The sequence below is a fragment of the Pseudophryne corroboree genome, chromosome 3 (assembly GCF_028390025.1).
Source record: "Pseudophryne corroboree isolate aPseCor3 chromosome 3, aPseCor3.hap2, whole genome shotgun sequence".
Classification (NCBI taxonomy): domain Eukaryota; kingdom Metazoa; phylum Chordata; class Amphibia; order Anura; family Myobatrachidae; genus Pseudophryne; species Pseudophryne corroboree.
Window position 1 is genome coordinate 715,058,548 of NC_086446.1, and position 72,089 is coordinate 715,130,636.

Sequence of the window (72,089 nt, forward strand, 5' to 3'; positions counted from 1 at the left end):
TATTTGGGTATTTTTTTCCCAGTAGAACTACAGGTACCAGCGGGCCCGTTTTTCTCCCGCATGCTGGTACTTGTGGTTTCTCCAAGTACCAGCTTGCGGGGGAGGCTTGCTCGGACTTGTAGTACTACTGGAAAAAACAATATTCTTTCAATTTTCTCAAGGCTATCAGCCCCCCATCCGCAGCCCTTGGATGGGGGGGACAGCCTCGGGCTTCACCCCTGGCCCTTGGGTGGCTGGGGGGGGGACCCCTTGATTGAAGGGGTCCCCACTCCCCCAGGGTACCCCGGCCAGGGGTGACTAGTTGGGTATTTAATGCCACGGCCGCAGGGCGCTGTATAAAAGTAACCCCCGGCTGTGGCATTATCTGTCCAGCTAGTGGAACCCGATGCTGGTGTAAAAAATACGGGGGACCGCTACTCTTTTTGTCCCCCGTATTTTTTGCACCAGCACCAGGCGCAGAGCCCGGTGCTGGTTTTAAAAATACGGGGGATCCCTTGTCAGTTTTTCCCCCGGATTTTTAGAACCAGGACCGGCTCGAAGAGCCCGAGGCTGGTTATGCTTAGGAGGGGGGAACCCACGCAATTTTTTTTCTGATTTTTAACATTCCATTTAAAAAATAATAAAAAAATAATATTTTTAAAAATATATAAATAATACTTGTGCCTCCAAAATAGACAAACCAAGTACCTAATCCCTTCTAATATAAATAGATATGCTATTACCAATAAAAAAAACACACAAAAAAACATGTTTTTAAATTTTTTTATTAGATTCCGCCAGCAAAGTTTGGCGGATTGAAAATGACGAATTTACTGTCTAAAAGCACTGTTGGCGAATTTACAAACTTCAATTGAATATACTTTTGTCGAATTGCCGCATTTGTACCATTGCAGAAATGTCGAATTTGACAAATGTCGAATTTCAAAAAGTCGAATTTTGAAAGTCAGTTTTTTTGACGAAAAGTACTGAATTGCATTGTCGAATTATTTATTTTTGGGCGAAAATGTCCCGTTTTTCAACATTTTCGGGAATTTGACCGCAATTGCATATACCCCTTAATGTCAATATATTAAATGCTATAGCCTCGGATACTTTTTTCAGCTAGAAAACTGTCCAATCCGTTTTTAAATGCATTCACAGAGTCCGCCATTATTACTTTTTCCAGCAGGGAATTCCAAATTCTTATTGCCCTTACATTGAAGAACCCTTTCCTACGTTTTGTATGGAATTTTCTCTCCACTAGCCCCAGTGAGTGCCCACATGTCCTATACAGAGTTCTTTTAATAAACAAATCCCCTGCTAACTCATTGTATTGATCCTTTACATATTTGAAGATATTAGTAAAGTCTCCTCTTAGTCTCCTTTTTTCATGGGAATACATATTTAACCTAGTAAGCGTTTCCTCATATTCCAGTGTCTCTAATACTTTAATCAGTTTAGTAGCTCGCCTTTGCACTCTTTTAGAGCTCCCCGATATCTTTTTTTATAATGTGGTGCCCAAAACTAAACACAATATTCCAGGTGCGGACGTATCAATGATTTATGCAGAGGCAGGATTACATCCAAGTCCTTTGTCTCAATACCCTGTTTTATGCACGCAAGCACTTTACTTGCCTTCTTTGCTGCATTTTGACATTGTGTACTGTTATTAAGCCTATTATCTATGAACACCCCTAAATCTTTTTCCACTACTGTTACCCCTATAATTTCCCCATTAAGTGTCTAGGATGCAAGTTTGTTTTTAATCCCAAAGTGCATAACTTTGCATTTTTCAATATTGAACCTCATTCCCCATTTAGACGCCCAGGTTTCAAGTTTAAGTAAGTCATTCTGTAGAGACTCCATATCGATTTCTGAATTAATTACCTTACACAGTTTAGTATCATCTGCAAAGATTGACCCTGTGCTTCCCAGGCCTATTCCTAGATCATTAATAAATATATTGAACAGTAGCGGGCCAAGTACGGATCATTGTGGTATTGCTCTGACTACTGGTGCCCAGCTGGAGAACATCCCATTGACCACTACTCATTGTACCCTGTTATCCAGCCAATTACCTATCCATGTACAAATAGTATTTCCTAGGCCAAGGGGGGGGTCATTCCGAGTTGATCGCTCACTAGCTAGTTTTAGCAGCTGTGCAAACGCTATGCCGCCACCCACTGGGGAGTGTATTTTAGCTTAGCAGAAGTACGAACGCTTGTGCAGGCGAGCTCTGCAAAAAAAGTTTGTGCAGTTTCAGAGTAGCTCTGAACCTACTCAGCGCTTGCGATCACTTCAGCCTATTTCTGTCCGGATTTGACGTCATACACCCGCCCAGCGAATGCCCAGCCACGCCTGCGTTTTTTCACACACGCCTGCATTTTTGCAACCATGCCCTGAAAATGTTCAGTTAACACCCAGAAATGCCCCCTTCCTGTCAATCTTCTTGTGGCCGTCAGTGCGAAGGAAAACTTCGCTACAACCTGTGCACAACCACAACGGGCTTTGTACCCGTACGACGTGCATGCGCATTGCGGCCCATACGCAGAAATTCAGTTTTTTCACCTGATCGCTGCGCTGTGAAAATCGCCAGCGAGCGATCAACTCGGAATGACCCCCAAGATCCCTCAATTTGATGAACAGTCTCAGGGACAAATGCAGGATTCAGCGAGAGGGGTTTCCGTGGGTGGGTGTGTATGCATATATCCATTGCACTGGGTGCACTCAGTCGCAGATGGAGCCACAATTAGCGTGGCTTCATCTGTGTATGTATATATATATATATATATATATTTACATACACACACACATACACATACATATATAGCACACATTCATATATACAGTACATACACAAACAAACACACATGATAGATAGATAGATAGATAGATAGATAGATAGATAGATAGGTAGATAGATAGATAGATAGATAGATAGATACCATACATACACAAGCACACACACAAACACATACATACAGTACAAACATACAAATACAGTCACATATGAACATAGACTTCACACTTACATATACAGCGCTATATGTAATCCACCAGGCGCTGAGAGCAGTGTGAGAGGACGGAGGGAGCTGCTGTGGCTGAGCATGCGCAGCCAACAGCTCCCCTGGGCCCAGGGACATTCTGTAAGCAGAGAGCTCCATAGCTCTCTGCTGCTGCAGCTCCGCCGAGGCGATCGCGAACGCGGTCGCAGTATTTGTTGAGACGGAAACACAGCTGTCTCCATCTCAAAATAGAAAAGTCAACTCTTCAGGGGGGTTTCCAGGTAGTCGGAAACCCCCCCTGTGTGCGCCACTAAGTCTCCTGTGCGGCACTGTATCAAAGGCTTTTGCAAAATCTAAAAAGACCACATCCACTGCTTTGCCCTGGTCAAAATTATCGCTCATTTCCTCGTAGAAGCTAATGAAGTTAGTTTGACATGATCTGTCCCACACAAACCCATGCTGACTTTTGCTAATAAACTTAGTATTCTGCAAATAATCCTCTATGCTATCCCTCAATGGCCCTTATTCCGACCCGATCGCACGCTGCACTTCCTCGCAGCGGTGTGATCAGGTCTGGAATGCGCATGCACGGCGTGCGCATTGCACACGCACGTCATTGCCTGGCAACAGCCGTCGCCGGGCAACGACGCTGACACCGAAGAAAGTGGTCGCAGCGGCAACCACAAGAAGACTGACTGCAGGAAGGCGTGCCGGGGCGTCAACTGACCGTTGGAGGCCGTTTTCTGGGAGCGGTAAGAAAAACGCAGGCGTGTCCAGGCGAACGGAGGGCGGATGTCTGCTGTCAAAGCCGAGCCCATCATCGCTGGATCCGTCGTACAGGGTAAGAATGTCCAGGGCTGGTCTTGATTTGTGAGAAATGTTTTTAGCATAGCAGGGCTGCACAAGCGATCGCAGCCCTGCTATGCTATAATATACTCCCCCATAGGCGGAGATTAGTTGATCGCACTAGCAGCAAAAAGTTGCTTAGTGCGATCAACTCGGAATGAGGGCCTATGGGGGTCATTCTGAGTTGATCGTAGCTGTGCTAAATTTAGCACAGCTACGATCTTCTTCCCTGACATGTGGGGGGACGCCCAGCACAGGGCTAGCCCGCCCCGCATGTCAGTCCCGCCCCCCCTCGCAGAAGTGCAAAGGCATCGCACAGCGGCGATGCCTTTGCACTTCAAGAGTAGCTCCCGGCCAGCGCAGCTTTAGCGTGCTGGCCGGGAGCTACTCATCGCTCCCTGGCCCACAGCGGCTGCGTGTGACGTCACGCAGCCGCTGCGGCCCGCCCCCCGTTAGGTCCGGCCACGCCTGCGTTGACCGGACCAAACCCACGTAACGGCGGCCAAACACCGCCGTTCCGCCCCCTCCCGCCCCCTCCCTGCAGAACATAGGAACAAGATGCTGACAGGGAGCGCTGCCCTCCACATAACTCCAGCTATATCTCTGCGGTACCAGGGTGTTATAGATAGGGGGGGGAGTGGGATAATAATACTAACTATCCTATTAAGGTTAGTTAGTCAGCACCAGGCTTTTATTATAATAACTGCCTACAGGGGCGCTGTGTGGCTGGCTCATTATACTCTGTGTCTCTCTGGAGGTACTCTGGGGGAAACTGTGTCTGACATTTTCCTGTGTGTGTGTAAGTGTGTATATCCCACATTACCATGTCTAAGGACTTTGTGTCCTGTGCTGCCGAGTGTTTGTCTTCTCCTGAGGAGTCTATTCCATGTACTCAGCACTGCAATATACTTTCTCAGCCTTCTGAATCAGAACCCCCATGGGTGGATTCTTTAAGGGGAATGATATCCCAAATTTCTACTAGGATGTCACATACTGAAAGGGAGACATAGTTTTTGAGAAAATCTGTGGAAAAACCCACCTGCATACCCGCAAAAACGTACGCTTGCCCAGATAATGCAAGCTGACACTGATACCGACTCTGATACAGGGGGCGGTGATGGGGATATGCAGGGGGGGATGCTTCCCTCGCTAAGGGGTACAATTAATGATTGAAACAATTAGGGATGTTTTTCATATTTCTGAGAAGGTGCAGTACCTGAACAAGAAGAAGAATCTTATTTTACAGTAAATAAGAAATCCTCCCTTACCTTCCCTACTTCTAAGGAGTTAAACTCCTTGTTTGAAAAATCCTGGGAAAACCCAGAGAAAAAATTCCAGATCCCTAAGAGAATTCTCATTGTTTTTCCTTTGCCTGAAGAGGACAGAAAAAAGTGGGACAACCCACCTATAGTAGACTCTGTATCTAGGTTGTCTAAAAAGGTGGTTTTACCCATTCACGGTTCAACCGCCTTGAAGGAGTCGGCTGACCGCAAGATTGAGACTATGCTAAAATCGCTATACACTGCTACAAGCATGGCTTTAAGGCCCAGTATTGTGTGTACGTGGATTTCTAAAGCTATAGTAAAGTGGTCAGGCACATTACTAGAGGAATTAGTTACTATGGATAGGAGTGACATTGACTTGTTTTTACATCACATACAGAATTCTGCAGGTTTCATGGTGGAGGCCATGAAGGACATTGGCCTGCTAAATGCACGGGCTACTTCCATGGCAGTCTCGGCACGTAGAGGTCTCTGGCTACGCCAATGGACTGTGGATGCGGAATCCAAGAAAAGTGTGAAGAACCTACCCTTCACAGGTCAGACCCTGTTTGGGGAAGCGCTGGATGCGTGGATCTCCACGACAACTGCTGGTAAGTCGACTTTTCTTTCCTCCACAGCTGCACCGGCTCGGAAATCTTATCCTACGCCTCCACTGCAGTCCTTTTGGACCGCAAAATTTAAAAAATCCAAACCCCCCCCCCCCCCACCTTCTTTAGAGGAGGTCGGGGAAAGTCCAGAAAACCTACACCAACAGGTTCCCAGGAACAGAAGCCAGGCTCTGCTTCAACCATATCTTCAGCATGACAGTGGACATCCCAGCCTGGAGATTGGCCAGATGGGAGCGAGACTGAAAGATTTCAGTCTTGTCTGGACGTCATCGTGCCTAGACCCCTGGGTGACAGATATTGTTGCCCAGGGGTACAGACTGGAGTATTAGGAACTCCCACCTCACAGATTCTTCAAATCAGACTTACCAGTTTCGCTGACAGAAAGTGCTATCCTACATGAAGCCATTCAAAAGTTGGTATGAACAAATGTCATTGTTCCAGTTCCACCTCACCAAAAGAACAAGGGTTATTACTCAAACCTGTTTATGGTACCAAAACCGGACGGTTCGGTGAGACCTATATTGAACCTGAAATAATTGAACCCCTACTTAAGGGTGTTAGAATTCAAGATGGAGTCTCTGAGAGCGATGATCTCAGGTCTGGAAGAGGGGGAAATCCTGGTATCCCTGGATATCAAAGATGCGTACCTTCACATTCCGATCTGGCCACTTCACCAGGCCTATCTGCGGTTTGCACTACAGGACTGTCACCATCAGTTCCAGACATTACCATTTGGCCTCTCCACAGCACCGAGGGTGTTCACCAGGGTCATGGCGGAGATGATGCTCCTTCTTCGCAAACAGGGAGTGAACATAATTTCATATCTGGACGATCTGCTGATAAAAGCATCTTCCAGGGAGAGACTGTTGCACAGTATTGCTCTCTCAACTCAACTACTTTGGGATCACGGGTGGATCCTGAACCTTCCAAAGTCACATTTGGAACCGACAAGGAGACTGCCCTTCCTGGGGATGATTCTCAACACGGAAGTACAGAGGGTGTTTCTGCCGGTGGAGAAAGCATTGGTGATCCAATCAATGGTCCGGGAAGTCCTGAGGCCAGCCTGGGTATCGTTTCATCAGTGCATTCGCCTTCTGGGAAAGATGGTAGCCTCTTAAGAGGCTCTACAGTATGGAAGATTCCATGCACGGTTCTTCCAGCTGGATCTCCTGGACAAGTGGTTGGGATCACATCTCCGCATGCACCAGCAGATACGTCTGTCGCCAAAAGCCAGAATTTCACTCCTCTGGTGGCTCCAAACTTCTCACCTACTCAAGCGATGCAGGTTCAGGATTCAGAATTGGATTCTTCTAACCACGGATGCAAGTCTCAGAGGTTGGGGAGCAGTCACCCGGGGGGAAAACTTCCAAGGAAGGTGGTCAAGTCAGGAGTCTCTTCTTCCAATAAATGTTCTGGAACTGAGGGCCATATACAACGGCCTTCCACAAGCGGCACATCTTCTGAAAGATCAGGCCATTCAAGTTCAGTTGGACAACGTCATAGGAGTGTCCTACATAAACAGGCAAGGCGGAACGAAGAGCAGAGCTGCAATGTCAGAGGTAACAAGAATCCTCCTCTGGGCAGAAAGACACGCGGTGGCATTGTCAGCGATCTTCATTCTGGGAGTGGACAACTGGGAAGCGGACTTCCTCAACAGACACAATCTCCGTCCAGGAGAATGGGGCCTCCACCCGGAGGTGTTCGCAGAGGAGCGTACCTCAGATAGACATGATGGCCTCTCTCCTCAACAAGAAGCTTCGGAGGTACTGTTCCAGGTCACGGAACCCGCAAGCAGTGGCGGTGGACGCCCTGGTAACTCCGTGGGTGTTCCAGTCCGTGTATGTGTTCCCTCCTCTTTCACTCATCCCAAGGATTCTAAAACTAATAAAAAGAACGAGAGTTCAGGCGATCCTCATTGCTCCGGACTGGCCAAGATGGGCTTGGTACGCGGATCTTCTGGATTTACTGATGGAGGATCCGAGGCCTCTTCCTCATCGTGAGGACCTTCTACTACAGGGGCCATTCGCCTATCAAGACTTTCCGCACCTATGTTTGACGGCATGGAGGTTGAATGCCAGATCTTAGCTCGGAAGGGCATTCCAAACAAGGTCATTCCTACTCTGATCCATGCTAGGATGGGAGTAATGTCTTAGCATTACCATCGGATTTGGAAGAAGTATGTGTCTTGGTGTGAATCCAAGAAGTTTCCAATGGTGGAGTCTCAATTGGGACGTTGTCTCCTCTTTCTTCAAGCAGGTGTGGATGTGGGCCTACGCTTGGGCTCCATAAAGGTCCAGATTTCGGCCCTGTCCATTTTCTTCCAGAAACAATAGGCTGCTCTCCCTGAGGTTCAGATGTTCTTGAAAGGATTTTGCACATCCAGCCCGCCTTTGTGCCTCCTATGGCACCTTGGGATCTTAATGTGGTGCTGCAGTTCCTGCAGTCGGATTGGTTCGAACCTTTACAGGAGGTAGATCTAAAGTTTCTTACTTGGAAGGCGGTCACACTGTTGGCATTGGCATCTGCAAGACGTGTGTCGGAATGGGGGTCATTGTCGCACAAGAGCCCCTACTTGATTTTCCATGAGGATAGAGCTGAGCTCAGAACGCGTCAGCAGTTTTTTCCAAAGGTTGTATCGGCTTTCCATATCAACCAACCTATTGTGGTGCCAGTGGCTACTGGCACCTCTATTACCTCAAAGTCCTTGGGTGTTGTGCGGGCTTTGAAGATACAGTATATGTGAAGCGAACAGCTCATCACAGGAAGTCGGATGCACTATTTGTCCTTTATGATCCCAACAAGATTGAGTGTCCTGCTTCTAAGCAGACAATTTCTCGCTGGATCAGGCTTACTATCCAGCATGTTTATTCTACGACTGGTTTGCCGATTCCAAAATCGGTTCAGGCCCACTCTACCCGTAAAGTGGGTTCTTCCTAGGTGGCTGCCCAGGGTGTCTTGGCTCTTCAGCTTTGCCGAGCAGCTACTTGGTCAGGGTCGAACACGTTTGCTAAGTTCTAAAAGTTCGATACTTTGGCCTCTGATGACCTAAAGTTTGGTCAATCTGTTCTGCAGGAACCTCAGCACTCTCCCTCCCGTACTGGGAGCTTTGGTACATCCCCATGGTACTAAATTGGACCCCAGCATCCTCTAGGACGTAAGAGAAAATAGGATTTTAATTACCTACCGGTAAATCCTTTTCTCGTAGTCCGTAGAGGATGCTGGGCGCCTGCCCAGTGTTTCGTGTTCCTGCTTTGTTACTTGGTTAAGTATTGTTGGCTCAGCCGTTGCCGAATCATTTATTGTTGGTTAGCTTGGCTTTCCTTTTGTTATGTGTGAGTTGGTGTGAATCTTACCGCTATCTGTGTATTTCCTTCTCTCGAAGTATGTCCGTCGCCTCAGGCATAGTTTCTAGACTGAGTCTGGTAGGAGGGGCATAGAGGGAGGGGCCAGCCCACACTGTTAAACTCTTAAATTGCCAGTGGCTCCTAGTGGACCCGTCTATACCCCATGGTACTAAATTGAACCCCAGCATCCTCTACGGACTATGAGAAAAGGATTTACCGGTAGGTAATTAAAAGCCTATTACAAGGGTCTAGCTAGCTGTGCCCTAAGCTCCAAAATAACCCTTAGGTTATTATGGAGGTGATTACAGCCTATTTTAGAAATGGGTATAACATGATCTCTGAACGTATTCCTGTCATCCTGGAAGCTACTGTATAAAGGAACTACTAACAAAATACCTTGGCTAACCTACAGTTGGAGCCATGCTCATCTAGCCTAGCGGTAATCCAGGTGCAGCAAGTGTGACTGCGTCTAGGAAGCGTGCGTGCATCTAAGTATGCACGTCCATAGGAATACATGGGCGGCATACTAAGCCGCACTCGGCGCGGCGTGTGCCCATGTGGCCGTGCCGCAGGCTGGATGAGCATGGCTACATCAGCATGTTCCATACAGAAAGAGATGAGAGCAGATATTGATGACTGTAAGTGAATGCACTGATTGCTTAGACCAGAGTTTCACCGACTCCGTTATTACAGTCCAGGTTTTAAAGGGGTGGTCTTCTGTTTGCCGGCGGTCGGGCTCCCGGCGCTCAGTATACCGGCGCCGGGAGCCCGACAGCCGGAATACCGACAATTATTTTCCCTCGTGGGGGTCCACGACCCCCATAGAGGGAGAATAAAATAGTGTGGCGCGCGTAGCGCGCCACCGTGCCCGTAGCGTGGCGAGCGCAGCGAGCCCGCAAGGGGCTCATTTGCGCTCGCCAAGCTGTCGGTAAGCCGGCGGTCGGGCTCCCGGCGCCGGGATGCTGGTCGCCGGGAGCCCGACCGCCGGCCAGCCGTAGTGAACCCGTTTTAAAGATATCCATGTTTGAGCAGAGGTGACTTAATTAGTTCCTCATATTTTTATTTAACTATCTGAACTCAAGCATGGATAGCTTTAAAACCTGTACAGAAATGGTGGAGTTTGGGATCTGAATTTGTGGCCTTTTACAATGTTCTGATTTACGTTAATACAGACAAAGAAAATACGTTCAGAGAAATAATAGTATCATCCCAGAAAGTGTGGCGGCTCTATACTGGTGGCATCATGTAGCATCGTGTGGAAGACGGGATGAGACCGGCCCAGGGAGCATTACAGTCCTGCAACGGCCCTGCATGTGTTCAACTGCAATCAGTCAAGAATCAGGAGAAAATGGTGGCTTTCTCTGGGGAGTGGCTATTGCAGCACTTCACCCAAATCATTAAAGCATTAATGCTGAAGATATCAGAAATTTCTCTAGCGTTACCCTAGTTACTGTCGGTTACCATCATCCTCATGAGAAACGGGACCAAAATTCATTAAGCTTGACGGTGGGAGCCTTTGCCATCTTCAGATGGTGCTGATAATGATCCTTTTCGATCCTTCTGCCCTGTTCGCATGCATGAACCATGCCTCCCAACATCGACAAAGGTCTAAGTGGGACTCCTGCGTGGCAAAGCCACGCCCACATCTGAAAACGGGGCATGGTCTCTGGAAAAGGGGGCATGGCTTAGCGGGGATGATGCGAACGCAAGCCATGCCTCCCAAATTAATTACTTAGGGGGCATGGATAGTGCTCTGTGAGCTTCTGGCATGCCCCAAGCCCCTCTGTCTATTCACTGCTGCTCTGCTAGGTAGAGCAGAGTGACAGGAGCCTCCCAACTGCCCCCCTTCTCCCCCAACGCAGGACACTGTGGGTGGGACAGCGGGACAGTCCCCCAAAAAACGGGACTGTCCCGCGAAAATTGGGACAGTTGGGAGGTATGATGAACCCCCAGTTCACGCATGCGCATTAGCACTGTTGAGTCAGTAGCAGCAGTGGCGTAACTACAACCTCTGCAGCCACTGCATAGGCGCAGGGCTGCGGGGGCGCCGCCACTGATTGCTGCGGTGCTGTGTGTGAGGGAGTCCGGGAAGGAGGACACAGCGTGCGCCTCTCCTGTGTCCGTCCTGACTCCTGTGTCTCCGGCGGTGGCATCAAACGAAGTCCCGGTTCGTGAGCCAATCAGAGCTTGCGGACCAGCAGCCAATCAGGAACCGCAGCTGCCTGTCCGTGAGCTCTGATTGGCTCACGAACCGGCGCTTCTTTTGAAAGACATGCCGCTGGAGACACAGGATGGACACAGGAGAGGCGCACGCTGTACCCTCCTTCCCGGACAGCACAGCAGCGGCGAGCGGGGGGAGGGTGTGTACCTGGCACTGGGGGGAAGGGGGGCATATTTGCCACTGGAGGCATATGTGTAGCTGGTACTGGGGGAGCATATGGGCCACTGGGGGCATATGTGTACACGAGCAGGGCCCTCTTCCCTCATGTGCTTATCCTTTCTTACTTTAATAATCTTCAACTGCATCAACTCCAGCAGTCTTCTGCCACCTGATACTTATTCCAGTGTCATCTGCTGATGTAGCTATGTTTATTTACCCTGTACTTGTCCTATACTGTCATCAACTGTAAGTTGCTGTTTTCCTGTTTGATTATTCATGTACTCTGTAATTGGGCGCTGCGGAACCCTTGTGGCGCCATATAAATAAAGGATAATGATAATAATAATAATAATATGTGTATCTAGTACTGTGGGGGCATATGTGGCACTGGGGGCATATGTGTTTCTGGCACTATGGGGGCATATTTTTAGCAGGCACTGTGGGGGAATATCTGTCACTGGGGTTATATGTGGCACTGGGGGCACACCACTAGCAACAAGCATTACCCCCTGGTAACAAGCACGACACCCAGCTCAGAAATGCCTGGCAACAAGCATTACCCCCTAGCAACGAGCATGACACCCAGTGCATGAAACCCCTGGCTACGAATATTACCCCCTGTCAATGAGCTTGACACCCAGCCCATGTTACCCCTTGCAACAAGCATAACACCTAGTGCATGAATCCCCTGGCAACGAGCATGACACCCTGAGCATGAAAGCCCCTGCCACCATGCATGGAACCAAGAGCATGAAACCCTTGGCAACAAGGATGACACCCTGAGCATGAAAGCCCCTGGCACCGTGCAAGGAACCAAGAGCATAAAACCCCTGGCAACGAGCAGGTAATTTAAAAGTAATTAGAAGCCTTACTGTAGGGTTTAATGTGTAATGGGCATTGTGGTGTGTGTCATAATGTATCACGGACATTGCGGTGTGTGTCATAATGTGTCACGGATATTGCAGTGTGTGTCATAATGTGTCACAGGCATTATGGTGTGTGGTATACTATATCACGGGCATTGTGGCATAATGTATAACGGGCATTGCGGTGTGTGTCATGTGTCACAGGCATTACGGTGTGTGTTATACTATATCATGGGCATTGTGGTATGTGGTATAATGTCTCAGGGGTATTGCAGTGTGTGGCATAATGTATAACAGGCATTGCGGTGTGTGTCATTATGTGTCACAGGCATGACGGTGTGTTGTATACTGTATCACAGGCATTGCATGTGCTATAATGTCTCAGGGGCATTACAGTGTGTAGCATGTAGCATAATGTATAACTGGCATTGCGATGTGTGGCATAATGTGTCACAGGCATTACGGTGTATGGCATAATGTGTCAGGGGCATTACGGTGTGTGGCATATTGTCTAATGGGCATTATTGTGTGTGGCATAATGTCTAAGGGCCATTGCAGTATGTGGCATAATGTATACTGGGCATTACTATAAGGAGGAAAAATGACAAATAATGTAAGGGGCATGAATCAGGACTATTTTTTTTCCTGTGGTGGCCAACGTATGGGCATACAGAATGCAAAACTGGGGTATAAGGTAGTCTTTTCCTGCAATGCCATGCCCCTTTAAACAAAGCCAAACCCATTTCAACAAGGCCATGACCCCTTTTTTTACCGGGCTGTAGGCTTCTCCTTAAATATATGATGTGCCCAGACAGCTACAGTATCTGCCCATCTCTCTTGCATTTAGCTTATCAACTCCAGTGACAATAATTAAATCACTGTGAAACAGTTTTAACAACCAAAAGAAAACTCACAGATCTCCAGGGATGGTACCAGTTAAATAGTTTTCCCCAAGTGTAAAGTGATTTATCTCGAGAGTTAACTCTTAAATCATTTTGAGATTTGAAACGCTACCACAGTGAATGATGTCACAGTGATGCTTGAAGGCTAACAATTGGTAGTTACAGTATTTCCAGTGTAACAAGGCAGTACGCTCAGGATTACCCACACAGTGGCGCATTTTTAAGTCTGTGTTCAGTTTACGGCAATAGAGGTGGCTTTCATGCCTTAAAAAAACAAAGACAAGCTAAAATTATAGAATTCTCTAAACAATCACAGAATTGGAAGCTGCCCACAGCACAAGCAACTTCTGAAACTGAGGAATGAATTAATAATATGTTCCATATTGAGAGAGCCGTAGCCAGACTCATTCAGTTATATTACACTACGGGGAATAGGGCAGACAAATTGCTAACCCGTAAAATGAGCGGTTTGCAAGCCAGGACTAGAATCTCGCAGATAGTTTAATAAAGAAATCCAAGTACAGCAGACACATTTACACAGGGAGAATATTATAAAACCATTTGCAATCTAAAAGATGAACCAAATACCCTTCAACCAGTGAGAACATAATTATTAACTTCCTCAGCCATGATCATTTGCACAGAGTAGCAGACTGTGACCTGAAGGACCTAAATGCTCCCTGGTCACCATCAGGATGACATATACATAGCAATTAAATCCCTCCCGCTGATGGTTCTTTCACCCTACTCTATCAATTCCTTTCTCAGTCTTCATTTCCTTAGTTGATCTAGGGATACGGCCATTAGGTCGACCACACTTAGGTCTACAGTCATTAGGTCGACCCCTATTGGTCGACATGCACTATGTCGACGTGGTCATTAGGTCATCCTGCACAAGGTCGACACGGGAAAAAAGGTCGACATGAGTTTTTCACATATATTTTTTTTCATTTTTTTTTTCTTTTTCATACTTTACGATCCACGTGGACTACGATTGGGAAGCTGCGAGGGGACACGGTGCACTAATTGGGGTTCCCCGTCACTTTGCGAAGAAAATGACACCAAAAAAAGTTTAAAAAAACTCATGTCAACCTTTTTCCATGTCGACCTAATGACCATGTCGACCTAGTGACCATCTCGATCTTATGACTGTCGACCAATAGTGGTCGACCTAATGACTGTCAACCTAAGTGTGGTCAACCTAATGACCTATACCCGTTGATCTAAACCAGGGCCGTAAGTAGGTGTGTGCGGAGTGTGCTCCAAACTTAGCGCTGCAGTGTAGGGGGCGCTGTTGGCAGCACCTGTCAATTATGAATGATCTAATTACTTTCACTTGCAGTTTCCCCTCTTTTTGAAGCCCAGCTTCTTCGACCGCCCATGTCTCCTACCCCCACCCCTTCTGTCGCTAATATGTATACAGCATTCATGGACTTGACTTGAGAGCTCTTTGTTGTTCAGTTGCATTGTCCTTTATTACATTTCAGGATGCTGATGTGCCCAGGATTCAAACTCGTTGCCTATGACATTGCAGTCGGGCACTCTATTCATTGAGCTATCTGCCCTAACATAGAAAGCTAGAGAATTCCAAGCTGGAGACTTTTAACTATTTGAAGCTTATCTTGTACTTTGTGAAGGGGTGATCAGCGGTGCAGCTGGGCAGATCTATGTAGTGTTTGGCTGTACACTACATTTATCTGCTCGATTATGGTGCTTAACGTTGTGGCTGGGCAGATCTATGTAGTGTGTGGCTGCAATTAGAGATGAGCGGGTTCGGTTTCTCTGAATCCGAACCCGCCAGAACTTCATGTTTTTTTTCACGGGTCCGAGCGACTCGGATCTTCCCGCCTTGCTCGGTTAACCCGAGCGCGCCCGAACGTCATCATGACGCTGTCGGATTCTCGCGAGGCTCGGATTCTATCGCGAGACTCGGATTCTATATAAGGAGCCGCGCGTCGCCGCCATTTTCACACGTGCATTGAGATTGATAGGGAGAGGACGTGGCTGGCGTCCTCTCCATTTAGATTATAAGAGACTGAGAGAGATTTACTGGAGCTGACTAGGAGGAGTACTGTTACTGTAGAAGTGTAGAGACTGAGTGGAGAGAGTTTACTAGTGAGGACAGTGCAGTTTACTTTATAATCCGTTCTCTGCCTGAAAAAAGCGATACACAGCACACAGTGACTCAGTCACATACCATATCTGTGTGCACTGCTCAGGCTCAGGCCAGTGTGCTGCATCATCTATTATCTATATATAATATTATATATATCTGTCTGACTGCTCAGCTCACACAGCTTATAATTGTGGGGGAGACTGGGGAGCACTACTGCAGTGCCAGTTATAGGTTATAGCAGGAGCCAGGAGTACATAATATATTATATAGTGAGTGACCACCAGACACACAGTGCAGTTTATTTAATATATCCGTTCTCTGCCTGAAAAAAGCGATACACACAGTGACTCAGTCAGTCACATACCATATCTGTGTGCACTGCTCAGGCTCAGGCCAGTGTGCTGCATCATCTATTATCTATATATAATATTATATATATCTGTCTGACTGCTCAGCTCACACAGCTTATAATTGTGGGGGAGACTGGGGAGCATTACTGCAGTGCCAGTTATAGGTTATAGCAGGAGCCAGGAGTACATAATATATTATATAGTGAGTGACCACCAGACACACAGTGCAGTTTATTTAATATATCCGTTCTCTGCCTGAAAAAAGCGATACACACAGTGACTCAGTCAGTCACATACCATATCTGTGTGCACTGCTCAGGCATAGGCCAGTGTGCTGCATCATCTATTATCTATATATAATATTATATATATCTGTCTGACTGCTCAGCTCACACAGCTTATAATTGTGGGGGAGACTGGGGAGCACTACTGCAGTGCCAGTTATAGGTTATAGCAGGAGCCAGGAGTACATAATATATTATATAGTGAGTGACCACCAGACACACAGTGCAGTTTATTTAATATATCCGTTCTCTGCCTGAAAAAAGCGATACACACAGTGACTCAGTCAGTCACATACCATATCTGTGTGCACTGCTCAGGCTCAGGCCAGTGTGCTGCATCATCTATTATCTATATATAATATTATATATATCTGTCTGACTGCTCAGCTCACACAGCTTATAATTGTGGGGGAGACTGGGGAGCACTACTGCAGTGCCAGTTATAGGTTATAGCAGGAGCCAGGAGTACATAATATATTATATAGTGAGTGACCACCAGACACACAGTGCAGTTTATTTAATATATCCGTTCTCTGCCTGAAAAAAGCGATACACACAGTGACTCAGTCAGTCACATACCATATCTGTGTGCACTGCTCAGGCTCAGGCCAGTGTGCTGCATCATCTATTATCTATATATAATATTATATATATCTGTCTGACTGCTCAGCTCACACAGCTTATAATTGTGGGGGAGACTGGGGAGCACTACTGCAGTGCCAGTTATAGGTTATAGCAGGAGCCAGGAGTACATAATATATTATATAGTGAGTGACCACCAGACACACAGTGCAGTTTATTTAATATATCCGTTCTCTGCCTGAAAAAAGCGATACACACAGTGACTCAGTCAGTCACATACCATATCTGTGTGCACTGCTCAGGCTCAGGCCAGTGTGCTGCATCATCTATTATCTATATATAATATTATATATATCTGTCTGACTGCTCAGCTCACACAGCTTATAATTGTGGGGGAGACTGGGGAGCACTACTGCAGTGCCAGTTATAGGTTATAGCAGGAGCCAGGAGTACATAATATATTATATAGTGAGTAACCACCAGACACACAGTGCAGTTTATTTAATATATCCGTTCTCTGCCTGAAAAAAGCGATACACACAGTGACTCAGTCAGTCACATACCATATCTGTGTGCACTGCTCAGGCTCAGGCCAGTGTGCTGCATCATCTATTATCTATATATAATATTATATATATCTGTCTGACTGCTCAGCTCACACAGCTTATAATTGTGGGGGAGACTGGGGAGCACTACTGCAGTGCCAGTTATAGGTTATAGCAGGAGCCAGGAGTACATAATATATTATATAGTGAGTGACCACCAGACACACAGTGCAGTTTATTTAATATATCCGTTCTCTGCCTGAAAAAAGCGATACACACAGTGACTCAGTCAGTCACATACCATATCTGTGTGCACTGCTCAGGCTCAGGCCAGTGTGCTGCATCATCTATTATCTATATATAATATTATATATATCTGTCTGACTGCTCAGTTCACACAGCTTATAATTGTGGGGGAGACTGGGGAGCACTACTGCAGTGCCAGTTATAGGTTATAGCAGGAGCCAGGAGTACATAATATATTATATAGTGAGTGACCACCAGACACACAGTGCAGTTTATTTAATATATCCGTTCTCTGCCTGAAAAAAGCGATACACACAGTGACTCAGTCAGTCACATACCATATCTGTGTGCACTGCTCAGGCTCAGGCCAGTGTGCTGCATCATCTATATATATTATATATCTGTCTGACTGCTCAGCTCACACAGCTTATAATTGTGGGGGAGACTGGGGAGCACTACTGCAGTGCCAGTTATAGGTTATAGCAGGAGCCAGGAGTACATAATATATTATATAGTGAGTGACCACCAGACACACAGTGCAGTTTATTTAATATATCCGTTCTCTGCCTGAAAAAAGCGATACACACAGTGACTCAGTCAGTCACATACCATATCTGTGTGCACTGCTCAGGCTCAGGCCAGTGTGCTGCATCATCTATATATATTATATATCTGTCTGACTGCTCAGCTCACACAGCTTATAATTGTGGGGGAGACTGGGGAGCACTACTGCAGTGCCAGTTATAGGTTATAGCAGGAGCCAGGAGTACATATTATATTAAAATTAAACAGTGCACACTTTTGCTGCAGGAGTGCCACTGCCAGTGTGACTGACCAGTGACCTGACCACACTGACCACCAGTATAGTTAGTAGTATACTTATATTGTGATTGCCTGAAAAAGTTAAACACTCGTCGTGTGACTTCACTTGTGTGTTTTTTTTTTTTTATTCTATAAAAATAAAACTCATTCTGCTGACAGACAGTGTCCAGCAGGTCCGTCATTATATAATATATAATATATACCTGTCCGGCTGCAGTAGTGATATATATATATTTTTTATATCATTTATCATCCAGTCGCAGCAGACACAGTACGGTAGTTCACGGCTGTGGCTACCTCTGTGTCTCTGCACTCGGCAGGCAGTCCGTCCATAATTGTAATACCACCTAACCGTGGATTTTTTTCATTCTTCTTTATACATACATAGTTACATAGACATCTTCTCTTTATCAACCAGTCTATATTAGCTGCAGACACAGTACAGTACGGTAGTTCACGGCTGTGGCTACCTCTGTGTCTGCACTCGGCAGGCAGTCCGTCCATAATTGTATACCACCTAACCGTGGTTTTTTTTCATTCTTCTTTATACATACATAGTTACATAGACATCTTCTCTTTATCAACCAGTCTATATTAGCTGCAGACACAGTACAGTACGGTAGTTCACGGCTGTGGCTACCTCTGTGTCTGCACTCGGCAGGCAGTCCGTCCATAATTGTATACCACCTAACCGTGGATTTTTTTCAGTCTTCTTTATACATACATAGTTACATAGACATCTTCTCTTTATCAACCAGTCTATATTAGCTGCAGACACAGTACAGTACGGTAGTTCACGGCTGTGGCTACCTCTGTGTCTGCAGTCGGCAGGCAGTCCATAATTGTATACTAGTATCCATCTCCATTGTTTACCTGAGGTGCCTTTTAGTTGTGCCTATTAAAATATGGAGAACAAAAATGTTGAGGTTCCAAAATTAGGGAAAGATCAAGATCCACTTCCACCTCGTGCTGAAGCTGCTGCCACTAGTCATGGCCGAGACGATGAAATGCCAGCAACGTCGTCTGCCAAGGCCGATGCCCAATGTCATAGTACAGAGCATGTCAAATCCAAAACACCAAATATCAGAAAAAAAAGGACTCCAAAACCTAAAATAAAATTGTCGGAGGAGAAGCGTAAACTTGCCAATATGCCATTTACCACACGGAGTGGCAAGGAACGGCTGAGGCCCTGGCCTATGTTCATGGCTAGTGGTTCAGCTTCACATGAGGATGGAAGCACTCAGCCTCTCGCTAGAAAAATGAAAAGACTCAAGCTGGCAAAAGCAGCACAGCAAAGAACTGTGCATTCTTCGAAATCCCAAATCCACAAGGAGAGTCCAATTGTGTCGGTTGCGATGCCTGACCTTCCCAACACTGGACGTGAAGAGCATGCGCCTTCCACCATTTGCACGCCCCCTGCAAGTGCTGGAAGGAGCACCCGCAGTCCAGTTCCTGATAGTCAGATTGAAGATGTCAGTGTTGAAGTACACCAGGATGAGGAGGATATGGGTGTTGCTGGCGCTGGGGAGGAAATTGACCAGGAGGATTCTGATGGTGAGGTGGTTTGTTTAAGTCAGGCACCCGGGGAGACACCTGTTGTCCGTGGGAGGAATATGGCCGTTGACATGCCAGGTGAAAATACCAAAAAAATCAGCTCTTCGGTGTGGAGGTATTTCACCAGAAATGCGGACAACAGGTGTCAAGCCGTGTGTTCCCTTTGTCAAGCTGTAATAAGTAGGGGTAAGGACGTTAACCACCTCGGAACATCCTCCCTTATACGTCACCTGCAGCGCATTCATAATAAGTCAGTGACAAGTTCAAAAACTTTGGGTGACAGCGGAAGCAGTCCACTGACCAGTAAATCCCTTCCTCTTGTAACCAAGCTCACGCAAACCACCCCACCAACTCCCTCAGTGTCAATTTCCTCCTTCCCCAGGAATGCCAATAGTCCTGCAGGCCATGTCACTGGCAATTCTGACGAGTCCTCTCCTGCCTGGGATTCCTCCGATGCATCCTTGCGTGTAACTCCTACTGCTGCTGGCGCTGCTGTTGTTGCCGCTGGGAGTCGATGGTCATCCCAGAGGGGAAGTCGTAAGCCCACTTGTACTACTTCCAGTAAGCAATTGACTGTTCAACAGTCCTTTGCGAGGAAGATGAAATATCACAGCAGTCATCCTACTGCAAAGCGGATAACTGAGGCCTTGACAACTATGTTGGTGTTAGACGTGCGTCCGGTATCCGCCGTTAGTTCACAGGGAACTAGACAATTTATTAAGGCAGTGTGCCCCCGTTACCAAATACCATCTAGGTTCCACTTCTCTAGGCAGGCGATACCGAGAATGTACACGGACGTCAGAAAAAGACTCACCAGTGTCCTAAAAAATGCAGTTGTACCCAATGTCCACTTAACCACGGACATGTGGACAAGTGGAGCAGGGCAGGGTCAGGACTATATGACTGTGACAGCCCACTGGGTAGATGTATGGACTCCCGCCGCAAGAACAGCAGCGGCGGCACCAGTAGCAGCATCTCGCAAACGCCAACTCTTTCCTAGGCAGGCTACGCTTTGTATCACCGCTTTCCAGAATACGCACACAGCTGAAAACCTCTTACGGCAACTGAGGAAGATCATCGCGGAATGGCTTACCCCAATTGGACTCTCCTGTGGATTTGTGGCATCGGACAACGCCAGCAATATTGTGTGTGCATTAAATATGGGCAAATTCCAGCACGTCCCATGTTTTGCACATACCTTGAATTTGGTGGTGCAGAATTTTTTAAAAAACGACAGGGGCGTGCAAGAGATGCTGTCGGTGGCCAGAAAAATTGCGGGACACTTTCGGCGTACAGGCACCACGTACAGAAGACTGGAGCACCACCAAAAACTACTGAACCTGCCCTGCCATCATCTGAAGCAAGAAGTGGTAACGAGGTGGAATTCAACCCTCTATATGCTTCAGAGGTTGGAGGAGCAGCAAAAGGCCATTCAAGCCTATACAATTGAGCACGATATAGGAGGTGGAATGCACCTGTCTCAAGTGCAGTGGAGAATGATTTCAACGTTGTGCAAGGTTCTGATGCCCTTTGAACTTGCCACACGTGAAGTCAGTTCAGACACTGCCAGCCTGAGTCAGGTCATTCCCCTCATCAGGCTTTTGCAGAAGAAGCTGGAGGCATTGAAGAAGGAGCTAAAAGGGAGCGATTCCGCTAGGCATGTGGGACTTGTGGATGCAGCCCTTAATTCGCTTAACAAGGATTCACGGGTGGTCAATCTGTTGAAATCAGAGCACTACATTTTGGCCACCGTGCTCGATCCTAGATTTAAAGCCTACCTTGGATCTCTCTTTCCGGCAGACACAAGTCTGCTGGGGTTGAAAGACCTGCTGGTGACAAAATTGTCAAGTCAAGCGGAACGCGACCTGTCAACATCTCCTCCTTCACATTCTCCCGCAACTGGGGGTGCGAGGAAAAGGCTCAGAATTCCGAGCCCACCCGCTGGCGGTGATGCAGGGCAGTCTGGAGCGACTGGTGATGCTGACATCTGGTCCGGACTGAAGGACCTGACAACGATTACGGACATGTCGTCTACTGTCACTGCATATGATTCTCTCAACATTGATAGAATGGTGGAGGATTATATGAGTGACCGCATCCAAGTAGGCACGTCACACAGTCCGTACTTATACTGGCAGGAAAAAGAGGCAATTTGGAGGCCCTTGCACAAACTGGCTTTATTCTACCTAAGTTGCCCTCCCACAAGTGTGTACTCCGAAAGAGTGTTTAGTGCCGCCGCTCACCTTGTCAGCAATCGGCGTACGAGGTTACATCCAGAAAATGTGGAGAAGATGATGTTCATTAAAATGAATTATAATCAATTCCTCCGCGGAGACATTGACCAGCAGCAATTGCCTCCACAAAGTACACAGGGAGCTGAGATGGTGGATTCCAGTGGGGACGAATTGATAATCTGTGAGGAGGGGGATGTATGTACACGGTGATATATCGGAGGGTGAAGATGAGGTGGACATCTTGCCTCTGTAGAGCCAGTTTGTGCAAGGAGAGATTAATTGCTTCTTTTTTTGGGGGGGTCCAAACCAACCCGTCATATCAGTCACAGTCGTGTGGCAGACCCTGTCACTGAAATGATGGGTTGGTTAAAGTGTGCATGTCCTGTTTTGTTTATACAACATAAGGGTGGGTGGGAGGGCCCAAGGACAATTCCATCTTGCACCTCTTTTTTCTTTTCTTTTTCTTTGCATCATGTGCTGATTGGGGAGGGTTTTTTGGAAGGGACATCCTGCGTGACACTGCAGTGCCACTCCTAGATGGGCCCGGTGTTTGTGTCGGCCACTAGGGTCGCTAATCTTACTCACACAGTCAGCTACCTCATTGCGCCTCTTTTTTTCTTTGCGTCATGTGCTGTTTGGGGAGGGTTTTTTGGAAGGGACATCCTGCGTGACACTGCAGTGCCACTCCTAGATGGGCCCGGTGTTTGTGTCGGCCACTAGGGTCGCTAATCTTACTCACACAGCTACCTCATTGCGCCTCTTTTTTTCTTTGCGTCATGTGCTGTTTGGGGAGGGTTTTTTGGAAGGGACATCCTGCGTGACACTGCAGTGCCACTCCTAGATGGGCCCGGTGTTTGTGTCGGCCACTAGGGTCGCTAATCTTACTCACACAGCTACCTCATTGCGCCTCTTTTTTTCTTTGCGTCATGTGCTGTTTGGGGAGGGTTTTTTGGAAGGGCCATCCTGCGTGACACTGCAGTGCCACTCCTAGATGGGCCCGGTGTTTGTGTCGGCCACTAGGGTCGCTAATCTTACTCACACAGCTACCTCATTGCGCCTCTTTTTTTCTTTGCGTCATGTGCTGTTTGGGGAGGGTTTTTTGGAAGGGACATCCTGCGTGACACTGCAGTGCCACTCCTAGATGGGCCCGGTGTTTGTGTCGGCCACTAGTGACAATGCTAAATTCCCTTGTCGTATAAACAACCCTTTATGAAGTCTAAGAACACTGTACGCTGTTTGCTTAAGAAGTACCGTAATAGTACGCTAGTTGCGTAACGATCGCTCAGCCGTAGGCGAGACGCTCAAGCGTCACGTTCGCTCACGGCCCAGTGATCACAGGACACGTTATTGGCTATGACTAGAGTAATGATTCGCTATGGCGTAGCGGACGCTCGAGACCACGAGGAGATCACCAGCGGCGCAGACGCTCACAACGCTATACCTTTATGTCTAAACCTTATACCAATGAAATACACGGAATACCTTAATGTGAATACAGGGTGTAAGTGCAACCTTGTGTAACCTGACTAACTACAAAGCTGCTTGAGCGTCACCGACGCTCAAGTGAACACTTAACACTATAGGAAATACACAGATACTGGTTTAGGGTCCAAAGCCTATTAACTGTATTATATCTAATGTATTTGTAAAAGGGGATAACAGTACAAATGATACACTACAATATAACAAAGACTTCCTAACCAAAATACAATACTATCTAATACAATACAATACTAGTCTAGGGGAGATACGAGAGAAAGAGAAGGGAAAGAGAGAGAGAGACGGAGAGAGATGAGAGAAATTGGCTCACAGAAAGACAATGATTACGGAGAGAAACTTACGCACAAGGGTAAACGATCGCATGCGCCTGGACATCCAGCACCCGATTTTCAGCAATGAGAACCGTTGAAGAGTGAGAGCTGGATGTGGTCGGCCTGCCTATTTATGCCCCACACACAATGCAATCTCATAGTCCCTACAATCCCATTGTCCATTGGATGAAGGAATTCGACCCTGTATCACAACAAAAGGTCATAGGTTGATTCATACAGGTGGGCTGTGACGATTTCAAACAGCTCAGGTGGGTGGGGAACTAGGTTTCCCGCCGCATACCTGAGTATGAGTAAATAGTAGAAATGGACATAAACTTCTTATGTCCATAACTATTCGCACGAGCGATTAATACGCTCCAAACCAACACCGGAATATTGCTAATTAAATACTCTTCCGATGGGTACCAAACACTGCTGTATGATTCCTGTTAGACCCTTCGTACAATACAAAGAGGGATTACTTTAAACAGGGACCTTCTATATTAACCAAACTTTCAGAAACTATCAAAGGGATCATGATCTATAAACTACATTAATTGTGAAAATATGTAACGAATGAGTCGCACGCTACGACTACATAAACTCTACCGTAAATACGCATACCGCGCCTGCGAGTGCACGCTATTGCGGGTATGCGCCTTCACGGGAGAGCGTACGCACGCGCAGCACGGACCAGTGTGCGGTGCAAATATGGCAACGTGTATGGGGATATTTTTCTGACTTTGACAGTCCACCCTTTGGCAGTCAATAATAACTGCCACCTTCTAAAACATTTCAAAAGGAGAAAAATATATGTCAGGGGTTAATTCATTTCCATGGTTGGGTGAGGGAGGAGAGAGGAGTAGGTGTGAAGAGGGTATGACCTAGTGTGATAGCAGAAGCATGTGTGTATGAGTCCATGTTTGGAGGGTCATGTATCATCGTGCCGTACGTGTTGTAAATCAAGCTTCGAGGTATTGCGAAGTATACATTTGAATTCCTTCTTATCCTGTGGTACAGGTCTGTGGATGGGCTGTCAAACTTTACCGAGCTCTTTTCGGATTTTGAACAAAATGGGGAGCACATTTTAGTTGATGATACATGAATGGGGGAGGTATGTGGTTGCTGATATCTGTGCCTGTATTCCCTATCGTCTATGTGTGTCATTACCTGAGGGTTGTAGAGATGAAGATAAAGAACACTTATGGAAAATGCAATGATATTCTATGTCAGGGAAATGTACATCTGTCGTCGAAGTTGTGTTCGGTATCTGTTGAGAGTCGTCTTCTTTGCGCTGTATTGCTCCTTGGGCATGAGCAAATAGCTTTGTCAGAGCCATCGGATTTACAAAAAAAATGTTGGGCTAGCGTGAGTTTAAATGTACTAGGGAAACTGGGGATCCATGGCAAAGTTCATCAAGTGTCCATTTCTCAAGTGGTCAAAACTTCATCTTTGGTGCTTGTCTGTTGTCTGTATAGCGTCTCGTCAACTTCCTCGTCCAAGGGGGTCTTTGTATCTTGGAGAAAAGCAGAAAAACAGGTGAAAGAGACGGACCGTATAATCGCATTTTCATCACATTCTGGTTTCTATCATTGGGTCATAAATCAAATCCAGGTTAATTACAGTTTCCTCACTCCTCAAGCTCATCACTTTTGTACTTTGTTTGCACCTCATTAAAGCCTGCCCGCATCTAAATATCAATCCAATAAATATAACAACACCTAAGATACATAGTAGAAACTTTCCAACATCCATTATGACTCCTTGAGCCCAGTCTCCTAAACCGGAGAACCAATTTCGCGGGTTCAACCATGACACCCAACCAGTCAGCTCATTACCTACAGCAGCAAGGGTGAGATTGTGTTTTCGACGAAATTCCCACTTTAATTGCAGAATATCGTCCATCTTTTGGTCTATGACCTCTACCGGATCCTCGGTGCTATTCGTGATATAAGTGCAACACTTTATGCCGTACTGTGTTGCCAATGTAACACAATATCCGCCTGTTACTGCTGTAAGATAATTAAGAACCATCCTATGCTGAACTAGTTCTGTTTTATAAGCTTGAAGTTCTCTTCCAGTGTATCTAAACGTGTCATCATACATTTCAGTGATATTATCTAACAAATTGGCGAGTGCGGAAATGTATCTATAATTCATCACTCCTCGAGCGGTGCGAGTGAAATCTAACGCTACCAGGACCTGAATCCCGGTGGATTCATGGATAAGATCAGAGGCCGGATGCTCTAACCTTTCTGACAGTTGTCTTTTAACTCGGTGCTCGTAATGAGTGTGAGTATAAGGAGCTTGGGCACCACGGTGTATGTCTTTCATTTTGTCATGTGTTACAGTCATCACTTCAGGCAATACTTTTCCAATATAACACAATCCTTCAGAGTTTGGGGCAAGCCACTTGTACGCCTTTCTCCCGCATATGAAATATGCGTCATCGGGGAGAACATATGGGACGGAGAAGGACATTACCATGTTACAAACCTTCCAGGTGAAATCTCCTGACCCTAATTCTTCCATCTGCTTAATGCACGTATCAGTTTGTACGATATGTGCACAGTATCCTGGTGATACCTCTCCAACTCTAGTAATCCTATTTTCCTAAGGTATATCGATACCGGAAAGATTTTCCTCTACTGGCTATGTGGCGTACAAGCTCTGTATCTGTAGGCATTCTATCTGCTCTGTGTGAAAAGGTCATGGTAAGGTTGCTCCATGACACTTCCCAATTTCCCGGCTTACGGGGGTTGGAGATATTAAAACATAAGAGGGACCTATCCACATGGTATTGGTGGAGCTTCAAACTAGGAGGGCTGGAGATGTTAAATCTCCAGTCCACCGGTCTCCCACCACTTAGCTCAAGTACCTCCCCTAACGTTAAAGGAAATGGTACTAGCCCTGATTTGCTATGACCCTGAGGTACTTGAGAGCATACCCAACAATCTGTTTGGTTTAATACGTTACCCACTAAGGAGTGATAGTCACTCAATGGATGCCGGTCCATATGGATATTAAAACTGGATTGGCATTATTGTTACAGAGCCTACAGATACAGTTTTCTTTTTGAACTAACAATCCTTCACAATTGTTTACAAATAACATGGTTGTTAGATCGTGCCCGGTACTCGCCTTTGCTTGGTGATTGGGTTGCTATTGGAAATTTACACCTCCGTCTCAGTCATTAGAACCTTTCTGGATCCTTTCTCGACCTCACTGGTACTCTCACCGAAACAGACTGCTCTGGTCAACATCCTGGTTAACGGGAAAATCCATATTGCAGTCTCTTGGGGCAAGTCCATCTTACAGGAGGAGAAAAGAAGAAATTTGTAAAGGGGGTATAAGAAAACAGTTTGAGGGGGAGAGAACTTGTTACGATAATAAGTTCTCTCGTCTTGTTGTTCTTCTTGTTCTGCTGTCCTCTCAAAGGTGCTGTCTCTCAGTCTTCCAAACGAACATTCTGGTGATGCAATATTCCTTCCCAACCGACGATCTTTCTGTAAGGAGCAAAAATCTGGCATTACCATTGGTCCAACTGAGGGGTGACATACCATCTTTAAACCATGGAAACATGAGTGAGAAGAGAGAGAAAGTACAAAAAGAAACAAAAGAGATAGAGAACAATTCATGTGCATATATACATTACCTAACTCGACAATAACCATCAATAAGAAAAGAGAAACAAAACATTTTTAAACATTGTCAACATTGAGAAAACCTTGTTAGCATTAGAAAAAACATTGTCAGACTTATTAGGCTGTCATATCTATGTGTCTAATGGTCTCCTTGAGCAGTCCCTCCCCACCAGCACCTGCATTACTCCACTGTCTGTATCTGGCCAGAAATACATTGTGGCGGATAGGTCATGCTGGGGTTTGGTAGACTTCTGCAAGGACCAAGTGGATATGCAATGTGTGAATTCTTACCAATACTAGTCAGAGATGGGGATAGAGAGAGAGAGAAAAGAAAAGAAAAAAAAACATTTTTCACAAATACATTTACAACTTTTCACCTGGTCATTCCTGTGTCTTCAGTGAATGACCTCCCACTTCATTAACCGTTACCTCAGGCTTGCCTCCATTCCTAATAATCACCTTTCCTGCCTATGTGATCCCTGATTATAATGGTGTGTATTGTAATTTTGCTCATTTCTTGGTCTAGGGGGTCTAACTTTATGTGGGTTATTACAGTTGCTAGCATAATGCCCTTCTCTCCTACAATGATAACAAATCCTGGGCTTCCTCCACGTGTCAATGACCTGAGGTTTTGGTTGATTTGATGCCTCCTCAAACGCTCGGATGCTCATCATCATCAATCGTTTCCCCTGTACTTCCCTGATTCCTTGGATTTTATGATTATGGTGTTGTCTTTCTCTTGATCTACAATCTCTTGCAAAGTGTCCCTTTTTATGACAATTGTAACAGACTTCCATATCTGGATTTCTCACAGGGGTGTGGGGCTTTTGTTGGGGTGGTCTTGTGTTTTGGGCCTGTATATTTGCTGCCATTAACTCATCTCTTTGTGACTCTCTGTATCTGGTGATATTCTGATCATGATTGATGACGGCCTCTCTTAGTGCGGTCACCGAGATATCTCTCCAGTTTGGGTTGGTGGTCTGTACCCTTGTTTTTAATTCATCTTTTAAACCATTCATTAATACCTTAACCGCTATTCCTTTATGTTGTGCATTTGCCTTGATGTCTGCGATCCCAGTGTTTCTAGCCATTATTTGCAGTGCTCGATTGAAATAATTAGAAACATTTTCCCTTTCGTTTTGCCTTATGGAGAGGATGTCGTTCCACTTGACAGCAGCTGGGAAATATATTCCTAACTGTCGGTTAATCTGCCTAATACATTCCTGATTGTGTTCTTCCATACAAGGTACCTCCGTGTTTAATTTACAATCAGCAATGAACTTTTCAGGGTCAACACTGGAGGGCAAACATGCCCTCAGCACTGTCCGCCATTCTTTATTGGTGGGTTCTGTGGCGTTTCCTAGTTCTTTAATAAACTTTTGACATTTGACTAGATTTTTCCTAGGATCAGGAAATTCAGACACAATTGATCTCAATTCGGTCCGGGACCAGAGACAGCGCATTGCACTGTCCTTGACGGGAATGATTCCCTGATCGTCAGTCTTCCCATTGGGGACTGAGATCACCCTGGCCAGATCGAGCTCAGTTACATCATCTTGTGTTGGTCTTATATTTTGGGGTACATCTGTTTGTGCGTGATATAAAACATTGTACGTACCTGTGGACACGACCTCACCTGGCCCTCCGTTAGGGGGTTTGATTATTGCCTTTACCAATTTGGTCGCGTCCACCTGGATGGCTTTTGTGATGGTTGCTGGAAGAGGTGCTGACATCGTTCTGGGCTCACTTTCTTGTTTGTATTCCTGAGGGAAGTTTGACATGGGGTGCAACTTGCATAGGTTAATAGTTGTACATTCAACAGTATTACAATAATCATTGTTACAGTTATTACACTTATTCTTATAATCTATACTACAGTTGCTAAGAGCGTTTTTATTGTTCAACCTTGTGCTTTTCTCCGCAACCATAATCCTCCCCGATGCCATGTCTCTCCTCTCAAGATAAGATTCAGAAAAGTCAATTGACTCTCTTTGTAATTCACCTTCCTGTTGCCCTAACTGCACATAATCATAATGTTTACTTCGTCTCTTTGTTGGTTCAATGAGACATATCCTCCTCCTTAAATTTTGTAACACGTCTGGACTGAAGCTACCTATTCTTGGGAATTTGTCCCTGTCTTGTACAGTCATTCTCTCCCATTCATCACATAAAGATTCTGTGTGACTTCCGTATTTTTCACACATGATGTACCTTGCCGACCCAACGGGTCGGTTCTCTGAATCAACCCGAACCGAGGTTGATCGCCCCCTACCTGAACAACTGGCCCCCATAATTCTGCAGGTGTTGCTTATTCCTCCTTGGATCTTTATCTCAAGGTTTTCAGCGAACCCTTACAAACAAACCAAGATGTCCTGGGCAGGCCGGCGGTGGCGGTTTACCAAGTACCCCACTTACTTCTCGCCCACGTTGGCCAGTACTGCAATAACTGTAACCAGAGCTGCTGTACCCAACCCAGGGCCCCTGTGAACCTTCTGTTTACTGGAACATATGAGGGTTACCCGAAGGACACTTACTCTTTCCAGTAAAGTTGGGGTTGTTAGATAGTTCCTGAGTGACCAGCGAACTTCCCTTTAAAAATAAAAAATTACACAAATCACGTCAGAATGTACAGATAGCGTTTGTGACCACTTTACTCTAATGGTATTAGGTCAGATTACTAACTACTGCACACAATTACGTGCGGTCCAATCGTTCAGTACATAAGCACTACTTGTCATGTACTGAAAGATCAATGGAATCGATGTTTCCGGCCGCGATTCCTTCAGCAAGAGCTTATGGCCTATATGGGTTCTGCACCAACACCCCAGGCGTTGTGCCTCTTGTACCTTTATAGCGGACCTCTTTGTCTATTTTACCTGTTACCTTATGACCTCCTGGTCTGTTACCGTCTGTTAATGACCTCCTGGTCTGTTACCTTATGACCTCCTGGTCTGTTACCTTATGACCTCCTGGTCTGTTACCTTATGATCCGCTATACTCTAATGCTCAAATATTATTTAACCAAGGATGCCTCCCTAGCCACCGTATATGTCACTTACACGTGTGTCCCTTGACGAGTACCCGACTTTCCTTTTGGTTCAACCTCTTAAGTTATATAAACTTATGTAATAAAAACACACTCACTCAACACATGTACACTTTGTTTCTATATCTATTTCTGCGCAGAAATTGTCTTCAGTCCAACAGTGTTACCAATTAGGAGCAGGATCTGTTAAACTAAATTTCAGATTTTTCCAAAAATAGATTTGCGTTATTTACCGCGTCGCGTTATTTACCGCTGTGCGTTACTTATCGCCTTTGCGCTAATTATCGCTTTGCGCTAATTCAACTTTTCGTGACTTGAGCTACGTTGCGTAACCAGACGCTACGTTGCGTAATGTACGCTGCGTGCGTCTGCCGTTTGGATTGCGTACGCAAGTCTTTTGTTAGGGACACGTGTACGCAAAACAAAGATCCACCGTAACACAATTTCTACCTTTATCAATGTAGGTGATCCCTGATCATCTACCGCACACCACACTGACTGTCTTATCTCCCAGACAAGCCGTGTGTTGGTCTATACTTTAACTATTACCTCTACTATGAAATAACAGCAAATCTCTTTTTGCACTTTCTATCAACTATAAAACTTGGCAAACAGGAATAGTGATATACGAAATTTGAAAAAGAAATGCAGATAAATGTATGCGTGCGTGTATACGCAAGACAGAAGAGAAATAAAACAGTTTTAAAAGACACAAGCGTTTTGTTCTTACTTCCGGTTCCCGGATTCCTTCAGCACTCTTTATCTAAGCGAAGCAGACGCTTATCCCGTCAGCACTGCGAGACAACCTCCCACCCTTTGCTGGGGGGATAATGTCTGCTGATCTACCTAGTGCAGATATGAGAAGGATAGGACGAGTCCCCAATTGACAATGCTAAATTCCCTTGTCGTATAAACAACCCTTTATGAAGTCTAAGAACACTGTACGCTGTTTGCTTAAGAAGTACCGTAATAGTACGCTAGTTGCGTAACGATAGCTCAGCCGTAGGCGAGACGCTCAAGCGTCACGTTCGCTCACGGCCCAGTGATCACAGGACACGTTATTGGCTATGACTAGAGTAATGATTCGCTATGGCGTAGCGGACGCTCGAGACCACGAGGAGATCACCAGCGGCGCAGACGCTCACAACGCTATACCTTTATGTCTAAACCTTATACCAATGAAATACACGGAATACCTTAATGTGAATACAGGGTGTAAGTGCAACCTTGTGTAACCTGACTAACTACAAAGCTGCTTGAGCGTCACCGACGCTCAAGTGAACACTTAACACTATAGGAAATACACAGATACTGGTTTAGGGTCCAAAGCCTATTAACTGTATTATATCTAATGTATTTGTAAAAGGGGATAACAGTACAAATGATACACTACAATATAACAAAGACTTCCTAACCAAAATACAATACTATCTAATACAATACAATACTAGTCTAGGGGAGATACGAGAGAAAGAGAAGGGAAAGAGAGAGAGAGACGGAGAGAGATGAGAGAAATTGGCTCACAGAAAGACAATGATTACGGAGAGAAACTTACGCACAAGGGTAAACGATCGCATGCGCCTGGACATCCAGCACCCGATTTTCAGCAATGAGAACCGTTGAAGAGTGAGAGCTGGATGTGGTCGGCCTGCCTATTTATGCCCCACACACAATGCAATCTCATAGTCCCTACAATCCCATTGTCCATTGGATGAAGGAATTCGACCCTGTATCACAACAAAAGGTCATAGGTTGATTCATACAGGTGGGCTGTGACGATTTCAAACAGCTCAGGTGGGTGGGGAACTAGGTTTCCCGCCGCATACCTGAGTATGAGTAAATAGTAGAAATGGACATAAACTTCTTATGTCCATAACTATTCGCACGAGCGATTAATACGCTCCAAACCAACACCGGAATATTGCTAATTAAATACTCTTCCGATGGGTACCAAACACTGCTGTATGATTCCTGTTAGACCCTTCGTACAATACAAAGAGGGATTACTTTAAACAGGGACCTTCTATATTAACCAAACTTTCAGAAACTATCAAAGGGATCATGATCTATAAACTACATTAATTGTGAAAATATGTAACGAATGAGTCGCACGCTACGACTACATAAACTCTACCGTAAATACGCATACCGCGCCTGCGAGTGCACGCTATTGCGGGTATGCGCCTTCACGGGAGAGCGTACGCACGCGCAGCACGGACCAGTGTGCGGTGCAAATATGGCAACGTGTATGGGGATATTTTTCTGACTTTGACACTAGGGTCGCTTATCTTACTCACACAGCGACCTCGGTGCAAATTTTAGGACTAAAAATAATATTGTGAGGTGTGAGGTATTCAGAATAGACTGAAAATGAGTGTAAATTATGGTTTTTGAGGTTAATAATACTTTGGGATCAAAATGACCCCCAAATTCTATGATTTAAGCTGTTTTTTAGTGTTTTTTGAAAAAAACACCCGAATCCAAAACACACCCGAATCCGACAAAAAAAATTCGGTGAGGTTTTGCCAAAACGCGTTCGAACCCAAAACACGGCCGCGGAACCGAACCCAAAACCAAAACACAAAACCCGAAAAATTTCAGGCGCTCATCTCTAGCTGCAATCTGGGGTCAGTTTTGTCATGGCTCTTTACTGCGAGACATGCACTTTATGTCCCTATTGGAAAAATGGGGGAGGCGCCAATTCTCTTTCTGGCACAGCGCACCAAATAGTCAAGTCCCAAGAATCCAGCTTCCACAAAAATTTTTTGGTAATGCAAGCAGGGGCGGATCCAGGAAAAAATGACAGGGGGGGCACCTTGTGAAGGTACGCGTGGCCTCACAACAAGGGCATGACCTAGCAACAAGGGCCATGGCCTCAAAGGGAATGTCATATTCGTAAGACGGGAAGAGGGTGACACTTTGGAGAGGCAGAGGATAACAGGAGAGAGAGGGTGATGGGTTTATAGTGACGCAGGGGATAGGAAGAGGGTGAGGCAGTGGGTGAAGGAGACATAGTGGGAGATGGAGAGGCAGTGGGTGACAGAGAGAGGGTGACAGTGAGAGGCAGTGTGGGTAACACCAGGGAAAGGGTGACGAGGAAAAAGTGGGTGATGCCAGAGGGAGGTGGCAGTGGGTAACAAGAAGAGGGGGACAGGGAGAGGCAGTGGGTACCTAAGGTCTCTGTAGGAGTAGGAGGGAGTAGTGAGACATTTGTAGTGAGGGTTACAGAGACATGTGGGATGAGGACAGGGTCATCTGCTGTGGGGCGAGGACATTGTCTTATGCTGTGGGGTGAGGACAGGGTCTTCTGCTCTGGGGTGAGGACAGGGACTTCTGCTCTGGGGTGAGGACAGGGACTTCTGCTCTGGGGTGAGGACAGGGTCTTATGCTGTGGGGTAAAGACAGGGACTTCTGTTCTGGGGTGAGGACAGAGACTTCTGCTCTGGGGTGAGGACAGGGTCATCTGCTCTGGGGTGAGGACAGGGTCATCTACTCTGGGGTGAGGACAGGGTCATCTGCTCTGGGGTAAGGACAGGGTCATCTGCTCTGGGGTGAGGACAGGGTCTTCTGCTGTGGGGTGAGGACAGGGTGTCCTACTGTGGGATGAGAACAGAACATAGAAGTGGGGAGATATAAAGGAAACGTATTCTGGGGAATAGTGTAGAATGTCTGAGAAAAGCCACAGGAACTTACATGTATGTGCCATCTCTGCGTGCAATGATGGGCTGGACCATGACACTGTCTGGAGGAGTCACACACAGTCAGTGTAAGCATGCAGCTGCAGGGTTCTAAGACAGCGCAGGCGCCCCCTCCCGCTCCCAACCGCATCAAAAGCAGATACTGAGGATGAGAGAGGAGAGGACGCGATCAGTCTCGGTAATTACACAGGGAGCTGGCTGGGAGACCGAGCACCGTGCGTACCGCTACTCATACACACTGTGCTGCTGCTGGGTCGCGTCCCCGCCGCTGCCCTCCTCCTCCTCGCCCCCGCCGCCGGAGACCCTCCTGCACTCATCATCAGCAGCAGCAGCCAGGATCTGCGGCGGCTATTGCAGACATGACAGGGGGGGCACGGGCCTGCGTGCCCCCCCCCCCCCCCTGGATCCGCCACTGAATGCAAGTATTAATATAGTTAAAGCAGGAAAAGTCTCATATAATGTGTAAGTTACTGTCCAGCTGCAAATCTAAATGTGAAGGCTATAGTTATTAGACCAGTGGTCAGGGAACAGGGGTAAATTACCCCAAATTCGGTAATAATGAAATTCCTGGGGGTAATGGATGGTCGCGCTGCCGAGACACAGCCCCGCCCAGCACCGGCTGGCTCGCGATGTGACGTGCTAATGTCAAACTGCGCTCCCTCCTGCCCGGCCTGCGCTGTGCTCCTGGCCGCCCTCTGCTGTGTTCCTGCCCGTGGTTTGACGTGCTGACGTCACACCGCGCTCCCTCATGCCCGTCTGTCCTGCGCTGTCCTGTCCTCCCACCCGTGGCCTGCCAACCCACACACAGAACTTGAAGTGTTCTGTGGCTGACCGCTGACGGAGTTCCGCTCGATCAGACAGTGGCCCACATAACAGTGGGAAATTTCCACTGACATTACTGAGGTGAGTATGTGACCATCTGTCTCCTAAAAGTCGTGTCATCCCCCCCTTCCCCCCTCATCCATCTTTCTTACATTCATTCTGGTGTTTTGGGGAGAGAGTGTTTATTAACACATTCATTGCCAAAAAATAATTGGCGAAAATAAAGTTGTTTTTTTACACATATATATATCTATAGATAGAGTATATATACACTGCTCAAAAAAATAAAGGGAACACTAAAATAACACATCCTAGATCTGAATGAATGAATGAATGAATGAATGAATGAATGAATGAATGAAATATTCTTATTAAATACTTTGTTCTTTACATAGTTGAATGTGCTGACAACAAAATCACACAAAAATTATCAATGGAAATCAAATTTATTAACCCATGGAGGTCTGGATTTGGAGTCACACTCAAAATTAAAGTGGAAAAACACACTACAGGCTGATCCAACTTTGATGTAATGTCCTTAAAACAAGTCAAAATGAGGCTCAGTAGTGTGTGTGGCCTCCACGTGCCTGTATGACCTCCCTACAATGCCTGGGCATGCTCCTGATGAGGTGGCGGATGGTCTCCTGAGGGATCTCCTCCCAGACCTGGACTAAAGCATCCGCCAACTGCTGGACAGTCTGTGGTGCAACGTGGCGTTGGTGGATGGAGCGAGACATGATGTCCCAGATGTGCTCAGTTGGATTCAGGTCTGGGGAACTGGCGGGCCAGTCCGTAGCATCAATGCCTTCGTCTTGCAGGAACTGCTGACACACTCCAGCCACATGAGGTCTAGCATTGTCTTGCATTAGGAGGAACCCAGGGCCAACTGCACCAGCATATGTTCTCACAAGGGGTCTGAGGATCTCATCTCGGTATCTAATGGCAGTCAGGCTACCTCTGGCGAGCACATGGAGGGCTGTGCGGCCCCCCAAAGAAATGCAACCCCACACCATTACTGACCCACTGCCAAATCAGCCATGCTGGAGGATGTTGATTCTGTCACGTCTGTCACATGTGCTCAGTGCGAACCTGCTTTCATCTGTGAAGAGCACAGGGCACCAGTGGCGAATTTGCCAATCTTGGTGTTCTCTGGCAAATGCCAAAAGTCCTGCATGGTGTTGGACTGTAAGTACAACCATCACCTGTGGACGTCGGGCCCTCATACCACCCTCATGGAGTCTGTTCCTGATCGTTTGAGTAGACACATGCACATTTGTGGCTTGCTGGAGGTAATTTTGCAGGGCTCTGGCAGTGCGCCTCCTGTTCCTCCTTGCACAAAGGCGGAGGTATCGGTCCTGCTGCTGGGTTGTTGCCCTCCTACGGCCTCCTCCACGTCTCCTGATGTACTGGCCTGACTCCTGGTAGCGCCTCCATGCTCTGGACACTACGTTGACAGACACAGCAAACCTTCTTGCCACAGCTCGCATTGATGTGCAATCCTGGATGAGCTGCACTACCTGAGCTACTTGTGTGGGTTGTAGACTCCGTCTCATGCTACCACTGGAGTGAAAGCACCGTCAGCTTTCAAAGGTGACCAAAACATCAGCCAGAAAGCATAGGAGCTGAGAAGTGGTCTGTGGTCTCCACCTGCAGAACAACTCCTTTATTGTGTCTTGCTAATTGCCTATAATTTCCACCTGTTGTCTATTCCATTTGCACAACAGCATGTGAAATTGATTGTCAATCAGTGTTGCTTCCTAAGTGGACAGTTTGATTTCACAGAAGTGTGATTGACTTGGAGTTACATTGTCATTGTGTTGTTTAAGTGTTCTCTTTATTTTTTTGAGCAGTGTATATATATATATATATATATATATATATATACATATATACACAGTATCTCAGAAATGCCATATAAACAGTGATAACCAGTATATATGCACAATAATATATGATTTCCTTCCTTTCAAATCAAGGGGGTAACGTCAGCATATCTAAATATATTTTGGGGTAAAAGGTAAAAAAGTTCCCTGACCCCTGGCCTAGACCATGTACTCTCTAATGATTAGCCAAGCCTCTGTGGTGATACACAGAGAATGTAGCCGATCAGTACTCAAAGTCGCTATTATCCTAAGTCAAATATATACAAAACGTTTCTTTGGTTGGTGTTCATAAATCAGTCCATTACAATCTTTTTTCTCTCTCTCCTCCCCTCTCTTGGGGGTAAATTTACTAAGATGGGAGTTCTATTTAAGATGGGATGTTGCCAATAGCAACCAATCAGATTTCAGGTATTATCTTCTAGAAGGTGCTAGATAAATGAGAAGTAGAATCTGATTGGTTGCCATGGGCAACATCCCATCTTAAATAGAACTCCCATCTTAGTAAATTTACCCCTTGGGGTCTTCAGTAGTATACAGAATTTCTCCATGATATATGTGGACAGAAAAATAAAAGAAAACCAAATGTGTGGTATTTCTTTTTGTTATACAAAAAACAATATAACAAATAACAAAAAGAAATAACACACATTTGGTTTCCCTTTTTAATGTCCACATATATCCGGGAGAAATTCTGTATACTACTAAAGACCTCAGAGAGGTCACCGAATAAGGCCGATACAAAGATACCTTGATGGGAGTGTCCCTGCAATCTGTGGTGTGAATAGGGGCACGCCCCACTAATTTCAGTAAAGATACCTTTACGTGTGTGCTTCCTACGTTCTTAGTGTGAGTTGCTGGGTACGCTTCATCTTTACCCTTAGAGATTCTGCAATTACGCCTACAATTGCCTCCTTTATTTGATATTTGGATTGGGGTGGATGCTCTCGGGAGGAGATAGAACATAAAAGATACCTTTATATGTTTTCTTCCACCTGAACCAGTGTAAGTGGGTTACACTGGAGTGTCCACAAATAGCATCTCAATAAGATTGAAAGAATCACCTACATTCCCCTGTGTTGTTTTGTGTAATGAAAATGAATGCTACACATTTGGTTTTCTTTTCTTTTTCTGTCCACATATATCCAGGAAAAATTCTGTACACCACTGAAGACCCCAAGATAGGGAAGGAGAGAGAAATAAAGATTGCAACGGACTGATTTATGAACACCAACCAAAGGAACCTATTGTGTACACCTTTATATATTTGACTTAGGATAGTAGGGCCTTTGAGTACTGATCGGCTACATTCTCTGTATATGACTGTATGTTTTCTGATTATGGTGATAGTCAGGTCATAGCTACATAGTTACATAGTTACATAGTTGGTGAGGTTGAAAAAAGGCAAAATGTCCATCGAGTTCAACCTGTACTATAGAATTAAATATAATTTAGATGCTGTAACCTTGGACATTTCTATCAGTTAGGAATTTATCTAATCCATTTTTAAACTTATTTAGTGAGTCCACCATTACTACCTCCTCTAGTAGAGAATTCCAAATCCTAACTGCTCTTACTGTAAAGAACCCTTTCCTCCGTTGTGTATGACATTTTTTTCCTTCTAACCTCAGGGGGTGTCCTCGTTTCCTGTGTAGCGTTTTTTTTTTATAAACAGCTCGTCTGATAAGTCCTTGTATTGTCCCTTAATGTATTTATAAATATTAATAATGTCCCCTCTCAGCCGCCTCTTTTCCATTATAAAAATATCTAACCTTGTAAGTCTTTCCTCATAATTCAGTGCCTCTAACCCCTTAACCAGTTTGGTGGCTCACCTCTGAACCTTTTCTAGTTCCAATATATCTTTTTATAGTGCAGTGCCCAAAACTGTATTCCAGGTGCGGCCGTACCAATGATTTATACAGTTGTAGGATTACACTTTCATCCCTTGTCTCCATTCCCCATTTTAAGCATGCTAACACCTTATTTGCTTTTGTTGCTGCATTTTGACATTGCGTACTGCTACTAAGTCTATTATCGATGAGCACACCCAAATCCTTTCCAACCACCGTTATTCCTACATTTTTGCCATTTAGTTTATATGCTGCCTGATTATTCTTAATCCCAAAGTTTCATTTTTCTATATTGAACCTCATTCTCCATTTGTCTGCCCAGACCTCCAGTCTGGATAAATCATTCCATAGAGACTCAACATCCTTATCTGAATTAATTACTCAACACAGTTTAGTATCGTCAGTGAAAATTGATGCTGTGCTTTCTATACCCACTTCTAGGTCATTAATGAATTTGTTAAACAGCAATGGCCCGAGTACTGAACCCTGCGGTATTCCACTAAGAACTGAGGCCCATTCTGAGAGCTTCCCCTTAATCACCACTCACTGTTCCCTGTTGTACAGCCAATTACTTACCCAAGTACAAATAGTGTTACCCACCCCAAGCTCTCTCAATTTTAAAATGAGTCTCTTATGTGGCACTGTGTCAAAGGCCTTAGCAAAGTGCAGAAAAACCACATCCACTGCTTGACCCTGATCAATATTTTTGCTCACTTTCTCATAGAAGCTTATTAAGTTAGTTTGACGTGACCTGTCCTTCACAAATCCATGTTGGTTCCTATTAATAACCTTGGAGGTATCTAAGCACTCTAGTATACTATCCCTTAATATACCTTCCAGTATTTTCCCAACTATAGATGTCAAACTTTCTGGTCTATAGTTACCAGGATGAGTTTTAATTGTCTTTTTAAATATTGGGACTACCTCTGCTGTACACCAGTCCTTCGGTATCATTCCTGATGTAATTGACTCACTAAAAATCAAATATATGGGCCTCGATAGCTCTGAGTTAGGTTCCATAAGAACCCTGGGGTGAAGTCCATCCGGCCCAGGAGATTTATTTATCTTTATTTTACTTAGTCTCTCCCATACTACATCCTCATTTAACCATGTACTTAGCAATGGGTCGTTATTATCGCAGATGTTGTGCACTACTCCCATCAACTGGACCTCTCTCGTGAATACTTATGAAAATAATTTATTCAATAAATCTGCTTTTTCCCTATCATCATTAATCAAGACATCCAACTCGCCCTTTAGTGGTCCAATATTTTCCTTTTTTAACCTTTTACCGTTTATATACTTAAAGAACTTTTTGGGGTTTGTTTTACTCTCCTTTGCAGTTTGTTTTTCATTTTCTATTTTGGCTGCTCTTATATTTTTTTTTTTTTTACATTCCCTGTAGAGCTGGAATGATTCTGCCTTCCCGTCAGACTTAAATGCTATGAAAGCACGCCTTTTTTATCCATTTGTTCCTTAACCTTCTTATTAAGCCACATCGGTTTGAATTTACTACTCCTGTTTTTGTTGACGTTGGGAATGAACAAATGAGTTTACTTATTGAGTTCAGTTGTAAAAAATTCCCCCATTTCAGCCGTATTCTTACCATGAAACAAAATTTCCCATTAATATCCTTCATTGCTTATTTCAGCAAGTTGAAATTAGCTTTTCTAAAGTTAAAAGTCTTAGTTAGACCCTTATAGTGTTGTTTTCGGAAGCTGATATCAAATGTGATCATATTATGATCGCTATTTCCCAAGGTCTCCCCTACTTTAACATTTGTTTTCTCATACGTCCTAGAGGATGCTGGGGTCCACTTTAGTACCATGGGATATAGACGGTTCCGCAGGAGCCATGGCCACTTTAAGACTTTTTCAGAGTGTGAACTGGCTCCTCCTTCTATACCCCTCCTCCAGACCTCAGTTTAGAAAATGTGCCCAGGCATACTGGTCGCACTCTAGTGGCGCTCTACTGAGTTCTACTAAAAGACTTTATGTTAGTTTTTTTTTCATTTTACTGGGAGACTGCTAGCAACAGTCTCCCTGCTTCGTGAGACTTAGGGGGGAGAAGTAAAAACCAACTTCCAAAATAGTTTCATGGCTCTGCTTCTGCTGACAGGACACCATTAGCTCCTGAAGGGTACTAAACACTAGCTGTGGCTATTCGCTCACTCCCACAGCACGCCGTCATCCCCCTAACAGAGCCAGAAGTCAGAAGACTGGTGAGTAGTGTTACCTGAGATCTGCAAGAGGGACCTCCGGTCATCGTGACGGCTTAAGGTACTGCGCAGCGAGCGGGAACGCTGTGCGGCCATGCTTCCCATAACACAGCGCACAGCAGGTACTGCGCAGCGGGTGGGAATGCTGCGCGAGCATGCTTATCCATAACACAGTGCACAGCAGGGTGCAGGGCGCGGGGGGGGGGGGGGGGTGCCCTGGGCAGCATGAAACCTACTCTGACTGGCAAAAGGTAGCATATAATGCTGTGGCACAGTCCTACACCCCTGCCAGTATAAATAATTTGTGATGTTTTCTGAGGGGAAACGCGCCATTACAGGGGGCGGAGCTTCCACCTCGGGCAGCCAGAACACTGCTCGGTGCCATTTTCTCCAAGCTGCTGCAGGGAAAAAAACGCTGATCCTCCTCTCCACTTATGAATCAAGTATCAGGGTGTAAAAAGGGGGGGGGGGGGTGAGGGTGTAAATTTGGTGCTCAAACATATTATTTGGCATCATAAAGCGCAAAAGGTCTCTGTGGACAATTTACATGTCACAGGGATTTTTTTAATTGGCGCTGGGTGTGAGCTGGCAATTCCATTTCTGTGTCCTTCTGACAGACTTTACTGTGGGTCTGTCCCCATTAAGCCCCGGAGTGTCTGTGGTGTGATTGTGCACGTGTGTGGCATGTCTGAGGCAGGGAGTTCTTCCCCTGAGGGAGCCATTTAGGGACACAGAGTTGTAAGGTGATGGCGCTGCCGACACACCACGAGCCTGAATAGGTGAAAGAATTGCGGGATAGTGTGAATCATATCAGTAAGAGATTGGATAAATCTGAGTCTCATGCAGAAAACTGGAGAAAATCTGTGGAAGATGTGATTTTTCATAGTTCTGCTCTTTCATCCGCAGGGGACCCCTCTGGTTCACAAAAGAGGTCATTTGCACAAGTAGTACAAACTGATACCGACACGGACTCTGATTCCTGTGTCGACACTAGTGATTCCAGGGGAATAGATCCAAAATTGGCAAAAAACATTCAATACATGATTATTGCTATAAAGGAGGTGTTAGAAGTTACGGAGCCCCCTCCTTTACCACAGGAGAAGGCTTACTTTAATAAAGAAAAGAAAATTGATGTAACTTTTCCTCCATCTCATGAGCTAAATAGTCTCTTTGAGGGAGTCTGGACTAATCCTGAAAAGAAATTTCAGATTCCAAAAACGATTCAGGCAGCTTACCCTTTCCCTGCAGAAGACAGGAAAAGGTAGGAGTCACCCCCCATTCTAGACAGTGCCCTGTCACGGTTAACAAAAAAGGTGATTCTTCCGGTGCCAGGAACGGTTTCACTAAAGGAGCCGTCAGACCGCAACTTAGAGACTACGTTGAAATCTATCTATGTGGCCAATGGGACACTACTCAGGCCTACCATTGCCTGTGCGTAGGTGAGTAGTGCTATTGAAAAATGGTCAGAAAACTTGTCATCAGACATTGACACGATAGATAAAGACAAAATACTCCTAACGCTAGGTCATATCAAAGACGCTGCTGCGTACATGCTTGAAGCTATGAAAGATATTGGTCTCTTGGGTTCAAGAGCCGCTACCATGGCGATCTCAGCACGTAGGGCGCTGTGGATTCGCCAATGTAATGCTGACGCAGATTCCAAAAAGAATATGGAGGCTCTCCTGTATAAAGGAGAGGCCTTATTTGGAGAGGGGCTGGATGCCTTAGTTTCTGTGGCTACCGCAGGTAAGTCGACATTTTTTGCCTTATGCTCCTGCGCCGGCGAAAAAGACACATCACTCTCAGATGCAGTCCTTTCGGCCCAATAAATACAAAAAGGGCAAAGGTTCCCCTTTCTTTGCCGGTAGGGGAAGGGGAAAAGGAAAAAAGTCCACAGCGTCTCCAGGATCACAGGAGCAGAAATCAACCTCTGCTTCTGCCAAATCTCCAGCATGACGCTGGGGCTCCCTGCAAAGGTTCAAATTCAAGATGGAATCTCTGAGGGCAGTGATTTCCAGTCTGGAGGAAAGGGACTTCATGGTGTCAGTGGACAAAAAAGATGCCTACTTACATGTTCCGATTTATCCTCCGCATCAGGCTTATCTGAGATTTGCAGTGCAGGATTGTCATTACCAATTTCAGACGTTGCCGTTCGGACTCTCCACGGCACCAAGGGTCTTCACCAAGGTGATGACGGAGATGATGGTCCTCCTTCGACAGCAAGGAGTCAATATAATTCCTTACCTGGATGAACTTCTGATAAAAGCGAGGTCCAGGGAAAGGTTGGTGCAGAATATTGCACTCTCCCTGACAGTACTTCAACAACATGGTTGGATCATAAATTTTCCAAGGTCACAGTTGGAACTGACGACAAGATTATCGTTTCTGGGGATGATACTGGACACAGAAGTACAGAGGGTATTTCTTCCGGTAGAAAAGGCTCTGGAAATCCAGAGTATGGTCAAACAAATTCTGAAACCAACAAGAGTGTCGATTCATCAATGCATTCGGTTGTTGGGGAAGATGGTAGCGGCCTAAGAGGCCATACAGTTTGGCCGATTCCATGCCAGAATATTCTGGACAAGTGGTCCGGATCCCATCTACACATGCATCAGAGGATAATCCTGTCTTCCAAAGCCAGAATTTCGCTCCTGTGGTGGCTGCACAGTTCTCACCTCCTGGAAGGACGCAGGTTCGGGATTCAGGACTGGGTCCTAGTAACCACGGATGCAAGTCTCCAAGGTTGGGGAGCAGTCACACAGGGGGAAAGCTTCCAAGGAAGATGGTCAAGTCAAGAAACCTGTCTTTACTGTAAATGCTGATTTACATACAGGACTACAAGCAACACTTTAAAAAGACATTTCATACACTTTAAATGAAGCCGCTGCGGCCGCTATACTTAATCCACAACCTACGTACTTATTACACCATTAGCGTACAGAGTCCCGTACCATGTACAGACTTTGCGTACAAACGCCGCGCTGACTGTACAAAGTACACGCAGCGCGTACACACTCAAAGATACACCGTGAACCCTTAACAGCTATGCATGCGATAGTAATACACTTTAAACCTTAGCAGGGAAAGGAAAACACGACACCAGATTGTATTTAAACTGCTGGGTTCCGACACCACAACATATTATTACTGAAAGGGGGATACAATAACAAAGCAATACAATACAACAGAATAATGGCTACAGTCAATGGTACATACTTGTTTGGATTTCGCCCCGCTACCCAGTCTGGTCCTCGGTCATCTAGATAGATAACTTTGAGAGTCTTCTGTGACAAGGCCTGCAGCTGGCTCCTTTTATACAATCTTCCAAAACTTAACACAATGGATACTGTAATCTCTTTGTCCATTGGACACAGGGATTGTCATTTACAGTACAGAAGAGGTCATAGGCTGGTTTGAATAGGTGGGCGATGTCTGTTCAAGATGCACTTGTGGGTGGTCTCCTCTGGGTTCCCGCTGCATACCTAATGTACAGTAAATACAGTTTATATCTATATTCTGCTCCTGCACATAACTATTCGCAGGAACATGCGATCTTCTGCAAACCAACACCGGAATATTACCCTTAAAATACCCTACAGCTGGATACCAAACACCACCTTATAACCTTGTTCTGTCCACTCCTATCCTGTAAAGGTGAATCCCTTTGTTCTGTTACCATTTAAACTGTTGTAACTTGCTGGTGTGATGCGAGGAGACTATGTGTACATTGTGCACTATTTGGATTAAATATGTACTGTGTTTTGATAGCTTTTCCATGTGTCCACAAACTCTACCGTAAATACTCATACCACGCGCTAATGCGCAGGACCGCGGGAGCGACCATACGCAAATTGCGAATATGCGCACGCATGGCAGAACAAGTACACGCATGGAGGCCATCTGTGTGTAGTTTGTACGTGATGTGTGTACTGCAATATTTTTTTACTTTGACAGTCCACCCTTTGGCAGTCACCAATAACTGCCACTACCTAATCAATAAATAGAAAAATATCTACACAATATCTACAAAAGTTTGGATGGTCGGGAGACAGTTGTAGGTGGGAAATATATGACCTAGTGGGATAGTAAAAACATGTATGTATGAATCCATGTCTGAGGGGCATGTATAATTGTACCGTATATGTTCTACATAAGCTTCGAGGTATTGCGAAGTATACATTAAATCCTTCTCATCCCGTATTAAGGGTCTGTAAATGGGCCAATAAACACTACCGAGCTCTTTTCGGCTTCTTGTTCCAACAAATGGGGTGCACATTTCGTTGATGATACATGGAGGGGGAAACATATGTGAGTGCTAGTATATGTGGATATCACCTGTCGACTATGTGTGCCATTAGCTGGAGGTTGCAGAGATGAGGATAAGACACATATATAAAAATACATTCACATAAACATTTTGGGTAGGGCTGATGTCTTTTCCGGATGGATGTATCTGGGCAGAGGGGGAGACAAAAGAAAAACAGGTGAAAGAAACAGGCCATGAAATTCATTTGCAATCCTTATCATAACACTGTCTCTATGGATGGGTCATAAATTAAATCTGCTGCTATAACAGCGCCCTCGCTCCTTAGACTCATCAAATTTGTGCCGTGCTTGCGCCACACTAGAATTTGAACACACCTAAATATCGAACCAATAATTATGACGACTCCCAGGATACAAAGGAGAAACTTCCCCACACTCATAATGACATTCTGAGCCCACTCTCGTACACCTGAGAACCATTTGTGTGGGTTCAACCATGAGACCCAGCCGGTCAGTTCATTACTCACAGTCGCTAAGGTAAGGTTGTGCTTCCTCCCGAACTCCCACTTCAACTGCAAGATATCGTCTATCTTTTGATCGATAATCTCCTTTGGGTCGTCAGTGCTGTTTGTAATATAAGTACAGCACTTCACACCATATTCAGTTGCCAGGGTAACACAGTACCCACCTGTCACGGCTGTGACATAATTAAGGACCATTTTGTGCTGAATCAGTTCCTTCTTGTAAGCTTGTAACTCCCTTCCCGTATACCTGAAGGTGTCGTCATACATCTCAGTGATATTATCTATCAAGTTCGCTAGCGCATGGATATACCTATAATTTATAGTTCCTCTGGCAGTACGGGTAATGTCTAATGCGAGAAGGAACTGAATCCCGGTGGATTCGTGGATCAAATCAGAGGCTGTGTGCTCTGCCCTATCTATGAGGTGTCTCTTGATGATGTGGTCGTAGTGAGTATGAGTATAAGGAGCCTGTGCACTGCGGTGAACGTCTTTCAATTTATCATGGGTTATGGTCATGACCTCTGGTAGTACTCTCCCAATATAACACAATCCCTCTGAGCTCGGGGCAAGCCACTTGTACGCCTTCCTCCCACATATGAAATAGGCATCATCTGGGAGAACATAGGGGACAAAATATAACATCACCATATAACAAATTTTCCAAGTAAAGAAACCAGTCCCTAGTTCTCCCATCTGCCCAGTACAAGTATCGGGCTGGATGATATGAGCACAGTACCCTGACGATACTTTTCCAACCCACATGGTCTTGCTTCCACGAGTATACCTATACCGGAAATACCTCCCACTGTTGGCTATTTGGCGTACAAGTTCAGAGTCTATGGGTATCCTATCAGCTCTGTATGAAAAGGTCATTGTCTGGTTATTCCACGTCACTTCCCAATTTCCCGGTTTTCGGTAATTGGAAATATTAAAACACAATAAGGACCTGTCTACATGATACTGGTGGAGCTTCAAACTAGGGGGCCTAGAGATATTAAATTTCTTGTCCACCGGTCTCCCACTCCGCAATTCTAGTACCTCATCTTTTGCTAAAGGGTATGGTACTAATCCTGACTTACTCTGACCTTGAGGTACTTGTGAGCACACCCAGCATTCTGTCTGGTTTAAGACCTTGCCCACTAGTGAGTGCTAATCACTCAACAGATGGCGGTCCATGTTGATATTAAGGTTGGACTGGCATCTCTGGATGCACCCATCCTCTACTATATTCTCACAATTCCTACAAATACAATATTCATCAGACAATAACCCCTCACAGTGCCTCCCTGACTACCAGAGCGCTTACTGATGCCAGCCTTTACTAAAGTGATGTGTTGCTCCTGAGATCCTACAAATTCATACTCTCCATCAGAACCCAATCCAGATCCCTGCTCGACCTCTCTGGGACCGTCACCAAAACAAACTGTCCTGATCAAAACCATAATTACTATCAGTACCATAAACGCAGTCTCTTGTGATCGATCCATTTCGTTAGGGGAAAGGAGGAAAATAAGAAGGAGAAAAAGAAAGGAAAATGCAGGGGGAGGTGAAAAAAGAAAAATGGTACGACAACTGTTCTAGATCTTGTTACTCTCTGTGCTCAGATGCCCTTCAACAGTTCTGCCACTCAACTTTCCCGGAACAGACACTCCAGTGATACGAGATTCTCTACACTCTGCTCCATGTCACGAGTTCTCTCCGGGTCAGCAACCTTCTTGCAGTGGGACGAGTGGACCCAAGTCTCTCTTTCGGCGACCTTCAATGCTGTCGTGCTGGTTAACAAGACTTGGTATGGTCCTTCCCACCTGTCTATGAGGCACCCTGAGCGTAAGAAATTTCGAATCATCACATAATCCCCAGGCTCAATGTCATGACAATTACTGTTCGGCAGGTCAGGGATCACCAGCTTTAAATTTCTTTGTTGATTTCTCAGCTGCTGGCTCATCCCAACCAAATATTTCACAGTCACTTCATTATTACATTTCAAATCATCCGGGGGTCTATCATTACATGAGGTTGTCGACCAAAAAGAATTTCAAAGGTGATAAGTTAAGGGGAGACCTGGGAGTGGTTCTGATGCTGTACAACACTAGTGGCAAAGCTTCTGGCTACGACAATCCAGTCTCAGCCATTAATTTGCTCAGCTTGTTCTTAATAGTGCTGTTCACTCTCTCTACCTTTGCACTTGCCTGTGAACGGTACGGAGTATGCAGCTTGCTATTAATTCCCATCAGTTTGCACATGACCTGAAAGACTTCACCTGAAAAATGGGTACCCCTGTCACTTTCAATTATTCTAGGGATACCATATCTACACACAAATTCCTGCACAATTTTCTTTGCAGTGACGTAGCAGTATTTGTGGCAGCAGGGAACGCTTCTACCCAGTTGGAAAATACATCAATACAAACTAACACATATTTCAAATTCCTACAGGGTGGTAACTGTATGAAGTCGATTTGTATTACCTGAAAAGGTCCATCTGTAGGAGGGATATGGGATGGCTCTGTTGGTATTGTCTTTCCAATATTCTTCCTCAAGCAAGTCATTGCTCTCTTACCTGCATGAGAAGAGAATCCTGGCGCACAACAGTAGGCTCTTACTAATTTGCACATACCCTCTTTGCCCAGATGAGTCAGACCATGTGCCGCCTCAGCTAGGCTTGGAAGATATGCTCTGGGGGCCACCGGCTTACCTTGTCCACCTGTCCACAGTCCTGAGGACTCCTGGCCATACCCCTTTGCCTCCAGACTGCCTTTTCCTGTAGGGAACACAAATTTTGCATTTCGATTAATTGTTGTGTGTTGATCGTGTTAAATGTCATCAGTGATGTGATATTCGTTTGTTTAGGGGTGTTTGCTGCTGATTTAGCAGCTTCATCTGTCCGTCTGCTACCAAGTGAAATTGGGTCTTAGTTGTGTGTGCTTTGCACTTGATAACAGCCACTCTGTCTGGTTCCTGTATTGCTGTCAAAAGCCTTTTGATGTGGGACGCATGCGCTACAGGTGTGCCAGCTGCCGTCATGAAATTTCTGAGGCGCCATAGGGCCCCGAAATCATGCACTACTCCAAAGGCGTATCTAAAATCTGTGTATATATTAGCTGACTTACCCTTGGCCAATTCACACGCTCTGGTTAGGGCGACCAGCTCAGCAACTTGTGCTGAGTGCGGTGGGCCCAGGGGTTCAGCTTCTATAATACCTTCGTCATCTACAACTGCATATCCAGTGCACAAGTCTCCCGATTCTGTCTGTCTGTGGCAACTACCGTCAGTGTAGAAGGTAAAGTCTACTCCTTCCAGTGGGTTGTCACTGATGTCAGGTCTCGCTGTGAAAGTCTGATTCAGGTATTCCATACAATCATGCGTATCAGTGTCTGCACTAAATCTTCCTACACCAACATTCTCATCCTCCATCCTTTGTGCCTGTCCAGGCACACTTGGCAAGTAAGTTGCAGGATTTAGTGAGCTGCATCTCTTAATGGTGATGTTTACCGGGGCCATCAGTGATAATTCCCACTTTGTAAACTGAGCAGATGAGACATGTCTGGTTTGGGCTGAGTTTAGTAAAGCTGATACTGCATGAGGTGTATGAATGGTCAGGTCATGTCCTAACACTACGTCCTCGCTTTTACTTACCAGCAAAGCTATCGCTGCAACACTTCACAAGCAAGTGGGGAGAGACCGCACTACAGTGTCCAACTGTGCACTGTAGTAAGCTACCGGTCTGCATGTCTCTGAGTTAAAACACCTGCCGTGCACCCTGCACTTTCTGTACCGTACAGTTCAAAGGGCTTCTCATAATCTGGCATTCCTAATGCAGGTGCCTGTAATAGGCACTGTTTGAGTCTCTCAAATGCCAGTTCGGACTCATCTGTGTGCGAGATCCGTTATGGTTTGTTCGAAGAGACCATTTCTTGCAAAGGTAAAGCCAGTATAGAGAACCCTGGAATCCAGTTTCGACAGTACCCACACATTCCAAGGAAAGTGCGGATCTGTTGCTGCGTTTGTGGCAGAGTCATGTTGCGAATCGCCTGTATTCTATCAGCAGTGAGGTGTCTAAGTCCTTGAGTCAAGCAATGTCCCAAATATTTGACCCTGGTCCGGCACAACTGCAACTTATCCTTTGAAACCTTGTGTCCCGTTTGGGAAAGATGAAACAGAAGCTGTTTCGTGTCTTTCAAGGATGATTCGAGAGAGTCAGAACACAACAATAAGTCATCGACATACTGTATTAGTACTGATCCACTCTCAGGTTGAAAGGATTGTAAACAGTCAGGCAAAGCCTGGGAGAAAATACTTGGGCTGTCAATGAAACCTTGGGGAATACGAGTCCAGGTGTACTGTACTCCCCTGTATGTAAAAGCAAAAAGGTACTGGCTGTCAGGGTGAAGAGGGACAGAAAAGAAAGCAGAACAGAGGTCAATGACAGTGAAGAATTTTGCAGTAGAGGGAATTTGCATGAGGATGACAGCTGGATTGGGCACTACGGGGAATTGGCTCTCAACTATCTTGTTTATCCCCCTTAGATCCTGCACTAGTCTGTAACCACTCCCCCCACTCTTTTTCACAGGGAAGATGGGACTATTGGCGGTGCTGGACGTCCTGACTAGGATGCCCTGCTGTAGCAGCCGCTTTATGACAGTGTACACTCCTAATTCTACCTCTGGCTTCAGAGGATACTGAAGGATTTTTGGAGCTATCCTACCATCTTTTACTTGTACTACTATTGGAGTTACGTTCGCCATCAATCCAGTGTCTTGTCCATCTTTGGTCCAAAGGGAACCCGTTATTTGTGAGATCATTTCCTCTACCTTTGATGGAGACTTGTCTATAACAGTAGAATGCGACATTAGCCTTTGAGGGGTGTCTAATATATCTTGCACTTCTTGAGCGTGGTTCTCAGGTATACCCAAGAAGATACCCTCAGGAGTACAGTATATGACACACCGCATTTTACACAATAAATCCCTGCCGAGTAGATTAGTCAGAGCCGATGCAGCCAGCAGAAAAGAATGTTTGGTTTGCAAGGGCCCTATCGTAATCGCTGCAGGTCTACTCAAAGGGTATTGTTGCACCGTTCCTGTTACTCCCATTGCTTGAATCATTTTTTCCCGTGGTTTTTATACCTGATGTGGAATTCAACACTGACCTGGCCGCCCCTGTATCTACAAGAAATGGTAATGGTACACCAGCTACATCAACCGTGACCTCAGGTTCACTACTAAGGCTAGCAATCAATTTCACTGGCTGCAGACTACAGGTGTGGCCTAACCCCTATTGTGTATGGGTACCCTCTCGCAGCGCATTGGCAGCTACAATATGTGAGGGGGGTAGCTGTGGTTTTTCGGAGGCCTGCCAGTCCCTCCTTGGTGGGTATCTCCTTTTTTCCCCTCTATGTGGCTCATAATCTCTTCTATATGGTCCCTGATCCCAATTATGTGAATTGTAGTGTGGTTCGTATTCTGGTCTAGGGGGTCGGTATACGTTGTGTGTACCTTTATTCCTACAATCCTTTGCAAAATGTCCTTCCTTCTGACAATTATAACATTTTACTACACGTGGCTTACCATCAGGGGTCTGGGGTTTTGGCTGATGTGGTTTTGTTGTAAGAGCATTTATACTCACTGTCATCAGCTTATCCCCCTGAGACTCCCTGTGCTTACTGATGTTCCGGTCGTGCTCGATAGCGGACTCTCTCAATGCAGCCACCGAGATACCTCTCCAGTTAGGTAGAGAGGTTTGTACCCTTGTTCTTAATGCCTCCTTCAACCCGTCCATTAATACAGTAACAGCTACCTCCCTGTGATGTGCATTATCTTTAATGTTCTCGATCCCAGTGTATCTAGCCATTTCCTGCAGTGCTCGATGGAAATATTCGGATGCCATTTCACCTTCCTTTTGTCTTATGGAGAAAATTTTATTCAAGTTGACAACAGTAGGGAAATACACTCCTAGTTGCAGATTGATTTGCTTTACGTTCTCCTGATTGTATTCATCAGTGAGAGGTACGTCTGCATCTAACTTACTGTCTGCTATGAATTTCGTGGTGTCAATATTTGAGGGTAAACACACTCGTAGCACTGTTCGCCAATCTTTATTTGTAGGCTCATGGGCGTTACCTAACTCTTTAATGAATCTCTGGCATCCGACTAGATCTTTACTGGGATCGGGAAATTCAGACATAATTGACCTTAACTCTGCCCGGGACCAGGGACAATGCATGGCAATGTTCCTGATGGGAGTTACTCCCTGAGCATCAGTTCTCCCGTTGGGAACTGCAATCACCCTGACAGTATTTAGTTCAATTACGTCCTTCTGGTTTGATTCTACAATGTGGGGAGCTATTGTTTCTGCATAGTGTAATGTACCGTACTTACCTGTGGACACGACCTCACTTATCCCTCCACTAGGGGACCTTGCTATAACTCTTAATGGTTGGGCCGTGCCCACTTGAGTATCTTGTATGGTGGCTGCTAGAGAGAGTGCCGATATCATGCTGGGATCATCTTCCTGCTCACAATCCTGAGGAAAATTTAAAATGGGATACAGCTGGCAAGGGTTAGCGTTAGTACATTTATCAATCACATTCCTATCCTGTACCAATGCACCATTGCTTGTAGCCACTTTCTCCCCAACAATATATGGTGGTGCTGGTGCGGTCGCCATTGTTTTCCCGCTAGGTTTGGAACCTGCTGCGCGAGCTAATTCCCTTTGCACATCCCCCTCTTGCTGCCATAAGTTTAAACAATCTCTATGTCTAATTCTTTGTTTTCTGGATTTTATCAGACATATCCTTATCCTTAAGTTCTGCAGTACCTCCGGTTCAAAGCTGCCCACCCTAGGGAATGGTACCCTATCTTTGTCAGTCATACGTAACCATTCATTGCAAAAAGCTTCCGTGTGTGAACCATACTTTTCACACATAATAAACCTTGCTGACCCTCTCGGTCGCAATTCTGACCTTCTCGGTCCCGAGTCTGACCTTCTCGGTCCCAACTCTTCTTCAGCCTGAACCCTAGCTACCAAACGCCCACTGCTTGTGCAATTGGATCCCATCGCGGAATTTTTGCCAATAAACGCAATCCCCAATGCCCACCGCAATTAGACGGTGAAAGACACCTAGCGCTTTCACTCGCTCCTTCTCCGCTGAGTACCATGACTCACTCCAATAGTGAACACCGCGTACCCAGTGAGGCCCTATTGGTTTCTATTTACTGGAAGTGTTAGGAGTGACTTACCTTTTCCAGTAAATATCTGCCGCTGGAGATTTTCCTGAGAGAGACCAGCGAAAACTCCTTATACACTTTTTATACACAAATCACGCTTGCATATGCTCTATACAGCGCTAATGATACCGCGATTTTACATAAAAGCTCGTAAAAAGGGTATCAAGTTGCGCTATCTATCGCACCCACAAACGCGCGGTCCAATCGCACAGCGTATAGGTACTTGTTACCTATCTGCCGTACAACCACGGGTCGATGTACAAGCTGCGACCCTCAGCTCGGAGCGTAACAAAAAACCTTTTTACTTCAATACTACACAATGCACAATTCCCTGTTACGCTCCTCTGCAAATCTCTTCACGATTTGCGTATTAAACCTTATACTAACGTGAGTCAGCCGCCTCACGCCATCAAGCCTCCACTTACTTGATGTACCACACTACGGAATCCCGAATTCCCTGGGTTCAATATCCACTCACTCCTACGTTCGCTCACTCAAATACACTTTGGTTTTTCTGTACAGAAAATTTCAATTCATTCAGATAGGCAGCTTTACCCCAGAGGCAATACAGCTTAAACAAAAGTTTTAGTCTTATGGCAACAATATGAGAGGGTATGCAAAGTATGGGTGTCTTTTGTGTACGCTTTTTGGCACCAAAAAAATTTCACAGATTTTTAAATAGCTTTTTTCCTGTTGTATTACGGGTTCTACCAGCACTTCTGCAAACCATACAGAGCAGACGTCGTCTAATCAGGGTTTTCAGTGTATTCATCGACCATGAAAAGGTTACGTAGGATACTTTCTGTCCACCCTTTCGCTGATAGATTAAGTCTGCTATGACCTTTTAGGCTGTGAGTATGTGGAAATCGGATGAGCCCCCAATTGTAAATGCTGATTTACATACAGGAACTAAAAGCAACACTTTAAAAAGACATTTCATACACTTTAAATGAAGCCGCTGCGGCCGCTATACTTAATCCACAACCTACGTACTTATTACACCATTAGCGTACAGAGTCCCGTACCGTGTACGGACTTTGCGTACAAACGCCGCGCTGACTGTACAAAGTACACGCAGCGCGTACACACCTAAAGATACACCGTGAACCCTTAATAGCTATGCATGCAATAGTAATACACTTTAAACCTTAGCAGGGAAAGGAAAACACGACACCAGATTGTACTTAAACTGCTGGGTTCCGACACCACAACATATTATTACTGAAAGGGGGATACAATAACAAAACAATACAATGCAACAGAATAATGGCTACAGTCAATGGTACATACTTGTTTGGATTTCGCCGCGCTACCCAGTCTGGTCCTCGGTCATCTAGATAGATAACTTTGAGAGTCTTCTGGGACCAGGCCTGCAGCTGGCTCCTTTTATACAATCTTCCAAAACTTAACACAATGGATACAGGGATTGTCATTTACAGTACAGGAGAGGTCATAGGCTGGTTTGAATAGGTGGGCGATGTCTGTTCAAGATGCACTTGTGGGTGGTCTCCTCTGGGTTCCCGCCACATACCTAATGTACAGTAAATACAGTTTATATCTATATTCTGCTCCTGCACATAACTACTCGCAGGAACGTGTGATCTTCTGCAAACCAACACCGGAATATTACCCTTAAAATACCCTACAGCTGGATACCAAACACCACCTTATAACCTTGTTCTGTCCCCTCCTATCCTGTAAAGGTGAATCCCTTTGTTCTGTTACCATTTAAACTGTTGTAACTTGCTGGTGTGATGCGAGGAGACTATGTGTACATTGTGCACTATTTGGATTAAATATGTAATGTGTTTTGATAGCTTTTCCATGCGTCCACAAACTCTACCGTAAATACTCATACCACGTGCTAATGCACAGGACCGCGGGAGCGACCATACGCAAATTGCGAATATGCGCACGCACGGCAGAACAAGTACACGCACGGAGGCCATCTGTGTGTAGTTTGTACGTGATGTGTGTACTGCAATATTTTTCGACTTTGACATCACATAAATGTTCTAGAGTTGAGAGCCGTTTACAACGGCCTTCTACAAGCGGTGCACCTTCTTCAAGATCAACCCGTACAAATCCAGTCAGACAATGTAACAGCAGTAGCGAACATAAACCGTCAGGGCGGAATGAAAAGCAGAGCGGCAGTGGCAGAGGTGACAAAGATTCTCCTCTGGGCAGAAAGACATGCAAGAGCTCTGTCGGCAATTTTCATTCCGGGAGTGGACAACTGGGAAGCAAACTTCCTCAGCAGACACGATCTCCATCCAGGAGATGGGAGCCTCCACCAAGAAGTCTTCGCAGAGGTGACAGGTCTTTGGGGAGTTCCTCAAGTAGACATGATGGCATCTCGTCTCAACAAGAAGCTTCAGAGATATTGTTCCAGGTTGAGAGACCCTCAAGCAATAGCAGTGGACGCACTGGTGACCCAGTGGGTGTTTCGGTCGGTGTATGTCTTCCCTCCACTTCCACTGATACCAAAAGTTCTCAAAATCATAAGAAGAACAGGAGTTCGAGCGATCCTCCTTGTCCTAGACTGGCCAAGGAGGGCTTGGTATCCAGATCTCCAGGAGTTGCTCATAGAAGATCCTCGGCCTCTTCCTCTTTGCGAGGACCTGCTGCAGCAGGGGCTGTTCGTGTATCAAGACTTACCGCGGCTACATTTGACGGCATGGCTGTTGAGCACCGGATCCTAGCCCGAAAGGGTATTCACAAAGAAGTCATTCCCACTCTTATTCAGGCCAGGAAAGGAGTAACGTCTAAACATTACCACCGTATTTGGAGAAAATATGTATCTTGGTGTGAAATCAAGAAGGCTTCACCGGAAGAGTTTCAGTTAGGACGTTTTCTCCATTTTCTGCAGGTGGGTGTGGATGCGGGCCTACGATTGGGTTCAATCAAGGTCCAGATTTCGGCCTTGTCCGTTTTCTTTCAGAAACAATTGGCCTCCCTTCCAGAAGTTCAGACCTTCGTGAAAGGGGTTCTGCACATCCAACCTCCATTTGTGCCTCCTGCGACACCGTGGGATCTTAACGTGGTGTTGCAGTTTTTTCAATCAGATTGGTTTGAACCTCTCCAGGAGGTGGAGTTGAAGTTTCTCACTTGGAAAGTGGTCATGCTGTTGGCCTTGGCATCCACAAGGAGGGTGTCTGAGTAAGGGGTCTTGTCGCAAGAGCCCTTATTTGATATTCCATGAAGATAGAGCTGAGCTGAGCTGAGAACTCGTCAGCAATTTCTTCCAAAGGTGGTTTCTTCTTTCCATATAAACCAACCTATTGTGGTGCCAGTGGCTACTGACACCATCGCTGGTTCGAAGTCTTTGGATGTGGTCAAAGCTTTGAAAATTTATGTCGCCAGAACGGCTAGGATACGGAAAACAGAGGCTCTGTTTGTCCTGTATGCTCCCAACAAGATTGGGTGTCCTGCTCCAAAGCAGACGATTGCGCGCTGGATCAGAGGTACGATTCAACACGCTCATTGCACGGCAGGATTGCCGATGCCGAATTCGGTGAATGCCCATTCTACAAGAAAGGTGGGCTCATCCTGGGCGGCTGCCCGGGGAGTCTCGGCATTACAACTTTGCCGAGCAGCTACTTGGTCAGGGGCAAACACGTTTGCTAAGTTTTACAAGTTTGACACCTTGGCCGCTGATGACCTAAAGTTTGGTCAATCGGTTCTGCAGGGACATCCACACTCTCCTGCCCGTACTGGAGCTTTGGTATAACCACATGGTACTAAAGTGGACCCCAGCATCCTCTAGGACGTATGAGAAAACAGGATTTTTATACCTACCGGTAAATCCTTTTCTTCTAGTCCGTAGAGGATGCTGGGCACCCAGCCCAGTGCGTACTTTACCTGCAGTAGTAATTTTGTTATAGTTTTACACAGGTGTTGTGTTAAAATTGTTTTCAGCACGTTGCTGTTATGTTCATGCGGGTTAGCGTGTGTTAGATTGAATGCCATGTTGTGTGGCATGGTTGGAGTGTGAGCTGGTGTGAATCTCATCATTAACTTGAAAGTAAATCCTTTTCTCGAATTGTCCGTCTCCCTGGGCACAGTTCCTATACTGAGGTCTGGAGGAGGAGCATAGAGGGAGGAGCCAGTTCACACTCTGAAAAAGTCTTAAAGTGCCCATGGCTCCTGCGGAACCGTCTATACCCCATGGTACTAAAGTGGACCCCAGCATCCTCTACGGACTAGGAGAAAAGGATTTACCGGTAGGTATAAAAATCCTGTTATTATCTCCGTATTATTAGTCAGTACTAGGTCCAGTATTGTCCTTTGTTTAGGTGGTTCCTCGATTACCTGGGACAAGTAATGATCTTTTAGCATGTTTAAGAACCTGTTTCCCCTAGCTGTATTCACTGTTTCGGTGTTCCAATTTATGTCCGGATAATTAAAGTCCCCTATGATAATGGCCTCCCCAAGTCCTGCAGCTTTTTGCTGCAAGAGATGTAATTCATCAGACATACTAATATCTTGCGGTTTGTAGCATGTCCCTATTAAAAGCTTTTCTCTAACGTCCTAGTGGATGCTGGGGACTCCGTAAGGACCATGGGGAATAGCGGGCTCCGCAGGAGACTGGGCACTCTAAAGAAAGATTTAGTACTATCTGGTGTGCACTGGCTCCTCCCTCTATGCCCCTCCTCCAGACCTCAGTTAGAATCTGTGCCCGGCCAGAGCTGGGTGCTCCTAGTGGGCTCTCCTGAGTGAAAGGATTGCCCCTATATTCTTTAACCCTCGATGTGATGGCCTCTCAGACGTCCGTGAGTGTAAACCTTTAGCCACAAGTTACATGCACAACACAAGCAGTAAAGATTCACACTGTTTATTGTTCGTTTAACAAAAGTATATAAAAGAAAGGATTTAGGGCGTGTATATCCCAAGTCAATAACTAATTGGACAGAACACAAAAAGGGGCTAACATAACATGATTGGCTAGGAACTGCCGCAGTGGAAGGATATGCATATATGGGCAAGTTTGTATTTCAAATAGGGAGGTTGTTCACACGGTATATAAAAAAAAAGATAAGAGACAAGGACAGTAGCAAGGAATGTGCTGGAACATTAAGTTCTATAACACAAGCAATTCTATGACATTGAAGCAGAGACGAGCTTTAACCCTTTCAATCCCCTCTTAGAATCATGATTGTTATATGACATGATTCTTGAGTGAGGCTCCTTTCTTGTTCCTCCAGTTCTTGAGATATTGGACATAATCGTCGGGTCCCTTACTATCAGAGGAGGTGACAGGACTGGTGGTTATATCATAGTACATCAGGGCCTTATCAATGCCTTTGGAGGTAAGTTTCTTTCCACAGGGAATTACACAATAAACTATAATGCCTACAAGAATTAAAGTTACAAGTATGAATATGCTTATTTGCACAAGAGCCTGTTTCCAATTTTCAAACCACCCAAAATATTGGCTCCATGGGTTATCAATACCTGAATTTTTCTTAAGTTCTATGGATAAGGTTTCTAACTTGTTTATGGCTAAAGTAACCTTACCATTGGGACCAGTGTTGTCAGGAATATATGTACAACAGCCTTCCACCTTACTAATGTAAACACATGTACCGCCTTTTTCTGCTAGAATCATGTCAAGGGCCATTCTATTTTGGAATGTCATTTGGGAAGTGGCTTCTAGCTGTTCAGCTATACCTTTAAGAGCATCTTTGGTATCATTAACAAATCTTTGTTGATTATAATATATATAATTAATCCAGGCTACGTTTTTATTTACAGTTACTATAGGAAACAATGACTCAAAACCCGCAGCCACCTCATCTCTAGCTTTGAACTCATTTGGAACACCTCTTGGGACCCCTATAGCATCAATGTATACGTGGGGGTCAAAGCTACCTCCTGGGAGTGCTCTTTTCTTTCGATTAGCAGGAGTATTAGAGGGAGGAGTGGGGTCATCGGTGATCATTAGGAGTGGCATTATGACTTTGGCCAGGGCACACTCACCATACCATGGTGTGTCTAATTTAATTCTAAGCTTCATATCCCCACATATGTAATAAATGTCGCCTAATGATCTAGTTTGGTTGACTAAACAGTTGTTCTTTTATTTGCACAATACCCTGGTGGGAAGGTTTTTAAATTTCTTCCTGTGGTGGTGTTAGATGTATAACAGGTATAGTTTCCAGGATATATGGTTATGGTGCTTCCTGGGTTGGGATTTTTTTACAATATGGGATATTCCCTTTTCCACATTTCGCACTGACTGTCATTTGTTTTGGTGTCATTAAAAGGCTGAAAAAACAATTTTCCTGTTCTAGGGGTATATTAAGGGGCACTGTACCTAGGTGGGGCCTAGATTTGCCACAGACATAACAGTTGCTTTTATTGTGTTTGTTGTCAGCAAGTTTAGGGAACATGAAATAATCAAGGATGTATGTGGCTACGTGTGTATTGGAGGAATTGTACCACAAGGTGGGGACCCCATCTGTTTGTGTGATGTCGACTTCACATATTGTGAGGTGAATGAGGGCCAGTAGGGCTATCGAGATAGTCCCCAGGATAGAGATAGGGGGCAGGTTCTTCATCGTTTTCTGTTCTTCTGTCTTCGCTAGGTGGGAGGTCAGGGCTGTCTGCCCCGGTTCGTACCTCACTGGAATCACTTGCTTCCCTCTCTAGGTCTGGTCTAGGAACCTTTTTTACTCGGGATGCATGGATCCAGGTAGGACTTTCCTCTGTCAGGACTGCTGTTCGGGTAACTGCTACGACTTCCGCCTCTGGGCCATAGGTGAAGTCTCCTGGGCTCTTGCTCCTGGGGAGCACCTTCACCACGACTCTGTCTCCGACTTTAAAGGGGTGTGTAGGTTCCTGTGGATTCAAAGGGTTTTTACAAACAACCTCATGTTCAATTTCATTCAGTTTTGTTATCAGGGACCTGACATACTCTTCTCTGATGAGTTCTAGATCTCCTTCCTGTATTACTAGTGGTTTCTTAGCCCAGGGTGTAGGAAAAGGGTCTACCCATTAGTATTTCAAAGGGTGAGTATCCTAGAGTTTTCTGTGGGGTATTCAAGATGCTGGTGTTTAGCTTTATTAGGGTTGTTCCTGAGGCAAGTGATGCATCTGCTAACATACTGGTCCACAAGTGATTTGGCATTAGTAACATAAAAATCATTGGTTAGTAGGAGGAGTGTTGTGGCTTCACCACGGTGACCAACACCACGGCAATGGGCAACGAGCAAAGGGGCACTGGACTGGGGTATACAGGGTTTCCCCTCTTTGCAGATTAATCCTGATTTAGGATTTTTCTGCAGAATTGGGTAAGTCCAGTCGGAGAGATCAGTATTAGTCGCAGCAGCTTGAAGTTTGAGTGAGCAGATGGACGTTGTCAAGGGAGGGACATGCTCTAGTGAGTGCAATGAGTTCTGCAGCTTGCGCGGACTGATAAGGTATTGGTAGGGCTTCCAACACAGTGTCAGGGAGGGTGACAATGGCATAGCCAGCCTGGTATGTATTGTCATTGGGCCTACTACAGGAGCCGTCAACAAAAACAATGTCTGCGCCTGGTATGGGAACGGGAGACATGTCAAGTCTGGGAGAAGTTTCAGCTTCAATGGAAGCAGCACAGTAGGTCGGGTGGTTCATCCTCGGGACCTTTCAAGCCTAAAAGGGCATTGAGAATGGGTGCAGGGCCAGAAGAACTAGCAGTGTACTTAATGGTAAGGGTAGGGTTACTCAAAAGGAGTACTTCATATCCACTAAGGCGTTGTGCTGACATGTGCTGTGTGTGTAAGCCTTTAAGTATTGCCAGGACATCATGTGTGGTGTGGAGTACTGTGATGTGGCCTAAAGTGAGGGTAGTGGCCATTTCTGCAACCATTGCACAGGCTGCCAAAGCCCTGAGGCAGGCAGGCATACCTTGCACAGACACTGGCATGACTTTGGAAAAAAAATGCCACGGGGCGCAACTTCCCTCCATGAAACTGTGTGAGCACCCCCGCCATGGTTTTACAATTGTCCCTTGCATATAGATGGAAAGGTAGTACATAATTGGGGAGGCCAAGTGCCGGACTTTTCATTAACATACATTTTAAACTTTTATATGCAGTTAACATTTCTTGTGACCATTGTACAGTTTTAGGTTTGTCCTTCAGTGTGGCTTGTCTCAAAATGTTATCATAATAGGAGCAATCAGAAATCCACTGTCTGCAGTAATTTACCATACCCAGGAAGGACAGTAGTTCCTTCTGGGTAGTTGGGGTGACCAGGCCCAATACAGACTGTATGCGTTGTGGACTGATTTTCCTCTCTCCCTGAGTGAGCACAAAACCTAAGTAATCAACATGCTTTTTACACCATTGCATTTTTGTTTTGGACACCTTGTGTCCACATTCACAAAGCCAGTTTAGTAATGAAACACCATCCTCTCGGCAGGCCTCCTCAGTTTGACTACAGAGCAGCAGATCATCTGCATACTGTAGCAGGACTGAACCATGGTGAGGTTGCCAGGGCCCCAATGTGGCCTGGAGACAACAGGTGCGTCAATAATCTGCACCAGGTAAGTTGTTTACCCTCAAAAGAAAAGGCAAAAAGTAATTGTGTCTGTGAATCTACAGGTATGCTGAAAAAGGCATTCTTCAAATCAATTACAGAGAAGAACGCAGCATCTGCAGGGATTGCAGAAATGAGTGAGTTTACATCTGGGACAATTAACTGATTGATCGCTCTGAGATCCTGTACAAATCTTATACTGCTATCAGCTTTGGCAACAGGGTTCACAGGAGTACAGTATGGTGATACAATATGTCTGAGAATACCCTGTTGTAAGAATTGCTGTATGAGACCTTCTATAAACAGGTTGTGAGTCGGGTTTGAGATTGGCCTTATGTGGTGTGCATGAGATTAGGCCAGTGTCATATGGACCTTCTGACCAAAGAGCGGGGTTTACTTGAGCTAAGTCAGGCATTGGTGGGTAGGTTGTTAATGAAGGTGGAAATGAGTAAGCTTTCTGAGTTAAGCAAAGGTAAGCCAGCGTCATCTGTCCAGCAGTCCTTAAACCTTTTCCAAAACTCAGTAACAGACTCCGAAGGTTTCTGTTTACAAGCTACAGCGACAGGCAAAAAAGCACAGGCAAAGGAGCACGGGTTTTAAAGACTTCCTCCATATGTGTATCGCTGCGTCCTTTGCAAGCTTTGCGCAAATAAGATATACAGCCATCGAGGGTAATAGTGGGCTTGGGACAGTGTTTTACTATTATCTAAACTCTGGGTTACTGGTGCGTTAGGGATAGAGCTAGTGGACGCACCCTCCAGCAGTGGAGTTGGAGGCGATCCCATCTGGTGTGAAAGGGTTACTGCTGCCAAGAGATCTGTGTCTCCGAGCGCAGGATATATTGGAATGTAAGGGGGAGGGAGAGGGTTTTCAAAGATTTACAGTTTCTCATTTCTTCGCTTCTGTGCTGTTGGGAACTGACATTTTTGTAATCCTCCATATAGAAAGGGTAATTACTGCCTTCCCGTAGGAATGGGTCCTGTCCTGCTTTCTCTGTCCATCCCTGCTAAATTATCCACCCAGGGGTTAACTAAGTAATACTCTGAGGTAGAGTTGCGGGCGACATACATCTTGCATGTCTCACCAGGGAGGGGCGGGGGATATGTAGTTTTTTTTTACTCTGACTAGAGCCCATTGTCAGACAGTAATATAAATCAACAGTACAACTTTAAAAGAAAATATCTAAAATTTACAACACTCTACTATACATGCATCAGCTAACCAGTTAATTAGTCATTGACAATATCACAATATTATCTGTATAGTGAGAACATGAAATCTTTTGACGTGTACGATACTTACCATTCGTACAAGATGTCAGAAAAATACAGCGTTTTAAACAGGAAGCAGGAAAAGTGTTTGAGTAAAGATATCTGGCAGACGAAAACTTACCAGCCGTCTGGACCAAATATAAGAACTTATCTCACTACAAACATACAAGAATATATAGACGATCAAATCGAGGTATTCTCTACGTTATGTATAGACCCCAGGTCTATTTTAAGTATCCCAGATACTAACGTCTCGTTATGTATAGACTCCCAGGTCTATTTTAAGTATCCCAGATACTAACGTCTTTGGAGAGTTGCGCTTGGACCCCTGGTCCCTTCTCAGACGTATCTTTAAGTCCCAGACATTAAAGATGTTTGGTCACGTGTTCCCAGAACACTGACACGGATTCAGCTTCAGTGTATGACCGCAATCCCGTATGGCAAAGACAGACAATAAATTCTCTATCTTACCATTCGGGGACGATCACTGAATCGCGGACAGAGCCCCCACTTGAAAGGATTGCCCCTATATTCTTTAACCCTCGATGTGATGGCCTCTCAGACGTCCGTGAGTGTAAACCTTTAGCCACAAGTTACATGCACAACACAAGCAGTAAAGATTCACACTGTTTATTGTTCGTTTAACAAAAGTATATAAAAGAAAGGATTTAGGGCGTGTATATCCCAAGTCAATAACTAATTGGACAGAACACAAAAAGGGGCTAACATAACATGATTGGCTAGGAACTGCCGCAGTGGAAGGATATGCATATATGGGCAAGTTTGTATTTCAAATAGGGAGGTTGTTCACACGGTATATAAAAAAAAAGATAAGAGACAAGGACAGTAGCAAGGAATGTGCTGGAACATTAAGTTCTATAACACAAGCAATTCTATGACATTGAAGCAGAGACGAGCTTTAACCCTTTCACTGAGCTTGCTAGAAAGAAAGTATTTTGTCAGGTTTTTTATTTTCAGAGAGCATCTGCTGGCAACAGACTCTCTGCTACGAGGGACTGAGGGGAGAGAAGCAAACCTACTCACGGCAGCTAGGTAGCGCTTCTTAGGCTACTGGACACCATTAGCTCCAGAGGGATCGAACACAGGTACCTAACCTTGATCGTCCGTTCCCGGAGCCGCGCCGCCGTCCCCCTCGCAGAGCCAGAAGAACAGAAGCAGCAGAAGCATGAAGACGTCGAAATCGGCGGCTGAAGACTCCTGTCTTCACTTAAGGTAGCACACAGCACTGCAGCTGTGCGCCATTGCTCCCACAGCACACCGCACACTCCGGTCACTGTAGGGTGCAGGGCGCAGGGGGGGGGGGGGCGCCCTGGGCAGGAATTAAGTACCTTTTTGGCAAAAAGAGACATATATACAGTCTGGGACTGTATATATGCCCGAGCCCCCGCCATTTTTTACTTATTAAAGCAGGACAGAAGCCCGCCGCTGAGGGGGCGGGGCCTTCTTCCTCAGCACACCAGCGCCATTTTCTCTTCATAGCTCCGCTGGAAGGACGCTCCCCAGGCTCTCCCCTGCAGTATACAGGTGCATTAGAGGGTAAAAAAGAGAGGGGGGGGGGCACATAAATTTAGGCGCAGAGATATATTAACAGCAGCTACAGGGTAAACACTAAGGTACAGTGTAATCCCTGGGTTATATAGCGCTGGGGTGTGTGCTGGCATACTCTCTCTCTGTCTCCCCAAAAGCCTTTGTGGGGTCCTGTCCTCAGTCAGAGCATTCCCTGTGTGTGTGCTGTGTGTCGGTACGCCTGTGTCGACATGTTTGATGAGGAAGGATACGTGGAGGCAGAACAAGTGCAGCTGAGTGTGGTGTCGCCGCCGACGGTGCCGATACCTGATTGGATGGATATGTGGAAGGTGTTAAATGATAATGTAAACTCCTTGCATAACAGATTGGATAAAACTGTAACCGTGGGGCAGTCAGGGTCTCAACCCATGCCTGATCCTACAGCGCAGAGGCCATCAGGGTCTCAAAAGCGCACACTATCCCAGATAGTTGACACAGATGTCGACACGGAATCTGACTCCAGTGTCGATGACGATGAGGCAAAGTTGCAGCCTAAAATGACTAAAGCCATCCGCTACATGATTGTAGCAATGAAGGATGTATTACACATTTCTGAGGAAAATCCTGTCCCTGACAAGAGGATTTATATGTATGGGGAGAAAAAGCATGAAGTGACTTTTCCCCCTTCACATGAATTAAATGAATTATGTGAAAAAGCGTGGGATTCCCCTGACAGGAAGGTGATAGTTTCCAAGAGATTACTTATGGCGTATCCTTTCCCGCCAACGGACAGGTTACGCTGGGAATCCTCCCCTAGGGTAGACAAGGCGTTGACACACTTGTCTAAGAAGGTGGCCCTGCCGTCTCCGGATACGGCCGCCCTAAAGGATCCTGCGGTTAGAAAGCAGGAAGCTATCCTGAAGTCTGTTTATACACATTCTGGCACACTGCTGAGGCCAGCAATTGCTTCGGCCTGGATGTGTAGTGCGGTAGCTGCATGGACGGATACTCTGTCTGAGGAGATAGATACCCTGGACAGGGACACTGTTCTACTGACCCTGGCACATGTTCTACTGACCCTGGCACATATCAAGGACGCGGTCCTGTATATGCGGGATGCCCAGAGGGACATTTGCCTGCTGGGCTCTAGAGTTAACGCAATGTCCATTTCTGCCAGAAGGGTCTTATGGACTCGGCAATGGACAGGGGATACCGACTCTAAAAAACACATGGAGGTTTTACCTTATAAGGGTGAGGAATTGTTTGGGGACGGTCTCTCGGACCTAGTTTCCACAGCTACGGCTGGGAAGTCAAATTTCTTGCCTTATGTCCCTCCACAACCTAAGAAAGCACCGTATTACCAAATGCAGTCCTTTCGTTCTCAGAAGAGCAAGAAGGTCAGAGGTGCGTCCTTTCTTGCCAGAGGCAGGGGTAGAAGCAGGGGTAAAAGCTGCACCATGCAGCTAGTTCCCAGGAACAAAAGTCTTCCCCGGCTTCCACTAAATCCACTGCATGACGCTGGGGCTCCACAGGCGGAGCCAGGAGCAGTGGGGGCGCGTCTCCGACATTTCAGCCACCAGTGGGTTCGCTCACAGGTGGATCCTTGGGCTATACAAGTTGTGTCTCAGGGATACAAGCTGGAATTAGAGGTGACGCCCCCTCACCGTTACCTAAAATCGGCCTTAACAACTTCCCCCATGAAAAGGGAGATAGTGTTGGCGGCAATTCACAAACTTTTTCTCCAGCAGGTGGTGGTAGAGGTTCCCCCCTTCAACGGGGAAGGGGCTACTATTCCACTATGTTTGTGGTACCGAAACCGGACGGTTCGGTCAGACCCATTTTAAATTTAAAATCCCTGAACATTTATCTGAAGAAATTCAAGTTCAAAATGGAATCGCTCAGAGCGGTCATTGCAAGCCTGGAAGAGGGGGATTTTATGGTGTCTCTGGACATCAAGGATGCTTACTTGCATGTCCCCATTTATCCGCCTCATCAGGAGTACCTCAGGTTTGTGGTACGGGACTGTCATTACCAATTCCAGACGTTGCCGTTTGGCCTGTCCACGGCACCGAGAGTTTTTACCAAGGTGATGGCGGAAATGATGGTGCTCCTTCGGAAGCAAGGGGTTACAATTATCCCATACTTGGACGATCTCCTCATAAAGGCGAGGTCCAGGGAGCAGTTGCTGATCAGCGTAGCACGCTCTCAGGAAGTGTTGCGTCAGCACGGCTGGATTCTGAACATTCCAAAGTCGCAGCTGATTCCTGCGACGCGTCTGCCCTTCCTGGGCATGATTCTGGACACTGACCAGAAGAAGGTGTTTCTCCCGGAGGAGAAGGCTCAGGAGCTTGTGACTCTGGTCAGAGACCTCCTAAAGCCAAAACAGGTGTCGGTGCATCACTGCACACGAGTCCTGGGAAAGGTGGTGGCGTCATACGAAGCCATTCCCTTCGGCAGGTTCCATGCGAGGATCTTTTAGTGGGATCTGCTGGACAAGTGGTCCGGATCGCATCTTCAGATGCATCGGATGATCACCCTGTCCCCCAGGGCCAGGGTGTCTCTTCTGTGGTGGCTACAAGGTGCTCACCTCCTCGAGGGCCGCAGATTCGACATACAGGACTGTGTCCTGGTGACCACGGATGCAAGCCTCCGAGGGTGGGGGGCAGTCACTCAAGGAAGAAACTTCCAAGGGCTGTGGTCAAGTCAGGAGACTTGTCTGCACATAAATATCCTGGAGCTACGGGCCATATACAACGCCCTGAGTCAAGCGGAGTCTCTGCTTCGAGACCAACCAGTGCTGATTCAGTCAGACAACATCACGGCAGTCGCTCATGTAAACCGCCAGGGCGGCACAAGAAGCAGGGTGGCAATGGCGGAAGCCACCAGGATTCTTCGTTGGGCGGAGAATCACGTGCAAGCACTGTCAGCAGTGTTCATTCCGGGAGTGGACAACTGGGAAGCAGACTTCCTCAGCAGACACGACCTCCACCCGGGAGAGTGGGGACTTCATCAAGAAGTCTTCACGCAGATTGTAAATCGATGGGAACTGCCACAGGTGGACATGATGGCGTCCCGCCTCAACAAAAAATTAAAGAGGTATTGCGCCAGGTCAAGGGACCCTCAGGCGATGGCTGTGGACGCACTGGTGACACCGTGGGTTTTCCAGTCGGTCTATGTGTTTCCTCCTCTTCCTCTCATACCCAGGGTACTGAGAATCGTAAGAAAAAGAGGAGTGAGAACAATACTCATTGTTCCGAATTGGCCAAGAAGGACTTGGTACCCGGAACTGCAAGAAATGCTCACAGAGGACCCATGGCCTCTGCCTCTCAGACAGGACCTGTTGCAACAGGGGCCCTGTCTGTTCCAAGACTTACCGCGTCTGCGTTTGACGGCATGGCGGTTGAACGCCGGATCCTAGCAGAAAAGGGCATTCCGGATGCAGTTATTCCTACGCTGATAAAGGCTAGGAAGGACGTGACAGCAAAACATTATCACCGTATATGGCGAAAATATGTTGCTTGGTGTGAGGCCGGGAAGGCCCCTACAGAGGAATTCCAGCTGGGTCGATTCCTGCACTTCCTACAGTCAGGTGTGACTATGGGCCTAAAATTAGGGTCCATAAAGGTCCAGATTTCGGCCCTATCCATTTTCTTTCAAAAAGAACTGGCTTCACTGCCTGAGGTTCAGACGTTTGTTAAGGGAGTGCTGCATATTCAGCCTCCTTTTGTGCCACCAGTGGCACCTTGGGATCTTAACGTGGTCTTGGCTTTCCTGAAATCCCACTGGTTTGAGCCACTTAAGACAGTGGAGCTAAAGTATCTCACGTGGAAGGTGGTCATGCTGTTGGCCCTAGCCTCAGCTAGACGTGTGTCAGAATTGGCGGCTTTGTCATGTAAAAGCCCCTATATGGTTTTCCATATGGATAGGGCAGAATTGCGAACTCGTCCGCAGTTTCTGCTAAAGGTGGTGTCATCTTTTCATTTGAACCAACCCATTGTGGTGCCTGCGGCTACTCGTGACTTGGAGGATTCCAAGTTGCTTGATGTAGTCAGGGCTTTGAAGATCTATGTTGCCAGGACGGCTGGAGTCAGGAAAACTGACTCGCTGTTTATCCTGTATGCATCCAACAAGCTGGGTGCTCCTGCTTCAAAGCAAACCATTGCTCGCTGGATCTGTAACACGATTCAGCAGGCTCATTCTGCGGCTGGATTGCCGCATCCAAAATCAGTAAAAGCCCATTCCACAAGGAAGGTGGGCTCTTCTTGGGCGGCTGCCCGAGGGGTCTCGGCATTACAGGTTTGCCGAGCTGCTACTTGGTCGGGTTCAAACACATTTGCAAAGTTCTACAAGTTTGATACCCTGGCTGAGGAGGACCTGGTGTTTGCCCATTCGGTGCTGCAGAGTCATCCGCACTTTCCCGCCCGTTTGGGAGCTTTGGTATAATCCCCATGGTCCTTACGGAGTCCCCAGCATCCACTAGGACGTTAGAGAAAATAAGAATTTACTCACCGGTAATTCTATTTCTCGTAGTCCGTAGTGGATGCTGGGCGCCCGTCCCAAGTGCGGACTTTCTGCAATACGTGTATATCGTTATTGCTTAACAAAGGGTTATGGTTATGTAGCATCGGTTGAGTGATGCTCAGTTGTTGTTCATACTGTTAACTGGGTAAGTTTATCACAAGTTGTACAGTGTGATTGGTGTGGCTGGTATGAGTCTTACCCTGGATTCCAAAATCCTTTCCTTGTAATGTCAGCTCTTCCCGGCACAGTTTCCTTAACTGAGGTCTGGAGGAGGGGCATAGAGGGAGGAGCCAGTGCACACCAGATAGTACTAAATCTTTCTTTAGAGTGCCCAGTCTCCTGCGGAGCCCGCTATTCCCCATGGTCCTTACGGAGTCCCCAGCATCCACTACGGACTACGAGAAATAGAATTACCAGGTGAGTAAATTCTTATTTTTTGTATCTTTACCCCCACTCGAGTTCTCAACACATAATGACTCCACGTTATCACCAGTCCTCTCATAAATGACCTTCTTTACAAAGGTTCTAAAAATGGCTTAACATAAAGACAAACACCCCCTCCTCTTTAATCCTATATCTCCTGAAGAGGGTGTACCCAGAGCCGGCCTTAACCAATATGATGCCCTAGGCAAAATTTTGGCTGGTGCCCCCTAGCACCGTCGCTAGTTCTGCAGCAGATGCCTGGCATGAGTCAGCTGGCAGCTCTGCTAACGTCAGGGTGCCATTTGTTTATGAAAATGCATCTTATTTGCATTACTATGTGGCTAGGATGCACAAGCAGCTTCTGCTGATTAAAATGATATGCAGCATGCCTATATTGTGTGTGCGACTGTGGCTGTATCTGCATACGAAATGCTACATTACAGTGATTTCCAGGAATACACTGCAATATAGCATTTCGTATGTAGATACAGCCGCAGTCACACACACAATATAGGCATGCTGCATATCATTTTAATCAGCAGAAGCTGCTGGTGCCCCATAAGCATACCAAATGCCCTAAGCATTTGCCTAGTTTGCCTATGCCTAAGGTCGGCTCTGGGTGTACCCCTCCATGTTTGATGCCCAGTCGTGAGAATTGTCCCACCATGTCTCTGTAATGCCTATGATATCATATTGGTCATTAAGTGCAATCGTTTCTAATTCCCCCATTTTACTTGTAAGGCTTCTTGCATTTGCAAGCATACACTTAAGTTTAGTACTTCCCTGAACTGCAAGTTTGGTTGTAGACAATTCCTTAGGAAGTTGAGCTTTCCTTGATTTACCATCGCTGACTATTTTACTCCTTCCCCCCTCTCCATCCCCATTATACTTTATACATCCCTCTTTTCTACTCTTTCTAGTTGTCCCACTAATTCTTTCTTGTCCCTCCCCCCCAGGCGCCTAGTTTAAAATCTCTTCGAACCTTCTAACAATCCTTTTCCCCCAGCACTGCTGCCCTCTCCTCATTCAGGTGCAATCCGTCGTGACAATCTGTTGCAACAAAGGTCATCACCTTTATATTCAGGCAGCTCCAGCGACAACATAGAAGAACCTTTCTACCGAATTTTCTAAGCCTCTGTGGTGGCTGGCCACACACTCTATGGAGGCTGGCCACACCCCTAAGCATGGAGCCTGTCACCTATCATTGCATTCCCTTGGTGGGCCCTTTATGTCCCAGTCCGACACTGTGTAAGCGTGGCTGTCCATCTGTCCTGCTAGTGTTAATGCTAACGTATCTGGATATAGATACAGTATTCAGTCCCAGTATTTTACTGTAAAAAAGGCTTTCTCATTGCCAATGGCCTGAGACAAGCTTGCCCATAATATTCAATCAGATATCAGTAGACAGGGCAGTCGAGATTCAGGCTGGGCCCAGGTACTTTTCAAGAGGTGTGGCCTAATCACAGGAGGCGTGGTTATGTTCCCTTAGAAAAAAAACTGGGAAAAAAGGGATTTTAAGGGGATCAGTACGTAATCCCGCTGGACGGGATCTCGGCGGTCGAAATACCGATGCCGGAATCCCGACCACACAATCCCGACAGGGGTGGCGAGCGGAACGCTACGCTCGGCACACTATTATATTCTCCCTCTATGGGTGTCGTGGACAGTGGACACCCACGGAGGGAGAATATGTCGGGATTGTGGCGGTCGGGATTGTGGAGGTCGGGATTCCGGCGTCGGTATTTCGACTGCCGGGATCCCGTCCAGCGGGATGTTGACCGCATCCCATTTTAAGTAGTGATGAGTGGGTTCGGTTCTCAGAGAACCGAACCCTACCGAACTTCACGTCTCGAGCCCGGATCTGACTCAGGCTCGGGTTTTCACGCCTGACTCGGAAACCCGAACGCAAAACGTCATTATCCCGCTGTCGGATTCTCGCGGGATTTGGAATCCATATAAGGAGCCGCGCGTCACGCCCATTTTCACTCCAGTCTCGGAGAGTGTATTGAGAAGACATGTCCTCAGTGTTCAGTGTCTGTGTGGGGGTGGGAAAGTGGGGTGGCGTGTCTTGTGCTGTGTTGTGCTGCACAGTCTAGTCCAGTGTAGTCAGTTTATTGTGTTGCATCAGTCCAGCCAGTCACAGTGTTGGTGTCCTCTCCTGCCAGTGTAGCTGTATAAAATGGTGCTGTGTTGTGCTGTCCAGTCCAGTGTAGTCAGTGTATTGTGCTGCATCAGTCCATCCAGTCACAGTGTTGGTGTTCTTTACTGCATTATATCTAGAGTACAGTGGCGTAACTAGAAATTTTTTTCCCCCAAGCCAAAAAATTCTTCGGCGCCCCCCCTTCATGCTCCATAATTGGGAGCAAGAAAGGGATAAATATGCGCGCGCCGAAGGCGTGCGCTGCAAAAAAGGGGCGTGGTTTCGTTGGAATGGGCGTGGTTTCGCATAAAGGGGCGTGGCATTGCAGGAAAAGACTACTTTATACCCCAGTTTTGCAACCTGCACGCCCATACGTTGGCCACCACAGGAAAGAAAAATAATCCTGATTCATGCCCCTTACATTATTTGTCATTTTTCCTCCTTATAGTAATGCCCAGTATACATTATGCCACATACTGCAATGGCCCTTAGACATTATGCCGCACACAATAATGCACATGACAGAATATGCACACACTGTAATGCCCCCGACACATTATGCCACACAACGTAATGCCTGTGACACATTATGCCACACACCGTAATGCCTGTGACACATTATGACAGGAATCGCAATGCCCGTTATACATTATGCTACACACTGCAATGCCCCTGATACATTATAGCACATACAATGTCTGTGACACATTATGACACACACTGCAATGACCCTGAGACATTATACCACATATCA